The following is a 72,089-nucleotide window of genomic DNA, read 5'->3' on the forward strand; positions in this document are numbered from 1 at the left end:
TATATTGTACATATAATATTAACTAAAAGTACACCAATTACATTTTATATACTGTAAATAAATATGAAAAAGTACAGTAAATATAAATTACATACTGTACATAAAATTTCAAAAAGTACACCAAATATGTGTTATATATACTGTAAATAAACTATCAAAAACTACAGTAATTATATCTAATATACTGTACATAAAATACCAAAAATTACAAAAAATGTACATTATATACTGTAAATAAAATATCAAAAAGGACAGTAAATATATATGACACACCCTATGTAAAATATCAAAATCTACACCAAGTATATATTATATAATTTACATAAAATATCAAAAGTACACCAAATATATATTATATACTGTACCTAAAATATCAAAAAGTACAGTAAATATATTTCATATATTGTACATATAATATTAACTAAAAGTACACAAAATACATTTTATATACAGTAAATAAAATATCAAAATACAGTAAATATACATTACATACTCTACATAAAATATCAAAACTACACCAAATATGTGTTATATATACTGTAAATAAACTATCAAAAACTACAGTACTAATATTTAATATACTGTACATAAAATATCAAAAATTACACAAAATGTATAGTACATACTGTAAATAAAATATCAAAAAGGACAGTAAATATATCCTACACACCTTATGTAAAATATCAAAAACTACACCAAATATATATTATATAATTTACAGAAAATATCAGTAGGACAACAAATATATCTTATATACTGTATATAAAATATCAAAAAGTACAGTAAATACATTTCATATATTGTACATATAATATTAACTAAAAGTACACCAAATACATTTTATATACTGTAAATAAAATATCAAAAGTACAGTAAATATATATTACATACTGTACATAAAATATCGAAAAGTACACCAAATATGTCCCATATATACTGTAAATAAACTATCAAAACTACAGTAATTATATTTAATATATTGTACATAAAATATCAAAAATGACAACAAATGTATATTATATACTGTAAATAAATCATCAAAATGTACAGTTAATATATACTACACACCCTATGTAAAATATCAAAAACTACACCAAATATGTATTATATAATTTACCTAAAATATCTAAAGGACACCAAATGTATCTTATATACTGTACATAAAATATCAAAAAGTACAGTATATATATTTCATATATTCTACATATAATATTAACTAAAAGTACACCAAATACTTTTTATATACTGTAAATAAAATATCAAAAAGTACAGTAAATATATATTACATACAGTACATAAAGTATCAAAAAGTACACCAAATGTGTGTTATATATACTGTAAATAAACTATCAAAAACTACAGTAATTATATTTAATATACTGTACATAAAATATCAAAAATTACACCAAATATACATTATACACTGTAAATAAAATATCAAAAAGACAGTAAATATATATGACACACCCTATGTAAAATATCAAAATCTACACCAAATATATATTATATAATTTATATAAAATATCAAAAGTACAACAAATATATATTATATACTGTATATAAAATATCAAAAAGTACAGTAAATATATTTCATATATTGTACATATAATATTAACTAAAAGTACCCCAAATACATTTTATATACTGTAAATAAAATATCAAAATACAGTAAATATATATTACATACTCTACATAAAATATCAAAAAGTACACCAAATATTTGTTATATATAGTGTAAATAAACTATCAAAAACTACAGTAACTATATTTAATATACTGTACGTAAAATATCAAAAATTACACCAAATGTATATTATATACTCTAAATAAAAGATGAAAAAGGACAGTAAATATATATTACACTCTGGGTGAAATATCAAAAACTACACCAAATATATATTATATAATTTACATAAAATATCAAAAGGACACCAAATATATCTTATATACTGTACATAAAATATCAAAAAATACAGTAAATATGTTTCATATATTGTACATATAATATTAACTAAAAGCACACCAAATACATTTTATATACTGCAAATAAAATTCCAAAATTACAGTAAATATACATTACGTAGTGTACATAAATATCAAAAAGTACACCAAATATGTGTTATACATACTGTAAATAAACTATAAAAACTACAGTAATTATATTTAATACACTATACATAAAATATCAAAAATTACACCAAATGTATATTATATACTGTAATTAAAATATCAAAAAGTACAGTAAATATATATTACACACCCTATGTAAAATATCAAAAACTACACCAAATATATATTATAAAATTTACATAAAATATCAAAAGACCACCAAATATATCTTATATACTGTACATAAAATATCAAAAATTACAGTAAATATGTTACATATATTGTACATATAATATTAACTAAAAGTACACCAATTTCATTTTATATACTGTAAATAAATATGAAAAAGTACAGTAAATATAAATTACATACCGTACATAAAATTTCAAAAAGTACACCAAATATGTGTTACATATACTGTAAATAAACTATCAAAAACTACAGTAATTATATCTAATATACTGTACATAAAATATCAAAAATTACAAAAAATGTACATTGTATACTGTAAATAAAATATAAAAAAGGACAGTAAATATATATGACACACCCTATGTAAAATATCAAAATCTACACCAAATATATATTATATAATTTACATAAAATATCAAAAGTACACCAAATATATATTATATACTGTACATAATATATCAAAAATTACAGTAAATATATTTCTTATATTGTACATATAATATTAACTAAAAGTACACCAAATACATTTTATATACTGTAAATAAAATATCAAAATACAGTAAATATATATTACATACTCTACATAAAATATCAAAAAGTACACCAAATATGTGTCATACATACTGTAAATAAACTATCAAAAACTACAGTAATTATATTTAATATACTGTACATAAAATATCAAAAATTACGCCAAATGTATATTATATACTGCAAATAAAATATCAAAAAGAACAGTAAATATATATGACACACCCTATGTAAAATATCAAAAACTACACCAAGCATATATTATATAATTTACATAAAATATCAAAAGGACACCAAATATATCTTATACACTGTACATAAAATATCAAAAAGTACAGTAAATATGTTTCATATATTGTACATATAATATTAAATAAAAGTACACCAAATACATTTTATATAGTGTAAATAAAATTTCAAAAAGTACAGTAAATATATATTACATACTGTACATAAAATATCAAAAAGTACACCAGTTATGTGTTATATATACTGTAAATAAACTATCAAAAACTACAGTAATTACATTTAATATACTGTACATAAAATTTCAAAAAGTACACCAAATGTATATTATACACTGTAAATAAAATATCAAAAAGGACAGTAAATATATACAAAACACACCATGTAATATATCAAAAACTACACCAAATATATATTATATAATTTACATAAAATACCAAAAGGACACCAAATATATCTTATATACTGTACATAAAATATCAAAAAGTACAGTAAATATATTTCATATATTGTACATATAATATTAACTAAAAGTACACCAAATACATTTTATATACTGTAAATAAAATATCAAAAACTACAGTAAATATATATTACGTACAGTACATAAAATATCAAAAAGTACACCAAATATGTGTTATATATAGTGTAAATAAACTATCAAAAACTACAGAAATTATATATAATATACTGTACATAAAATATCAAAAATTACACCATATGTATATTATATACACTAAATAAAATATGAAAAATGACAGTAAATATATATTACACCCTATGTAAAATATCAAAAACTACACCAAATATATATTATATAATTTACATAAAATATCAAAAGTACACCAGATATATATTATATACTGTACATAAAATATCAAAAAGTACACTTAATATATTTCATATATTGTACATATAATATTAACTAAAAGTACACCAAATACATTTTATATACTGTAAATAAAATATCAAAATGCAGTAAATATATATTACATACTCTACATGAAATATCAAAAATTACACCAAATATGTGTTATATATACTGTAAATAAACTATCAAAAACTACAGTAATTATATTTAATATACTGTACATAAAATATCAAAAATTGCACCAAATGTATATTATATACTGTAAATAAAATATCAAAAAGACAGTAAATATATACTACACACCCTATGTAAAATATCAAAAACTACACCATATATATATTATATAATTTACATAAAACACCAAAAGGACACCAAATATATCTTATATACTGTACATAAAATATCAAAATTACAGTAAATATATTTCATATACTGTACATATAATATTAACTAAAAATACACCAAATACATCTTATATACTGTAAATAAAATATCAAAAAGTACAGTAAATATATATTACACACAGTTCATAAAATATAAAAAAGTACATCAAATATGTGTTATATATACTGTAAATAAACTATCAAAAACTACAGTACTTATATTTAATATACTGTACATAAAATATCAAAAATTACACCAAATGTATATTATATACTGTAAATAAAATATCAAAAAGGACAGTAAGTATATGACACATCCTATGTAAAATATCAAAATCTACAACAAATATATATTATATCATTTACGTAAAATATCAAAAGGACACGAAATATATCTTCTATACTGTACATAAAATATCAAAAAGTACAGTAAATATATTTCATATACTGTACATATAATATTAACTAAAAATACACCAAATACATCTTATATACTGTAAATAAACTATCAAAAAGTACAGTAAATATATATTACACACAGTTCATAAAATATCAAAAAGTACAGCAAATATGTGTTATATATACTGTAAATAAACTATCAAAAACTACAGTACTTATATTTAATATACTGTACATAAAATATCAAAAATTACACAAAATGTATATTATATAGTGTAAATAATATATCAAAAAGGACAGTAAATATATGACACATCCTATGTAAAATATCAAAATCTGCAACAAATATATATTATATCATTTACTTAAAATAACAAAAGGACACCAAATATATCTTATATACTGTACATAAAATATCAAAAAGTACAGTAAATATATTTCATATATTGTACATATAATATTAACTAAATATACACCAAATATATTTTATATACTTCAAATAAAATATCAAAATTCAGTAAATATATATTACATACTCTACATAAAGTATCAAAAAGTACGCCAAATATGTGTTATATATACTGTAAATAAACTATAAAAAACTACAGTAATTATATTTAATATACTGTACATAAAAAATCAAAAATTACACCAAATGTATATTATATGATGTAAATAAATATGAAAAAGGACAGTAAATATATATTACACTCTATGCAAAATATCAAAAACTACACGAAATATATATTATATAACGTACATAAAATATCAAAAGGACACCAAATATAGATTATATACTGTACATACAATATCAAAAAGTACATTAAATATATTTCATATATTGTAAATATAATCTTAACTAAAAGTACACCAAATACATTTTATATACTGTAAATATAATATCAAAAAAACAGTAAATATATATTACATACAGTACATAAAGTATAAAAAAGTACACCAAATATTTGTTATATATACTGTAAATAAACTATCAAAAACTACAGTAATTATATTTAATATACTGTACATAAAATATCAAAAATTACACCAAATGTACATTATACTCTGTAAATAAAATATCAAAAAAGACAGTAAATATATATGACACACCCTATGTAAAATATCAAAATGTACACCAAATATATATTTTTTAATTTACATAAAATTTCAAAAGTACACAAAATATATATTATATAGTGTACATAATATATCAAAAAGTATAGTAAATATATTTCATATATTGTACATATAATATTAACTAAAAGTAAACCAAATACATTTTATATACTGTAAATAAAATATCAAAATACAGTAAATATATATTACATACTCTACATAAAATATCAAAAAGTACACCAAATATTTGTTATATATACTGTAAATAAAGTATCAAAAACTACAGTAATTATATTTAATATACTGTACATAAAATATAAAAAATGCACCAAATGTATATTATATACTGTAAATAAAATATCAAAAAGGAAAGTAAATACATATGACACACCCTATGTAAAATATCAAAAACTACACCAAATATATATTATATAATTTATATAAAATATCAAAAGGACACCAGATATATCTTATATACTGTACATAAAATATCAAAAAGTACAGTAAATACATTTCATATATTGTGCATATAATATTAAATAAAGTACACCAAATACATTTTATATACTGTAAATAAAATATCAAAAAGGACAGTAAATAAATATTACATATTGTACATAAAATATCAAAAAGTACACCAAATACGTGTTATATATACTGTAAATAAACTATCGAAAACTACAGTAATTATATTTCATATATTGTACATATAATATTAACTAAAAGTACACCAAATACATTTTATATACTGTAAATAAAATATCATAAAGTACAGTAAATATATATTACATACAGTACATAAAATATCAAAAATTACACCAAATATGTGTTATATATACTGTACATAAACTATCAAAAACTGCAGTAATTATATTTAATATACTGTACATAAAATATAAAAAATTACACCAAATCTATATTATATACTGTAAATTAAATATCAAAAAGACAGTAAATATATATGACACACCCTATGTAAAATATCAAAATCTACACCTAATAAATATTATATAATTTACATAAAATATCAAAAGTACACCAATTGTATATTATATACTGTACATAAAATATCAAAAACTACAGTAAATATGTTTCATATATTGTACCTATAGTATTAACTAAAAGTACACCAAATACATTTTATATACTGTAAATAAAATTTCAAAAAGTACAGTAAATATATATTACATACTGTTTATAAAAAATCAAAAAGTACACCAAATATGTGTTATATATACTGTAAATAAACTATCAAAAACTACAGTAATTATATTTAATATACTGTACATAAAATATCAAAAATTACACCAATTTATATTATATACTCTAAATAAAAGATGAAAAATGACAGTAAATATATATTACACTCTGTGTGAAATATCAAAAACTACACCAATTATATATTATATAATTTACATAAAATATCAAAATGACACCAAATATATATTATAAACTGTACATATAATATTAAAAAGTACAGCAAATATATTTCATATATTGTACATATAATATTAACTAAAAGTCCACCAAATATATTTTATATAGTGTAAATAAAATATCAAAAAGTACAGTAAATATGTATTACATACTGTACATAAAATATCAAAAAGTACACCAAATATGTGTTATATATACTGTAAATAAAGTATGAAAAACTACAGTAATTATATTTAATATACTGTACATAAAATATAAAAATTACACCAAATGTATATTATATACAGTAATTAAAATATCAAAAATTACAGTAAATATATATTACACACCCTATGTAAACTATCAAAAACTACACCAAATATATATTATATAATTTACATAAAATATCAAAAGTACACCAAATATATCTTATATACTGTACATAAAATATCAAAAATTACAGTAAATGTATTTCATATATTGTACGTATAATATTAAATAAAGTACACCAAATACATTTTATATACTGTAAATAAAATATCAAAAAGTACAGTAAATATATATTACATACAGTACATAAAATATCAAGAAGTACACCAAATATGTGTTATATATACTGTGAATAAACTATCAAAAACTAGAGTAATTATATTTCATATATTGTACATATAATATTAACTAAAAGTACACCAAATACATTTTATATACTGTAAATAAAATATCAAAAAGTACAGTAAATATATATTACATACAATACATAAAATATCAAAAAGTAAACCAAATATGTGTTATATATACTGTAAATAAAGTATCAAAAACTACAGTAATTATATTTAATATACTGTACATAAAATATCAAAAATTACACCAAATGTATACTATATACTGTAAATAAAATATCAAAAATTACAGTAAATATATACTACACCCCCTATGTGAAATATCAAAAACTACACCAAATACGTATTACATAATTTACATAAAATAACAAAAGGACACCAAATATATATTATATACTGTACATAAAATATCAAAAAGTACGGTAAATATATTTCATATATTGTACATATAATATTAACTAAAAGTACGCAAAATACATTTTATATACTCTAAATAAAATATCAAAATACAGTAAATATATATTACATACTCTACATAAAATATCAAAAAGTACACCAAATATGTGTTATATATACTGTAAACTATCATAAACTACAGTAATTATGTTTAATATACTGTACATAAAATATCAAAAATTACACCAAATGTATATTATATACTGTAAATAAAATATCAAAAAGACAGTAAATATATACTACACACCCTATGTAAAATATCAAAAACTACGCCAAATATATATTATATAATTTACATAAAATATCAAACGTTCACCAAATATATCTTCTACACCGTACATAAAATATCAAATAGTACAGTAAATATATTTCTTATATTGTACATATAATATTAAATAAAGTACACCAAATACATTTTATATACTGTAAATAAAATATCAAAAGTACAGTAAATATATATTACATACAGTACATAAAATATCAAGAAGTACACGAAATATGTGTTATATATACCGTAAATAAACTATCAAAAACTACAGTAATTATATTTCATATATTGTACATATAATATTAACTAAAAGTACACCAAACACATTTTATATACTGTAAATAAAATATCAAAATGTACAGTAAATATATATTACATACAGTACATAAAATATCAAGAAGTACACCAAATATGTGTTATATATACGGTAAATAAACTATCAAAAACTGCAGTAATTCTATTTAATATACTGTACATATAATATCAAAAATTACAACAAATGTATATTATATACTGTAAATAAAGTATCAAAAAGTACAGTAAATATATACTACACACCCTATGTAAAATATCAAAAACTACACCAAATACATATTATATAATTTACATAAAATAGCAAAAGGACACCAAATATATATTATATACTGTACATAAAATAATGAAAAGTACAGTAAAGATATTTCATATATTCTACATGTAATATTAACTAAAAGTACACCAAATACATTTTATATACTGTAAATAAAATATCAAAAAGTACAGTAACTAGATATTACATACTGTACATAAAATATCAAATAGTACACCAAATATGTGTTATAAATACTGTAAATAAACTAACAAAATCTACAGTAATTATATTTAATATACTGTACATAAAATATCAAAAATTACACCAAATGTATATTTTAGACTGTAAATAAAATATCAAAAAGGAAAGTAAATATATAGTACACACCCTATGTAAAATATCAAAAACTACACCAAATTTATGTTATATAATTAACATAAAATATGAAAGGGACACCAAATATATCTTATATACTGTACATAAAATATGAAAAAGTACAGTATATATAATTCATATATTGTACATATAATATTAACTAAAAGTACACCAAATACATTTATATACTGTGAATAAAATATCAAAAAGTACTGTAAATGTATATTATATACTGTACATAAAATATCAAAAAGTACAGTAAATATATTTCATATATTGTACATATAATATTAACTAAAACTACGCAAAATACATTTTATATACTCTAAATAAAATATCAAAATACAGTAAATATATATTACATACTCTACATAAAATATCAAAAAGTACACCAAATATGTGTTATATATACTGTAAATAAACTATCATAAACTACAGTAATTATGTTTAATATACTGTACATAAAATATCAAAAATTACACCAAATGTATATTATATACTGTAAATAAAATATCAAAAAGTACAGTAAATATATACTACACACCCTATGTAAAATATCAAAAACTACACCAAATACGTATTATATAATTTACATAAAATAACAAAAGGACACCAAATATATATTATATACTGTACATAAAATATCGAAAAGTACAGTAAATATATTTCATATATTCTACATGTAATATTAACTAAAAGTACACCAAATACATTTTATCTACTGTAAATAAAATATCAAAAAGTACAGTAAATATATATTAGATACAGTACATAAAATATCAAGAAGTACACCAAATATGTGTTATATATACTGTAAATAAACTATCAAAAACTACAGTAATTATATTTCATATATTGTACATATAATATTAACTAAAAGTACACCAAATACATTTTATATACTGTAAATAAAATATCAAAAATACAGTAAATATATTTTACATACTGTACATAAAATATCAAATAGTACACCAAATATGTGTTATATATACTGTAAATAAACTATCAAAATCTACAGTAATTATATTTAATATACTGTACATAAAATATCAAAAATTACACCAAATGTATATTTTAGACTGTAAATAAAATATCAAAAAGGAAAGTAAATATATAGTACACACCCTATGTAAAATATCAAAAACTACACCAAATTTATGTTATATAATTAACATAAAATTTGAAAAGGACACCAAATATATCTTATATACTGTACATAAAATATGAAAAAGTACAGTAAATATCATTCATATATTGTACATATAATATTAACTAAAAGTACACCAAATACATTTTATGTACTGTGAATAAAATACTAAATGTACTGTAAATGTATAATAAATACTGTACATAAAATATCAAAAAGTACACCAAATATGTGTTATGTATACTGTAAATAAACTATCAAAAACTACAGTAATTATATTTAATATACTGTACATAAAATATCAAAAATTACAAAAAATGTGCATTAAATACTGTAAATAAAATATTAAAAAGACAGTAAATATATATGACACACCCTGTGTAAAATATCAAAATCTACACCAAATATATATTATATAATTTACATAAAATATCAAAAGTACACCAAATATATATTATATGCTGTACATAAAATATCAAAAAGTACAGTAAATATATTTAATATATTGTACATAGAATATTAACTAAAAGTACACAAAATACATTTTATGTACTGTAAATAAAATATCAAAATACAGTAAATATATATTACATACTGTACATAAAATATAAAATAGTACACCAAATATGTGTTATATATACTGTAAATAAACTATCATAAACTACAGTAATTATATTTAATATACTGTACATAAAATATCAAAAATTACACCAAATGTATATTATATACAGTAAATAAAATATCAAAAAGGACAGTAAATATATACTACACACCCTATGTAAAATATCAAAAACTACACCAAATACATATTATATAATTTACACAAAATAACAAAAGGACACCAAATATATATTATATACTGTACATAAAATATCGAAAAATACAGTAAAGATATTTCATATATTCTACATGTAATATTAACTAAAAGTACACCAAATACATTTTATATACTGTAAATAAAATATCAAAAAGTACAGTAACTAGATATTACATACTGTACATAAAATATCAAATAGTACACCAAATATGTGTTATATATACTGTAAATAAACTAACAAAATCTACAGTAATTATATTTAATATACTGTACATAAAATATCAAAAATTACACCAAATGTATATTTTAGACTGTAAATAAAATATTCAAAAAGGAAGGTAAATATATAGTACACACCCTATGTAAAATATCAAAAACTACACCAAATTTATGTTATATAATTAATATAAAATTTGAAAAGGACACCAAATATATCTTATATACTGTACATAAAATATGAAAAAGTACAGTAAATATAATTCATATATTGTACATATAATATTAACTAAAAGTACACCAAATACATTTTATGTACAGTGAATAAAATACTAAAAGTACTGTAAATGTATATTACATACTGTACATAAAATATCAAAAAGTACACCAAATATGTGTTATGTATACTGTAAATAAACTATCAAAAACTACAGTAATTATATTTAATATACTGTACATAAAATATCAAAAATTACAAAAAATGTGCATTATATACTGTAAATAAAATATTAAAAAGACAGTAAATATATATGACATACCCTGTGTAAAATATCAAAATCTACACCAAATATATATTTTATAATTTACATAAAATATCAAAAGTACACCAAATATATATTATATGCTGTACATAAAATATCAAAAAGTACAGTAAATATATTTAATATATGGTACATATAATATTAACTAAAAGTACACAAAATACATTTTATATACTGTAAATAAAATATCAAAATACAGTAAATATATATTACATACTGTACATAAAATATAAAATAGTACACCAAATATGTGTTATATATACTGTAAATAAACTATCATAAACTACAGTAATTATATTTAATATACTGTACATAAAATATCAAAAATTACACCAAATGTATATTTTAGACTGTAAATAAAATATCAAAAAGTACAGTAAATATATACTACACACCCTATGTAAAATATCAAAAACTACACCAAATACATATTATATAATTTACATAAAATAACAAAGGGACACCAAATATATATTATATACTGTACATAAAATATCGAAAAGTACAGTAAAGATATTTCATGTATTCTACATGTAATATTAACTAAAAGTACACCAAATACATTTTATATACTGTAAATAAAATATCAAAAAGTACAGTAACTAGATATTACATACTGTACATAAAATATCAAATAGTACACCAAATATGTGTTATATATACTTTAAATAAACTAACAAAATCTACAGTAATTATATTTAATATACTGTACATAAAATATCAAAAATTACAACAAATGTATATTTTAGACTGTAAATAAAATATCAAAATGTACAGTAAATATATACTACACACCCCATGTAAAATATCAAAAACTACACCAAATACATATTATATAATTTACATAAAATAACAAAAGGACACCAAATATATATTATATACTGTACATAAAATATCGAAATGTACAGTAAAGATATTTCATATATTCTACATGTAATATTAACTAAAAGTACACCAAATACATTTTATATACTGTAAATAAAATATCAAAAAGTACAGTAACTAGATATTACATACTGTACATAAAATATCAAATAGTACACCAAATATGTGTTATATATACTGTAAATAAACTAACAAAATCTACAGTAATTATATTTAATATACTGTACATTAAATATCAAAAATTACACCAAATGTATATTTTAGACTGTAAATAAAATATCAAAAACAAAGTAAATATATAGTACACACCCTATGTAAAATATCAAAAACTACACCAAATTTATGTTATATAATTAACATAAAATATGAAACGGACACCAAATATATCTTATATACTGTACATAAAATATGAAAAAGTACAGTATATATAATTCATATATTGTACATATAATATTAACTAAAAGTACACCAAATACATTTTATATACTGTGAATAAAATATCAAAAAGTACTGTAAATGTATATTATATACTGTACATAAAATATCAAAAAGTACAGTAAATATATTTCATATATTGTACATATAATATTAACTAAAAGTACGCAAAATACATTTTATATACTCTAAATAAAATATCAAAATACAGTAAATATATATTACATACTCTACATAAAATATCAAAAAGTACACCAAATATGTGTTATATATACTGTAAATAAACTATCATAAACTACAGTAATTATGTTTAATATACTGTACATAAAATATCAAAAATTACACCAAATGTATATTATATACTGTGAATAAAATATCAAAAAGTACAGTAAATATATACTACGCACCCTATGTAAAATATCAAAAACTACACCAAATACGTATTATATAATTTACATAAAATAACAAAAGGACACCAAATATATATTATATACTGTACATAAAATAACGAAAAGTACAGTAAATATATTTCATATATTCTACATGTAATATTAACTAAAAGTACACCAAATACATTTTATCTACTGTAAATAAAATATCGAAAAGTACAGTAAATATATATTACATACAGTACATAAAATATCAAGAAGTACACCAAATATGTGTTATATATACTGTAAATAAACTATCAAAAACTACAGTAATTATATTTCATATATTGTACATATAATATTAATTAAAAGTACACCAAATACATTTTATATACTGTAAATAAAATATCAAAAAGTACAGTAAATATATATTACATACTGTACATAAAATATCAAATAGTACACCAAATATGTGTTATATATACTGTAAATAAACTATCAAAATCTACAGTAATTATATTTAATATACTGTACATAAAATATCAAAAATTACACCAAATGTATATTTTAGACTGTAAATAAAATATCAAAAAGGAAAGTAAATATATAGTACACATCCTATGTAAAATATCAAAAACTACACCAAATTTATGTTATATAATTAACATAAAATTTGAAAAGGACACCAAATATATCTTATATACTGTACATAAAATATGAAAAAGTGCAGTAAATATAATTCATATATTGTATATATATTATTAACTAAAAGTACACCAAATACATTTAATGTACTGTGAATAAAATACTAAAGGACTGTAAATGTATAATACATACTGTACATAAAATATCAAAAAGTACACCAAATATGTGTTATGTATACTGTAAATAAACTATCAAAAACTACAGTAATTATATTTAATATACTGTACATAAAATATCAAAAATTACAAAAAATGTGCATTAAATACTGTAAATAAAATATTAAAAAGACAGTAAATATATATGACACACCCTGTGTAAAATATCAAAATCTACACCAAATATAAATTATATAATTTACATAAAATATCAAAAGTACACCAAATATATATTATATGCTGTACATAAAATATCAAAAAGTACAGTAAATATATTTAATATATTGTACATAGAATATTAACTAAAAGTACACAAAATACATTTTATATATTGTAAATAAAATATCAAAATACAGTAAATATATATTACATACTGTACATAAAATATAAAATAGTACACCAAATATGTGTTATATATACTGTAAATAAACTATCATAAACTACAGTAATTATATTTAATATACTGTACATAAAATATCAAAAATTACACCAAATGTATATTATATACAGTAAATAAAATATCAAAAAGGACAGTAAATATATACTACACACCCTATGTAAAATATCAAAAACTACACCAAATACATATTATATAATTTACATAAAATAACAAAAGGACACCAAATATATATTATATACTGTACATAAAATATCGAAAAGTACAGTAAAGATATTTCATATATTCTACATGTAATATTAACTAAAAGTACACCAAATACATTTTATATACTGTAAATAAAATATCAAAAAGTACAGTAACTAGATATTACATACTGTACATAAAATAACAAATAGTACACCAAATATGTGTTATATATACTGTAAATAAACTATCAAAAACTGCAGTAATTATATTTAATATACTGTACATAAAATATCAAAAATTACACCAAATGTATATTATTTACTGTAAATAAAATATCAAAAAGTACAGTAATTATATCTTACACACTCTATGTAAAATATCACAATCTACACCAAATATATATTATATAATTTACATAAAATATCAAAAGGACACCAAATATATCTTATATACTGTACATAAAATATCAAAATTACAGTAAATAGATTTCATATATTGTACATATAATGTTAACTAAAATTACACAAAATACATTTTATATAGTGTAAATAAAATATCAAAATGTACAGTAAATATATATTACACACCCTATGTAAAATATCACAATCTACACCAAATATATATTATGTAATTTACATAAAATATCAAAAGGACAACAAATATACCTTCTATGCTGAACATAAAATATCAAAATGTACCGTAAATATATTTCATATATTGTACATATAATATTAACTAAAAGTACACCAAATACATTTTATATACTGTAAATAAAATATCAAATAGTAGAGTAAATATATATTACATACTGTACATAAAATATCAAAAAGTACACCAAATATGTGTAATATATACTGTAAATGAACTATCAAAAACCACAGTAATTATATTTAATGTACTGTACATAAAATATCAAAAATTACACCAAATGTATATTATATACTGTAAATGAAATATCAAAATGTACAGTGAATATATATGACACACACTATGTAAAATATCAATAACTACACCAAATATATATTATATAATTTACATAAAATATCAAAAGGACACCAAATATATTTTCTATACTGTACAAAAAATATCAAAAAGTACAGTAAATATATTTCTTATATTGTATATATAATATTCACTAAAAGTACACCAAATACATTTTATATACTGTAAATAAATTATCAAAAATTACTGTAAATATATATTACATACTGTACATAAAATATCAAAAGGTACACCAAATATGTGTTATATGTACTGTAAATAAACTATCAAAAACTACAGTAATTATATTTAATATACTGTACATATAATATCAAATATTTCACCAAATGTATATTATATACTGTAAATAAAATATCAAAAAGCACAGTAAATATATATGACACATACTATGTAACATATCAAAAACTACACCAAATATATATTATATAATTTACATAAAATATCAAAAGGACACCAAATATATCTTATGTACTGTACATAAAATATCAAAAACTACAGTAAATATATTTCATATATTGTACATATAACATTAACTAAAAGAACACCAAATACATTTCATATACTGTAAATAAAATATCAAAAATACAGTTAATATATATTACATACTGTACATAAAATATAAAAAGTACACCAAATATGTGTTATATATACTGTAAATAAACTATCAAATCTACTGTAATTATATATAATATACTCTACATAAAATATCAAAAATTACACCAAATGTATATTATTTACTGTAAATAAAATACCAAAAATTACAGTAAATATACATTACACACCCTATGTTAAATATCACAAACTACACCAAATATATATTTTATAATTTACATAAAATCCCAAAAGGACAACAAATATACCTTATATAGTGTACATAAAATATCAAAATGTACAGTAAATATATTTCATATACTGTACATATAATATTAACTAAAAGTACACCAAATACATTTTATATACTGTAAATAAATTATCAAAAATTACAGTAAATATATGTTACATACTGTACATAAAATATGAAAAGGTACACCAAATACGTGTTATATATACTGTAAATAAACTATCAAAAACTACAGTAATTATATTTAATGTACTGTACATATAATATCAAAAATTTCACCAAATGTATATTATATACTGTAAATAAAATATCAAAAAGTACAGTAAATATATATGACACACACTGTGTAAAATATGAAAAACTACACAAAATATATATTATATAATTTACATAAAATATCAATAGGACACCAAATATATCTTCTATACTGTACAAAAAATATCAAAAAGTACAGCAAATATATTTCTTATATTGTATATATAATATTAACTAAAAGTACACCAAATACATTTTATACACTGTAAATAAATTATCAAAAATTACAGTAAATATATATTACATACTGTACATAAAATATCAAAAGGTACAACAAATATGTGTTATATATACTGTATATAAACTATCAAAAACTGCAATAATTATATTTAATATACTGTACATAAAATATCATAAATTACACCAAATATATATTATTTACTGTAAATAAAATATCAAAAAGTACAGCAAATATATCTTACACACCCTATGTAAAATATCACAAACTACACCAAATATATATTATATAATTTACATAAAATATCAAAAGGACACCAAATATACCTTATATACTGAATATGAAATATCAAAATGTACAGTAAATATATTTCATATATTGTACATATAATATTAACTAAAAGTACACCAAATACATTTTATATACTGTAAATAAAATATCAAAAGTACAGTAAATATATATTACATTCTGTACATAAAATATCAAAAAGTACACCAAATATGTGTTATATATACTGTAAATAAACTATCAAAAACTGCAGTAATTATATTTAATATACTGTACATAAAATATCAAAAATTACACCAAATGTATATTATTTACTATAAATAAAATATCAAAAAGTACAGTAATTATATCTTACACACCCTATGTAAAATATCACAATCTACACCAAATATATATTATATAATTTACATAAAATATCAAAAGGACACCAAATATATCTTATATACTGTACATAAAATATCAAAATTACAGTAAATATATTTCATATATTGTACATATAATGTTAACTAAAATTACACAAAATACTTTTTATATAGTGTAAATAAAATATCAAAATGTACAGTAAATATATATTACACACCCTATGTAAAATATCACAATCTACACCAAATATATATTATGTAATTTACATAAAATATCAAAAGGACAACAAATATACCTTCTATGCTGAACATAAAATATCAAAATGTACCGTAAATATATTTCATATATTGTACATATAATATTAACTGAAAGTACACCAAATACATTTTATATACTGTAAATAAAATATCAAATAGTAGAGTAAATATATATTACATACTGTACATAAAATATCAAAAAGTACACCAAATATGTGTAATATATACTGTAAATGAACTATCAAAAACCACAGTAATTATATTTAATATACTGTACATAAAATATCAAAAATTACACCAAATGTATATTATATACTGTAAATAAAATATCAAAATGTACAGTAAATATATATGACACACCCTATGTAAAATATCACAATCTACACCAAATATATATTATATAATTTACATAAAATATCAAAAGGACACCAAATATATCTTATATACTGTACATAAAATATCAAAATTACAGTAAATATATTTCATATATTGTACATATAATGTTAACTAAAAGTACACCAAATACATTTTATATACTGTAAATAAAATATCAAAAAGTACAGTAAATATATATTACATACTGTACATAAAATATCAAAAAGTACACCAAATATGTGTTATATATACTATAAATAAACTATCAAAACTACAGTAATTATATATAATATACTGTACATATAATATAAAAAATTACACGAAATGAATATTATAGACTGTAAATAAAATATCAAAAAGTACAGTAAACATTTATGACACACCCTATGTAAAATATCACAAACTACACCAAATATATATTATATAATTTACATAAAATATCAAAAGGTCACAAAATATATCTTATGTACTGTACATAAAATATCAAAATGTACAGTAACTATATTTCATATATTGGACATATAATATTAACTAAAAGTACACCAAATACATTTTACTGTACTGTAAATAAAATATCAAAAAGTACAGTAAATATATATTACATTCTGTACATAAAATATAAAAACTACACCAAATATGTGATATATATTATGTAAATAAACTATCAAAAACTGCAGCAATTATATTTAATATAATGTACATAAAATATCAAAAATTACACGAAATGTATATTATTTACTGTAAATAAAATATCAAAAAGTACAGTAAATATATCTTACACACCCTATGTAAAATATCACAATCTACACCAAATATAAATTATATAATTTACATAAAATTTCAAAAGGACACCAAATATATATTATGTACTGTACATAAAATATCAAAATGTACAGTAAATATATTTCATATATTGTACATATAATATTAACTAAAAGTACGCCAAATACATTTTATATACTGTAAATAAAATATCAAAAAGTACAGTAAATATATATTACATTCTGTACATAAAATATCAAAAGTACACCAAATATGTGTTACATATACTGTAAATAAACTATCAAAAACTGCAGTAATTATATTTAATATACTGTACATAAAATATCAAAAATTACACCAAATGTATATTATTTACTGTAAATAAAATATCAAAAAGTACAGTAAATATATCTTACAAACCCTATATAAAATATCACAATCTACACCAAATATATATTATATAATTTACATAAAATATCAAAAGGACACCAAATATATCTTATATAGTGTACATAAAATATCAAAATGTACAGTAAATGTATTTCATATATTGTATATATAATATTAACTAAAAGTACACCAAATACATTGTATATAGTGTAAATAAAATATCAAAAAGTACAGTGAATGTATATTACATACTGTACATAAAATATCAAAAAGTACACCAAATATGTGTTATATATACTGTAAATAAACTATCAAAACCTACAGTAATTATATTTAATATACTGTACATAAAATATCAAAAATTACACCAAATGTATATTATTTACTGTAAATAAAATACCAAAAAGTACAGTAAATATACATTACACACCCTATGTAAAATATCACAAACTACACCAAATACATATTATATAATTTACATAAAATATCAAAAGGACACCAAATATACCTTATATACTGAACATAAATTATCAAAATGTACAGTAAATATATTTCATATACTGTACATATAATATTAACTAAAAGTACACCAAATACATTTTATATACTGTAAACAAATTATCAAAAAGTACAGTAAATATATATTACATTCTGTACATAAAATATCAAAAAGTACATCAAATATGTGTTATATATACTGTAAATAAACTATCAAAAACTGCAGTAATTATATTTAATATACTGTACATAAAATATCAAAAATTACACCAAATGTATATTATTTACTGTAAATAAAATATCAAAAAGTACAGTAAATATATATTACACACAGTATGTAAAATATCACAATCTACACCAAATATATATTATATAATTTACATAAAATATCAAAATGACACAAAATATATCTTATATACTGTACATAAAATATCAAAAATACAGTAAATATATTTCATATATTGAACATATAATGTTAACTAAAGTACACCAAATACATTTTATATAGTGTAAATAAAATATCAAAATGTACAGTAAATATATATTAAACACAGTATGTAAAATATCACAATCTACACCAAATATATATTATATAATTTACATAAAATATCAAAATGACAAAAAATATATCTTATATACTCTACATAAAAAATCAAAAATACAGTAAATATATTTCATATATTGTACATATAATATTAACTAAAAGTACACCAAATATCAAAAATTACACCAAATGTATATTATTTACTGTAAATAAAATATCAAAAAGTACAGTAAATATATATGACACACCCTATGTAATATATCAGAAACCACACCAAATATATATTATATAATTTACATAAAATATCAAAAGGACACCAAATATATCTTCTATACTGTACATAAAATATCAAAATGTACAGTAAATATATTTCATATTTTGTATATATACTATTAACTAAAAGTACACCAAACACATTTTATATATTGTAAACAAATTATCAAAAATTACAGTAAGTATATATTACATACTGTACATAAAATATCAAAAAGTACACCAAATATGTGTTATGTATACTGTAAATAAACTAGCAAAAACTACAATAATTATATTTAATATACTGTACATAAAATATCAAAAATTACACCAAATGCATATTATTTACTGTAAATAAAATATCAAAAATTACAGTAAATATATATTACACACCCTATGTAAAATATCAAAAACTACACCAAATATATATATTAAAATTCACATAAAATATCAAAAGGACACCAAATATATATTATACACTGTACATAAAATATCAAAATGTACAGTAAATATATTTCATATATTGTACATATAATATTAACTAAAAGTACACCAAATACATTTTATATACTGTAAATAAAATATCCAATAGTACAGTAAATATATATTACATACTGTACATAAAATATCAAAAAGTACACCAAATATGTGTTATATATACTGTAAATAAACAATCAAAAAATACAGTAATTATATTTAATATACTGTACATAAAATATCAAAAATTACATGAAATGTATACTATATACCATAAAAAAAATCTAAAATTACAGTAAATATATATTGCACACTCTATGTAAAATATCAAAATCTACGCCAAATATATATTATGTAATTTACATAAAATATCAAAAGTACACCAAATAGATATTATATAGAGTACATAAAATATCAAAAAGTACAGTAAATATATTTCATATATTGTACATATAATATTAACTAAAAGTACACCAAATACATTTTATATACTGTAAATAAAGTATCCAATAGTACAGTAAATATATATTACATACTGTACATAAAATATCAAAAAGTACACCAAATATGTGTTATATATACTGTAAATAAACAATCAAAAACTACAGTAATTATATTTAATATACTGTACATAAAATACCAAAATTACATGAAATGTATACTATATACCGTAAAAAAAATCTAAAATCACAGTAAATATATATTACACAATCTATGTAAAATATCAAAAACTACGCCAAATATATATTATATAATTTACATAAAATATCAAAAGTACACCAAATAGATATTATATACAGTACATGAAATATCAAAAAGTACAGTAAATATATTTCATATATTGTACATATAATATTAACTAAAAGTTCACCAAATATATTTTATATACTGTAAATAAAATATCCAATAGTACAGTAATTATATATTACATACTGTACATAAAATGTCAAAAAGTACACCAAATATGTGTTATATATACTGTAAATAAACTATAAAAACTACAGTAATTATATTTAATATACTGTACATAAAACATCAAAAATTACTCAAAATGTATATTATATACTGTTAATAAAATATCAAAAATTACAGTAAATATATATTACACATTCTATTAAAAATATCAAAACTACACCAAAAATATATTTTATAATTTACATAAAATATCAAAAGTACACCAAATATATATTATATAGTGTACATTAAATATCAAAATGCACAGTAAAACTATTTCATATATTGTACATATAATATTAACTGAAAGTACACCAAATACATTTTATATAATGTAAATAAAATGTCCAAAAGCACAGTAAATATATATTACATACTGTACATAAAATACCAAAAAGTACACCAAATATGTGTTATATATACTGTAAATAAACAATCAAAAAATATACTAATTATATTTAATATACTGTACATAAAATATCAAAAATTACACGAAATGTATACTATGTACCGTAAAAAAAATCTAAAATTACATTAAATATGTATTGCACACTCTATGTAAAATATCAAAAACTACGCCAAATATATATTATATAATTTACATAAAATATTAAAAGTACACCAAATAGATATTATATACAGTACATAAAATATCAAAAAGTACAGTAAATATATTTCATATATTGTACATATAATATTAACCAAAAGTACACCAACTACATTTTATATACTGTAAATAAAATATCCAATAATACAGTAAATATATATTACATACTGTACATAAAATATGAAAAAGTACACCAAATATGTGTTATATATACTGTAAATAAACAATCAAAAACTACAGTAATTATATTTAATATACTGTACATAAAAGATCAAAAATTACACGAAATGTATACTATATACCGTTAAAAAAATATCTAAAATTACAGTAAATATATATTACACACTCTATGTAAAATATCAAAAACTACGCCAAATATATATTATATAATTTACATAAAATATCAAAAGTACACAAATAGATATTATATACAGTACATGAAATATCAAAAAGTACAGTAAATATATTTCATATATTGTACATATAATATTAACTGAAAGTACACCAAATATATTTTATATATTGTAAATAATATATCCAATAGTACAGTAAATATTTATTACATACTGTACATAAAATGTCAAAAAGTACACCAAATATGTGTTATATATACTGTAAATAAACTGTAAAAACTACAGTAATTATATTTAATATACTGTACATAAAATATCAAAAATTACTCAAAATTTATATTACATACTGTTAATAAAATATCAAAAATTACAGTAAATATATATTACACATTCTATTTAAAATATCAAAACTACACCAAAAATATATTTTATAATTTACATAAAATATCAAAAGTACACCAAATGTATATTATATACTGTACATTAAATATCAAAATGCACAGTAAATCTATTTCATATATTGTACATATAATATTAACTGAAAGTACACCAAATACAATTTATATAATGTAAATAAAATGTCAAAAAGCACAGTAAATATATATTACATACTGTACATAAAATACCAAAAAGTACACAAAATATGTGTTATATATACTGTAAATAAACAATCAAAAAATACACTAATTATATTTAATATACTGTACATAAAATATCAAAAATTACACGAAATGTATACTATATACCGTAAAAAAAATCTAAAATTACAGTAAATACATATTACACAATCTATGTAAAATATCAAAACTACGCCAAATATATATTATATAATTTACCTAAAATATCAAAAGTACACCAAATAGATATTATATACAGTATATGAAATATCAAAAAGTACCATAAATATGTTTCATATATTGTACATATAATATTAACTAAAAGTACACCAAATATATTTTATATACTGTAAATAAAATATCTAATAATACTGTAAATATATATTACATACTGTAAATAAAATGTCAAAAAGTACACCAAATATGTGTTATATATACTGTAAATAAACTATAAAAACTACAGTAATTATATTTAATATACTGTACATAAAATATCAAAAATTAGTCAAAATGTATATTATATACTGTTAATAAAATATCAAAAATTACAGTGAATATATATTACACATTCTATTTAAAATATCAAAACTACACCAAAAATATATTTTATAATTTACATAAAATATCAAAAGTACACCAAATATATATTATATACTGTACATTAAATATCAAAATGCACAGTAAATCTATTTCATACATTGTACATATAATATTAACTGAAAGTACACCAAATACATTTTATATAATGTAAATAAAATGTCCAAAACACAGTAAATATATATTACATACTGTACATAAAATACCAAAAAGTACACCAAATATGTGTTATATATACTGTAAATAAACAATCAAAAAATACACTAATTATATTTAATATACTCTACATAAAATATCAAAAATTACACGAAATGTATACTATATACCATAAAAAAAAATCTAAAATTACAGTAAATATATATTGCACACTCTATGTAAAATATCAAAAACTATGCCAAATATATATTATATAATTTACATAAAATATCAAAAGTACACCAAATAGATATTATATAGAGTACATAAAATATAAAAAAGTACAGTAAATATATTTCATATATTGTACATATAATATTAACTAAAAGTACACCAAATACATTTTATATACTGTAAATAAAATATCCAATATTACAGTAAATATATATTACATACTGTACATAAAATATCAAAAAGTACACCAAATATGTGTTATATATACTGTAAATAAACAATCAAAAAATACAGTAATTATATTTAATATACTGTACATAAAATATCAAAAATTACATGAAATGTATACTATATACCATAAAAAAAATCTAAAATTACAGTAAATATATATTGCACACTCTATGTAAAATATCAAAATCTACGCCAAATATATATTATGTAATTTACATAAAATATCAAAAGTACACCAAATAGATATTATATAGAGTACATAAAATATCAAAAAGTACAGTAAATATATTTCATATATTGTACATATAATATTAACTAAAAGTACACCAAATACATTTTATATACTGTAAATAAAGTATCCAATAGTACAGTAAATATATATTACATACTGTACATAAAATATCAAAAAGTACACCAAATATGTGTTATATATACAGTAAATAAACAATCAAAAACTACAGTAATTATATTTAATATACTGTACATAAAATACCAAAATTACATGAAATGTATACTATATACCGTAAAAAAAATCTAAAATCACAGTAAATATATATTACACAATCTATGTAAAATATCAAAAACTACGCCAAATATATATTATATAATTTACATAAAATATCAAAAGTACACCAAATAGATATTATATACAGTACATGAAATATCAAAAAGTACAGTAAATATATTTCATATATTGTACATATAATATTAACTAAAAGTTCACCAAATATATTTTATATACTGTAAATAAAATATCCAATAGTACTGTAATTATATATTACATACTGTACATAAAATGTCAAAAAGTACACCAAATATGTGTTATATATACTGTAAATAAACTATAAAAACTACAGTAATTATATTTAATATACTGTACATAAAACATCAAAAATTACTCAAAATGTATATTATATACTGTTAATAAAATATCAAAAATTACAGTAAATATATATTACACATTCTATTAAAAATATCAAAACTACACCAAAAATATATTTTATAATTTACATAAAATATCAAAAGTACACCAAATATATATTATATAGTGTACATTAAATATCAAAATGCACAGTAAAACTATTTCATATATTGTACATATAATATTAACTGAAAGTACACCAAATACATTTTATATAATGTAAATAAAATGTCCAAAAGCACAGTAAATATATATTACATACTGTACATAAAATACCAAAAAGTACACCAAATATGTGTTATATATACTGTAAATAAACAATCAAAAAATATACTAATTATATTTAATATACTGTACATAAAATATCAAAAATTACACGAAATGTATACTATGTACCGTAAAAAAAATCTAAAATTACATTAAATATATATTGCACACTCTATGTAAAATATCAAAAACTACGCCAAATATATATTATATAATTTACATAAAATATCAAAAGTACACCAAATAGATATTATATACAGTACATAAAATATCAAAAAGTACAGTAAATATATTTCATATATTGTACATATAATATTAACTAAAAGTACACCAAATACATTTTATATACTGTAAAAAAATATCCAATAGTACAGTAAATATATATTACATACTGTACATAAAATATCAAAAAGTACACCAAATATGTGTTATATATACTGTAAATAAACAATCAAAAACTACAGTAATTATATTTAATATACTGTACATAAAATATCAAAAATTACACGAAATGTATACTATATACCGTAAAAAAATATCTAAAATTACAGTAAATATATATTACACACTCTATGTAAAATATCAAAAACTACGCCATATATATATTATATAATTTACATAAAATATCAAAAGTACACAAATAGATATTATATACAGTACATGAAATATCAAAAAGTACAGTAAATATATTTCATATATTGTACATATAATATTAACTGAAAGTACACCAACTACATTTTATATACTGTAAATAAAATATCCAATAATACAGTAAATATATATTACATACTGTACATAAAATATGAAAAAGTACACCAAATATGTGTTATATATACTGTAAATAAACAATCAAAAACTACAGTAATTATATTTAATATACTGTACATAAAAGATCAAAAATTACACGAAATGTATACTATATACCGTAAAAAAAAATCTAAAATTACAGTAAATATATATTACACACTCTATGTAAAATATCAAAAACTACGCCAAATATATATTATATAATTTACATAAAATATCAAAAGTACACAAATAGATATTATATACAGTACATGAAATATCAAAAAGTACAGTAAATATATTTCATATATTGTACATATAATATTAACTGAAAGTACACCAAATATATTTTATATATTGTAAATAATATATCCAATAGTACAGTAAATATTTATTACATACTGTACATAAAATGTCAAAAAGTACACCAAATATGTGTTATATATACTGTAAATAAACTGTAAAAACTACAGTAATTATATTTAATATAGTGTACATAAAATATCAAAAATTACTCAAAATTTATATTACATACTGTTAATAAAATATCAAAAATTACAGTAAATATATATTACACATTCTATTTAAAATATCAAAACTACACCAAAAATATATTTTATAATTTACATAAAATATCAAAAGTACACCAAATGTATATTATATACTGTACATTAAATATCAAAATGCACAGTAAATCTATTTCATATATTGTACATATAATATTAACTGAAAGTACACCAAATACAATTTATATAATGTAAATAAAATGTCAAAAAGCACAGTAAATATATATTACATACTGTACATAAAATACCAAAAAGTACACAAAATATGTGTTATATATACTGTAAATAAACAATCAAAAAATACACTAATTATATTTAATATACTGTACATAAAATATCAAAAATTACATGAAATGTGTACTATATACCGTAAAAAAAATCTAAAATCACAGTAAATATATATTACACCTCTATGTAAAATATCAAAAACTACGCCAAATATATATTATATAATTTACATAAAATATCAAAAGTACACCAAATAGATATTATATACAGTACAGGAAATATCAAAAAGTACAGTAAATATATTTCATATATTGTACATATAATATTAACTAAAAGTACACCAAATATATTTTATATACTGTAAATAAAATATCCAATAGTACAGTAATTATATATTACATACTGTACATAAAATGTCAAAAAGTACACTAAATATGTGTTATATATACTGTAAATAAACTATAAAAACTACAGTAATTATATTTAATATACTGTACATAAAACATCAAAAATTACTCAAAATGTATATTATATACTATTAATAAAATATCAAAAATTACAGTAAATATATATTACAAATTCTATTAAAAATATAAAAACTACACCAAAAATATATTTTATAATTTAAATAAAATATCAAAAGTACACCAATTATGTATTATATAGTGTACATTAAATACCGAAATGCACAGTAAAACTATTTCATATATTGTACATATAATATTAACTGAAAGTATACCAAATACATTTTATATAATGTAAATAAAATGTCCAAAAGCACAGTAAATATATATTACATACTGTACATAAAATACCAAAAAGTACACCAAATATGTGTTATATATACTGTAAATAAACAATCAAAAAATACACTAATTATATTTAATATACTGTACATAAAATATCAAAAATTACACGAAATGTATACGGTATACCGTAAAAAAAATCTAAAATTACATTAAATATATATTGCACACTCTATGTAAAATATCAAACACTACGCCAAATATATATTATATAATTTTCATAAAATATCACAAGTACACCAAATAGATATTATATACAGTACATAAAATATCAAAAAGTACAGTAAATATATCTCATATATTGTACATATAATATTAACTAAAAGTACACCAAATATATTTTATATACTGTAAAAAAATATCCAATAGTACAGTAAATATATATTACATACTGTACATAAAATATCAGAAAGTACACCAAATGTGTGTTATATATACTGTAAATAAACAATCAAAAACTACAGTAATTATATTTAATATACTGTACATAAAATATCAAAAATTACACGAAATGTATACTATATACCGTAAAAAAAATCCAAAATTACAGTAAATATATATTACACACTCTCTGTACAATATCAAAAACTACGCCAAATATATATTATATAATTTACATAAAATATAAAAAGTACACCAAATAGATATTATATACAGTACATGAAATATCAAAAAGTACAGTAAATATATTTCATATATTGTACATATAATATTAACTAAAAGTACACCAAATACATTTTATATACTGTAAATAAAATATCCAATATACAGTAAATATATATTACATACTGTACATAAAATGTCAAATAGTACACCAAATATGTGTTATATATACTGTAAATAAACTATAAAAACTACAGTAATTATATTTAATATACTGTACATAAAATATCAAAAATTACTCAAAATGTATATTATATACTGTTAATAAAATATCAAAAATTACAGTAAATATATATTACACATTCTATTTAAAATATCAAAACTACACCAAAAATATATTTTACAATTTACATAAAATATCAAAAGTACACCAAATATATATTATATACTGTATATTAAATATCAAAATGCACAGTAAATCTATTTCATATATTGTACATATAATATTAACTGAAAGTACACCAAATACACTTTATATAATGTAAATAAAGTGTCCAAAAGCACAGTAAATATATATTACATACTGTACATAAAATACCAAAAAGTACACCAAATATGTGTTATATATACTGTAAATAAACAATCAAAAAATACACTAATTACATTTAATATACTGAACATAAAATATCAAAAAATACACGAAATATATACTATATACCGTAAAAAAAATCTAAAGTTACAGTAAATATATATTGCACACTCTATGTAAAATATCAAAAACTACGCCAAATATATATTATAAAATTTACATAAAATATCAAAGTACACCAAATAGATATTATATACAGTACATAAAATATCAAAAAGTACAGTAAATATATCTCATATATTGTACATATAATATTAACTAAAAGTACACCAAATACATTTTTTATACTGTAAATAATATATCCAATAGTACAGTAAATATATATTACATACTGAACGTGAAATATCAAAAAGTACACCAAATGTGTGTTATATATACTGTAAATAAACAATCAAAAACTACAGTAATTATATTTAATATACTGTACATAAAAGATCAAAAATTACACGAAATGTATTCTATATACCGTAAAAAAAAATCTAAAATTACAGTAAATATATATTACACACTCTATGTAAAATATCAAAAACTACGCCAAATATATATTATATAATTTACATAAAATATCAAAAGTACACCAAATAGATATTATATACATTACATGAAATATCAAAAAGTACAGTAAATATATTTCATATATTGTACATATAATATTAACTAAAAGTACACCAAATATATTTTATATATTGTAAATAATATATCCAATAGTACAGTAAATATTTATTACAAACTGTACATAAAATGTCAAAAAGTACACCAAATATGTGTTATATATACTGTAAATAAACTATAAAAACTACAGTAATTATATTTAATATACTGTACATAAAACATCAAAAATTACTCAAAATGTATATTATATACTGTTAATAAAATATCAAAAATTACAGTAAATATATATTACACATTCTATTAAAAATATCAAAACTACACCAAAAATATATTTTATAATTTAAATAAAATATCAAAGGTACACCAAATATATATTATATAGTGTACATTAAATATCGAAATGCACAGTAAAACTATTTCATATATTGTACATATAATATTAACTGAAAGTACACCAAATACATTTTATATAATGTAAATAAAATGTCCAAAAGCACAGTAAATATATATTACATACTGTACATAAAATACCAAAAAGTACACCAAATATGTGTTATATATACTGTAAATAAACAATCAAAAAATACACTAATTATATTTAATATACTGTACATAAAATATCAAAAATTACACGAAATGTACACTATATACCGTAAAAAAAATCTAAAATTACATTAAATATATATTGCACACTCTATGTAAAATATCAAAAAATACGCCAAATATATACTATATAATTTACATAAAATATCAAAAGTACACCAAACAGATATTATATACAGTACATAAAATATCAAAAAGTACAGTAAATATATTTCATATATTGTACATATAATATTAACTAAAAGTACACCAAATTCATTTTATATACTGTAAATAAAATATCCAATAGTACAGTAAATATATATTACATACTGTACATAAAATATCAAAAAGTACACCAAATATGTGTTACATATACTGTAAATAAACAATCAAAAACTACAGTAATTATATTTAATATACTGTACATAAAATATCAAAAATTACACGAAATGTATACTATATACCATAAAAAATTATCTAAAATTACAGTAAATATATATTACACACTCTATGTAAAATATCAAAAACTACGCCAAATATATATTATATAATTTACATAAAATATCAAAAGTACACCAAATAGATATTATATACAGTACATAAAATATCAAAAAGTACAGTAAATATATTTCATATATTGTACATATAATATTAACTAAAAGTACACCAAATACATTTTATATACTGTAAATAAAATATCCAATAGTACAGTAAATATATATTACATACTGTACATAAAATATCAAAAAGTACACCAAATATGTGTTATATATACTGTAAATAAACAATCAAAAACTACAGTAATTATATTTAATATACTGTACATAAAAGATCAAAAATTACACGAAATGTATACTATATACTGTAAAAAAAATATCTAAAATTACAGTAAATATATATTACACACTCTATGTAAAATATCAAAAACTACGCCAAATATATATTATATAATTTACATAAAATATCAAAAGTACACCAAATAGATATTATATACAGTACATGAAATATCAAAAAGTACAGTAAATATATTTCATATATTGTACATATAATATTAACTAAAAGTACACAAAATATATTTTATATATTGTAAATAAAATATCCAATAGTACAGTAAATATATATTACATACTGTACATAAAATGTCAAAAAGTACACCAAATATGTGTTATATATACTGTAAATAAACTATAAAACTACAGTAATTATATTTAATATACTGTACATAAAATATCAAAAATTACTCATAATGTATATTATATACAGTTAATAAAATATGAAAAATTGCAGTAAATATATATTACACACTCTATTTAAAATATCAAAACTACACCAAAAATATATTTTATAATTTACATAAAATATCAAAAGTACACCAAATGTATATTATATACTGTACATTAAATATCAAAATGCACAGTAAATCTATTTCATATATTGTACATATAATATTAACTGAAAGTACACCAAACACGATTTATATAATGTAAATAAAATGTCCAAAAGCACAGTAAATATATATTACATACTGTACATAAAATACCAAAAAGTACACCAAATATGTGTTATAAATACTGTAAATAAACAGTCAAAAAATACACTAATTATATTTAATATACTGTACATAAAATATCAAAAATTACACGAAGTGTATACTATATACCGTAAAAAAAATCTAAAATTACATTAAATATATATTGCACACTCTATGTAAAATATCAAAAACTACACCAAATATGTATTATAGAATTTACATAAACTATCAAAAGTACACCAGATAGATATTATATACAGTACATGAATTATCAAAAAGTACAGTAAATATATTTCATATATTGTACATATAATATTAACTAAAAGTACACCAAATATATTTTATATACTGTAAATAAAATATCCAATAGTACAGTAAATATATATTACATACTGTACATAAAATGTCAAAAAGTACACCAAATATCTGTTATATATACGGTAAATAAACTATAAAAACTACAGTAATTATATTTAATATACTGTACATAAAATATCAAAAATTACTCAAAATGTATATTATATACTGTTAATTAATTATCAAATATTACAGTAAATATATATTACACATTCTATTTAAAATATCAAAACTACACCAAAAATATATTTCATAATTTACATAAAATATCAAAAGTACACCAAATATATATTATATACTGTACATTAAATGTCAAAATGCACAGTAAATCTATTTCATATATTGTACATATAAGATTAACTGAAAGTACACCAAATACATTTTATATAATGTAAATAAAATGTCCAAAAGCACAGTAAATATATATTACATACTGTACATAAAATACCAAAAAGTACACCAAATATGTGTTATATATACTGTAAATAAACAATCAAAAAATACACTAATTATATTTAATATACTGTACATAAAATATCAAAAATTACACGAAATGTATACTATATACCGTAAAAAAATCTAAAATTACAGTAAATATATATTGCACACTCTATGTAAAATATCAAAAACTACGCCAAATATATATTATATAATTTACATAAAATATCAAAAGTACACCAAATAGATATTATATACAGTACATAAATTATCAAAAAGTACAGTAAATATATTTCATATATTGTACATATAATATTAACTAAACGTACACCAAATACATTTTATATACTGTAAATAAAATATCCAACAGTAGAGTAAATATATATTACATACTGTACATTAAATATAAAAAAGTACACCAAATGTGTGTTATATATACTGTAAATAAACAATCAAAAACTACAGTAATTATATTTAATATACTGTACATAAAATATCAAAAATTACACGAAATGTATACTATATACCGTAAAAAAAAATCTAAAATTACAGTAAATATATATTACACACTCTATGTAAAATATCAAAAACTAGGCCAAATATATATTATATAATTTACCTAAAATATCAAAAGTACACCAAATAGATATTATATACAGTACATGAAATATCAAAAAGTACAGTAAATATATTTCATATATTGTACATATAATATTAACTAAAAGTACACCAAATATATTTTATATACTGTAAATAAAATATCCAATAGTACAGTAAATATATATTACATACTATACATAAAATGTCAAAAAGTACACCAAATATGTGTTATATATACTGTAAATAAACTATAAAAACTACAGTAATTATATTTAATATACTGTACATAAAATATCAAAAATTACTCAAAATGTATATTATATACGGTTAATTAAATATCAAAAATTACAGTAAATATATATTACACATTCTATTTAAAATATCAAAACTACACCAAAAATATATTTTATAATTTACATAAAATATCAAAAGTACACCAAATATATATTATATACTGTACATTAAATATCAAAATGCACAGTAAATCTATTTCATATATTGTACATATAATATTAACTGAAAGTACACCAAATACATTTTATATAATGTAAATAAAATGTCCAAAAGCACAGTAAATATATATTACATACTGTACATAAAACACCAAAAAGTACACCAAATATGTGTTATATATACTGTAAATAAACAATCAAAAAATACACTAATTATATTTAATATACTGTACATAAAATATCAAAAAATACACGAAATGTATACTATATACCGTAAAAAAAAATCTAAAATTACAGTAAATATATATTGCACACTCTATGTAAAATATCAAAAACTACGCCAAATATATATTATATAATTTACATAAAATATCAAAAGTACACCAAACAGATATTATATACAGTACATAAAATATCAAAAAGTACACTAAATATATTTCATATATTGTACATATAATATTAACTAAAAGTACACCAAATACATTTTATATAATGTAAATAAAATATCCAATAGTACAGTAAATATATATTACATACTGTACATAAAATATCAAATAGTACACCAAATATGTGTTATATATACTGTAAATAAACAATCAAAAACTACAGTATTTTATTTAATATACTGTACATAAAATATCAAAAATTACACGAAATGTATACTATATACCGTAAAAAAAATATCTAAAATTACAGTAAATATATATTACACACTCTATGTAAAATATCAAAAACTACGCCAAATATATATTATATAATTTACATAAAATATCAAAAGTACACCAAATAGATATTATATACATTACATGAAATATCAAAAAGTACAGTAAATATATTTCATATATTGTACATATAATATTAACTAAAAGTACACCAAATATATTTTATATACTGTAAATAAAATATCCAATAGAACAGTAAATATATATTACATACTGTACATAAAATGTCAAAAAGTACACCAAATATGTGTTATATATACTGTAAATAAACAATCAAAAAATACACTAATTATATTTAATATACTGTTCATAAAATGTCAAAAATTACAGAAAATGTATATTATATACTGTTAATTAAATATCAAAAATTACAGTGAATATATATTACACATTCTATTTAAAATATCAAAACTACACCAAAAATATATTTTATAATTTACATAAAATATCAAAAGTACACCAAATATATATTATATACTGTACATTAAATATCAAAATGCACAGTACATCTATTTCATATATTGTACATATAATATTAACTGAAAGTACACCAAATACATTTTATATAATGTAAATAAAATGTCCAAAAGCACAGTAAATATATATTACATACTGTACATAAAATACCAAAAAGTACACCAAATATGTGTTATATATACTGTAAATAAACAATCAAAAAATACACTAATTATATTTAATATACTGTACATAAAATATCAAAAATTACACGAAATGTATACTATATACCGAAAAAAAAATCTAAAATTACAGTAAATATATATTGCACACTCTATGTAAAATATCAAACACTACGCCAAATATATATTATATAATTTACATAAAATATCAAAAGTACACCAAGTAGATATTATATACAGTACATAAAATATCAAAAAGCACACTAAATATATTTCATATATTGTACATATAATATTAAGTAAAAGTACACCAAATACATTTTATATACTGTAAAAAAAATATCCAATAGTACAGTGAATATATATTACATACTGTACATAAAATATCAAAAAGTACACAAAATATGTGTTATATCTACTGTAAATAAACAATCAAAAACTACAGTAATTATATTTAATATACTGTACATAAAATATCAAAAATTACACGAAATGTATACTATATACCGTAAAAAAAATCTAAAATTACAGTAAATATATATTGCACACTCTATGTAAAATATCAAAAACTACGCCAAATATATATTATATAATTTACATAAAATATCAAAAGTACACCAAATAGATATTATATACAGTACATAAAATATCAAAAAGTACAGTAAATATATTTCATATATTGTACATATAATATTAACTAAAAGTACACCAAATACATTTTATATAGTGTAAATAAAATATCCAATAGTACAGTAAATATATATTACATGCTGTACATAAAATGTCAAAATGTACACCAAATATGTGTTATATATACTGTAAATAAACTATAAAAACTACAGTAATTATATTTAATATACTGTACATAAAATATCAAAAATTACTCAAAATGTATATTATATACTGTTAATAAAATATCAAAAATTACAGTAAATATATATTACACATTCTATTTAAAATATCAAAACTACACCAAAAATATATTTTATACTTTACATAAAATATCAAAAGTACACCAAATATATATTATATACTGTACATTAAATATCAAAATGCACAGTAAATCTATTTCATATATTGTACATATAATATTAACTGAAAGTACACCAAATACATTTTATATAATGTAAATAAAATGTCCAAAAGCACAGTAAATATATATTACATACTGTACATAAAATACCAAAAAGTACACCAAATATGTGTTATATATACTGTAAATAAACAATCAAAAAATACACTCATTATATTTAATATACTGTACATAAAATATCAAAAATTACACGAAATGTATACTATATACCGTAAAAAAATATCTAAAATTACAGTAAATATATATTGCACACTCTATGTAAAATATCAAAAACTACGCCATATATTTATTATATAATTTACATAAAATATCAAAAGTACACCAAATAGATATTATATACAGTACATGAAATATCAAAAAGTACAGTAAATATATTTCATATATTGTACATATAATATTAACTAAAAGTACACCAAATATATTTTATATACTGTAAATAAAATATCCAATAGTACAGTAAATATACATTACATACTGTACATAAAATATCAAAAAGTACACCAAATATATGTTATATATACTGTAAATAAACTATAAAAACTACAGTAATTATATTTAATATACTGTTAATAAAATATCAAAAATTACAGTAAATATATATTACACATTCTATTTAAAATATCAAAACTACACCAAAAATATATTTTATAATTTACATAAAATATCAAAAGTACACCAAATATATGTTATATATTGTACATTAAATATCAAAATGCACAGTAAATCTATTTCATATATTGTACATATAATATTAACTGAAAGTACACCAAATACATTTTATATAATGTAAATAAAATGTCCAAAAGCACAGTAAATATATATTACATACTGTACATAAAATACCAAAAAGTACACCAAATATGTGTTATATATACTGTAAATAAACAATCAAAAAATACACTAATTATATTTAATATACTGTACATATAATATCAAAAATTACACGAAATGTATACTATATACCGTAAAAAAAAATCTAAAATTACGGTAAATATATATTGCACACTCTATGTAAAATATCAAAAACTACGCCAAATATATATTATATAATTTACATAAAATATCAAAAGTACACCAAATAGATATTATATACAGTACATAAAATATCAAAAAGTACACTAAATATATTTCATATATTGTACATATAATATTAACTAAAAGTACACCAAATACATTTTATATACTGTAAATAAAATATCCAATAGTACAGTAAATATATATTACATACTGTACATAAAATGTCAAAAAGTACACCAAATATGTGTTATATATACTGTAAATAAACTATAAAAACTACAGTAATTATATTTAATATACTGTACATAAAATATCAAAAATTACTCAAAATGTATATTATATACAGTTAATAAAATATCAAAAATTACAGTAAATATATATTACACATTCTATTTAAAATATCAAAACTACACCAAAAATATATTTTATAATTTACATAAAATATCAAAAGTACACCAAATATATGTTATATACTGTACATTAAATATCAAAATGCACAGTAAGTCTATTTCATATATTGTACATATAATATTAACTAAAAGTACACCAAATACATTTTATATACTGTAAAAAAAATATCCAATAGTACAGTAAATATATATTACGTACTGTACATAAAATATCAAAAAGTACACCAAATATGTGTTATATATACTGTAAATAAACAATCAAAAACTACAGTAATTATATTTAATATACTGTACATAAAATATCAAAAATTACACGAAATGTATACTATATACCGTAAAAATATATCTAAAATTACAGTAAATATATATTGCACACTCTATGTAAAATATCAAAAACTACGCCAAATATATATTATATAATTTACATAAAATATCAAAAGTACACCAAATAGATATTATATACAGTACATGAAATATCAAAATGTACAGTAAATATATTTCATATATTGTACATATAATATTAACTAAAAGTACACCAAATATATTTTATATACTGTAAATAAAATATCCAATAGTACAGTAAATATATATTACATACTGTACATAAAATGTCAAAAAGTACACCAAATATGTGTTATATATACTGTAAATAAACTATAAAAACTACAGTAATGATATTTAATATACTGTACATAAAATATCAAAAATTACTCAAAATGTATATTATATACTGTTAATAAAATATCAAAAATTACAGTAAATATATATTACACATTCTATTTAAAATATCAAAACTACACCAAAAATATATTTTGTAATTTACATAAAATATCAATAGTACACCAAATATATATTATATACTGTACATTAAATATCAAAATGCACAGTAAATCTATTTCATATATTGTACATATAATATTAACTGAAAGTACACCAAATACATTTTATATAATGTAAATAAAATGTCCAAAAGCACAGTAAATATATATTACATACTGTACATAAAATACCAAAAAGTACACCAAATATGTGTTATATATACTGTAAATACAATCAAAAAATACACTAATTATATTAAATATACTGTACATAAAATATCAAAAATTACACGAAATGTATACTATATACAGTAAAAAAAAATCTAAAATTACAGTAAATATATATTGCACACTCTATGTAAAATATCAAAAACTACGCCAAATATATATTATATAATTTACATAAAATATCAAAAGTACATCAAATAGATATTATATATAGTACATAAAATATCAAAAAGTACAGTAAATATATTTCATATATTGTACATATAATATTAACTAAAAGTACACCAAATACATTTTATATACTGTAAATAAAATATCCAATAGTTCAGTAAATATATATTACATACTGTACATAAAATATCAAAAAGAACACCAAATATGTGTTATATATACTGTAAATAAACAATCAAAATCTACAGTAATTATAGTTAATATACTGTACATAAAATATCAAAAATTACACGAAATGTATACTATATACCGTAAAAAAATATCTAAAATTACAGTAAATATATATTACACACTCTATGTAAAATATCAAAAACTACACCAAATATATGTTATATAATTTACATTAAATATCAAAAGTACACCAAATAGATATTATATACAGTACATGAAATATCAAAAAGTACAGTAAATATATTTCATATATTGTACATATAATATTAACTAAAAGTACACCGAATATATTTTATATACTGTAAATAAAATATCCAATAGTACAGTAAATATATATTACATACTGTACATAAAATGTCAAAAAGTACACCAAATATGTGTTATACATACTGTAAGTAAACTATAAAAACTAGAGTAATTATATTTAATATACTGTACATAAAATATCAAAAATTACTCAAAATGTATATTATATACTGTTAATAAAATATCAAAAATTACAGTAAATATATATTACACATTCTATTTAAAATATCAAAACTACACCAAAAATATATTTTATATTTTACATAAAATATCAAATGTACACCAAATATATATTATATACTGTACATTAAATATCAAAATGCACAGTAAATCTATTTCATATATTGTACATATAATATTAACTGAAAGTACACCAAATACATTTTATATAATGTAAATAAAATGTCCAAAAGCACAGTAAATATATATTACATACTGTACATAAAATACCAAAAAGTACACCAAATATGTGTTATATATACTGTAAATAAACAATCAAAAAATACACTCATTATATTTAATATACTGTACATAAAATATCAAAAATTACACGAAATGTATACTATATACCGTAAAAAAAATCTAAAATTACAGTAAATATATATTGCACACTCTATGTAAAATATCAAAAACTACGCCATATATATATTATATAATTTACATAAAATATCAAAAGTACACCAAATAGATATTATATACAGTACATGAAATATCAAAAAGTACAGTAAATATATTTCATATATTGTACATATAATATTAACTAAAAGTACACCAAATATATTTTATATACTGTAAATAAAATATCCAATAGTACAGTAAATATATATTACATACTGTACATAAAATGTCAAAAAGTACACCAAATATGTGTTATATATACTGTGAATAAACTATAAAAACTAGAGTAATTATATTTAATATACTGTACATAAAATATCAAAAATTACTCAAAATGTATATTATATACTGTTAATTAAATATCAAAAATTACAGTAAATATATATTACACATTCTATTTAAAATATCAAAACTACACCAAAAATATATTTTATAATTTACATAAAATATCAAAAGTACACCAAATATATATTATATACTGTACATTAAATATCAAAATGCACAGTAAATCTATTTCATATATTGTACATATAATATTAACTGAAAGTACACCAAATACATTTTATATAATGTAAATAAAATGTCCAAAACACAGTAAATATATATTACATACTGTACATAAAATAACAAAAAGTACACCAAATATGTGTTATATATACTGTAAATAAACAATCAAAAAATACACTAATTATATTTAATATACTGTACATAAAATATCAAAAATTACACGAAATGTATACTATATACGGTAAAAAAAATCTAAAATTACAGTAAATATATATTGCACACTCTATGTAAAATATCAAAAACTACGCCAAATATATATTATGTAATTTACATAAAATATCAAAAGTACACCAAATAGATATTATATATAGTACATAAAATATCAAAAAGTACAGTAAATATATTTCATATATTGTACATATAATATTAACTAAAATTACACCAAATACATTTTATATACTGTAAATAAAATATCCAATAGTACAGTAAATATATATTACATACTGTACATAAAATGTCAAAAAGTACACCAAATATGTGTTATATATACTGTAAATAAACTATAAAAACTACAGTAATTATAATTAATATACTGTACATAAAATATCAAAAATTACTCAAAATGTATATTATATACTGTTAATAAAATATCAAAAATTACAGTAAATATACATTACACATTCTATTTTAAATATCAAAACTACACCAAAAATATATTTTATAATTTACATAAAATATCAAAAGTACACCAAATATATGTTATATACTGTACATTAAATATCAAAATGCACAGTAAATCTATTTCATATATTGTAATTATAATATTAACTGAAAGTACACCAAATACATTTTATATAATGTAAATAAAATGTCCAAAAGCACAGTAAATATATATTACATACTGTACATAAAATACCAAAAAGTACACCAAATATGTGTTATATATACTGTAAATAAACAATCAAAAAATACACTAATTATATTTAATATACTGTACATAAAATATCAAAAATTACACGAAATGTATACTATATACCGTAAAAAAAATCTAAAATTACAGTAAATATATATTGCACACTCTATGTAAAATATCAAAAACTACGCCAAATATATATTATATAATTTACATAAAATATCAAAAGTACACCAAATAGATATTATATACAGTATATAAAATATCAAAAACTACAGTAAATATATTTCATATATTGACATATAATATTAACTAAAAGTACACCAAATATATTTTATATACTGTAAATAAAATATCCAATAGTACAGTAAATATATATTACATACTGTACATAAAATATCAAAAAGTACACCAAATATGTGTTATATATACTGTAAATAAACAATCAAAAAATACAGTAATTATATTTAATATACTGTACATAAAATATCAAAAATTACACGAAAAGTATACTATATACCGTAAAAACAATATCTAAAATTACAGTAAATATATATTACACACTCTATGTAAAATATCAAAAACTACGCCAAATATATATTATATAATTTACATAAAATTTCAAAAGTACACCAAATAGATACTATATACAGTACATGAAATATCAAAAAGTATAGTAAATATATTTCATATATTGTACATTTAATATTAACTAAAATTACACCAAATATATTTTATATACTGTAAATAAAATATCCAATAGTACAGTAAATATATATTACATACTGTACATAAAATGTCAAAAAGTACACCAAATATGTGTTATATATACTGTAAATAAACTATAAAAACTACAGTAATAATATTTAATATACTGTACATAAAATATCAAAAATTACTCAAAATGTATATTATATACTGTTAATAAAATATCAAAAATTACAGTAAATATATATTACACATTCTATTTAAAATATCAAAACTACACCAAAAATATATTTTATAATTTACATAAAATATCAAAAGTACACCAAATATATGTTATATACTGTACATTAAATATCAAAATGCACAGTAAATCTATTTCATATATTGTAATTATAATATTAACTGAAAGTACACCAAATACATTTTATATAATGTAAATAAAATGTCCAAAAGCACAGTAAATATATATTACATACTGTACATAAAATACCAAAAAGTACACCAAATATGTGTTATATATACTGTAAATAAACAATCAAAAAATACACTAATTATATTTAATATACTGTTCATAAAACATCAAAAATTACACGAAATGTATACTATATACCGTAAAAAATAATCTAAAATTACAGTAAATATATATTGCACACTCTATGTAAAATATCAAACACTACGCCAAATATATATTATATAATTTACATAAAATATCAAAAGTACACCAAATAGATATAATATACAGTACATAAAATATCAAAAAGTACAGTAAATATATTTCATATATTGTACATATAATATTAACTAAAAGTGCACCAAATACATTTTATATACTGTAAATAAAATATCCAATAGTACAGTAAATATATATTACATACTGTACATAAAATATCAAAAAGTACACAAATATGTTTTATATATACTGTAAATAAACAACCAAAAACTAGAGTAATTATATTTAATATACTGTACATAAAATATCAAAAATTACATGAAATGTATACTATATACCGTAAAAAAAATCTAAAATTACAGTAAATATATATTACACACTCTTTGTAAAATATCAAAAACTACGCCAAATATATATTATATAATTTACATAAAATATCAAAAGTACACCAAATAGATATTATATACAGTACATGAAATATCAAAAAGTACAGTAAATATATTTCATATATTGTACTTATAATATTAACTAAAAGTACACCAAATATATTTTATATACTGTAAATAAAATATCCAATAGTACAGTAAATATATATTACATACTGTACATAAAATGTCAAAAAGTACACCAAATATGTGTTATATATACTGTAAATAAACTATAAAAACTACAGTAATTATATTTAATATACTGTACATAAAATATCAAAAAATACTGAAAATGTATATTACATACTGTTAATAAAATATCAAAAATTACAGTAAATAAAAATTACACATTCTATTTAAAATATCAAAACTACACCAAAATTATATATTATAATTTACATAAAATATCAAATGTACACCAAATATATATTATATACTGTACATTAAATATCAAAATGCACAGAAAATCTACTTCATATATTGTACATATAATATTAACTGAAAGTACACCAAATACATTTTATATAATGTAAATAAAATGTCCAAAAGCACAGTAAATATATATTACCTACTGTACAAAAAATACCAAAAAGTACACCAAATATGTGTTATATATACTGTAAATAAACAATCAAAAAAGACACTAGTTATATTTAATATACTGTACATAAAATATCAAAAATTACACGAAATGTATACTATATACCGTAAAAAAAAATCTAAAATTACAGTAAATATATATTGCACACTCTATATAAAATATCAAAAACTACGCCAAATATATATTATATAATTTACATAAAATATCAAAAGTACACCAAATAGATATTATATACAGTACATAAAATATCAAAAAGTAGAGTAAATATATTTCATATACTGTACATATAATATTAATTAAAAGCACACCAAATACATTTTATATACTGTAAATAAAATATCCAATAGTACAGTAAATATATATTACATACTGTACATAAAATATCAAAAAGTACACCAAATATGTGTTCTATATACTGTAAATAAACAATCAAAAACTACAGTAATTATATTTAATATACTGTACATAAAAGATCAAAAATCACACGAAATGTATACTATATACAGTAAAAAAATATCTAAAATTACAGTAAATATATATTGCACACTCTATGTAAAATATCAAAAACTACGCCAAATATATATTATATAATTTACATAAAATATCAAAAGTACACCAAATAGATATTATATAGAGTACATAAAATATCAAAAAGTACAGTAAATATATTTCAGATATTGAACATATAATATTAACTAAAAGTACACCAAATACATTTTATATACTGTAAATAAAATATCCAATAGTACAGTAAATATATATTACATACTGTACATAAAATATCAAAAAGTACACCAAATATGTGTTATATATACTGTAAATAAACAATCAAAAAATACAGTAATTATATTTAATATACTGTACATAAAATATCAAAAATTACATGAAATGTATACTATATACCATAAAAAAAATCTAAAATTACAGTAAATATATATTGCACACTCTATGTAAAATATCAAAAACTACGCCAAATATATATTATATAATTTACATAAAATATCAAAAGTACACCAAATAGATATTATATAGAGTACATAAAATATCAAAAAGTACAGTAAATATATTTCATATATTGTACATATAATGTTAACTAAAAGTACACCAAATACATTTTATATACTGTAAATAAAATATCCAATAGTACAGTAAATATATATTACATACTGTACATAAAATATCAAAAAGTACACAAATATGTGTTATATATACTGTAAATAAACAATCAAAAACTACAGTAATTATATTTAATATACTGTACATAAAATATCAAAAATTACAGTAAATGTATACTATATACCGTAAAAAAAAATCTAAAATTACAGTAAATATATATTACACACTCTATGTAAAATATCAAAAACTACGCCAAATATATATTATATAATTTACATAAAATATCAAAAGTACACCAAATAGATATTATATACAGTACATGAAATATCAAAAAGTACAGTAAATATATTTCATATATTGTACATATAATATTAACTAAAAGTACACCAAATATATTTTATATACTGTAAATAAAATATCCTATAGTACAGTAAATATATATGACATACTGTACATAAAATGTCAAAAAGTACACCAAATATGTGTTATATATACTGTAAATAAACTATAAAAACTACAGTAATTATATTTAATATACTGTACATAAAATATCAAAAATTACTCAAAATGTATATTGTATACTGTTAATAAAATATCAAAAATTACAGTAAATATATATTACACATTCTATTTAAAATATCAAAACTACATCAAAAATATATTTTATAATTTACATAAAATATCAAAAGTACTCCAAATATATATTATATACTGTACATTAAATATCAAAATGCACATTAAATCTATTTCATATATTGTACATATAATATTAACTGAAAGTACGACAAATACATTTTATATAATGTAAATAAAATGTCCAAAAGCACAGTAAATATATATTACATACTGTACATAAAATACCAAAAAGTACACCAAATATGTGTTATATATACTGTAAATAAACAATCAAAAAATACACTAATTATATTTAATATACAGTACATAAAATATCAAAAATTACACAAAATGTATACTATATACCGTAAAAAAAAATCTAAAATTACAGTAAATATATATTACACACTATGTAAAATATCAAAAACCACACAAAATATATATTATATAATTTACATAAAATATCAAAAGTACACCAAATAGATATTATATACAGTACATGAAATATCAAAAAGTACAGTAAATATATTTCATATATTGTACATATAATATTAACTAAAAGTCCACCAAATATATTTTATATAATGTAAATAATATGTCGAAAATCACAGTAAATATATATTACATACTGTACATAAAATACCAAAAAGTACACCAAATATGTGTTATATATACTGTAAATAAACAATCAAAAAATACACTAATTATATTTAATATACTGTACATAAAATATCAAAAATTACACGAAATGTATACTATATACCGTAAAAAAAATCTAAAACTACAGTAAATATATATTGCACACTCTATGTAAAATATCAAAAACTACGCCAAATATATATTATATAATTTACATAAAATATCAAAAGTACACCAAATAGATATTATATACAGTACATAAAATATCAAAAAGTACAGTAAATATATTTCATATATTGTACATATAATATTAACTAAAAGTACACCAAATACATTTTATATACTGTAAATAAAATATCCAATAGTACAGTAAATATATATTACATAATGTACATAAAATATCAAAAAGTACTCAAAATGTATATTATATACTGTTAATAAAATATCAAAAATTACAGTAAATATATATTACACATTCTATTTAAAATATCAAAACTACACAAAAAATATATTTTATAATTTACATAAAATATCAAAAGTACACCAAATATATATTATATACTGTACATTAAATATCAAAATGCACAGTAAAACTACTTCATATATTGTACATATAGTATTAACTGAAAGTACACCAAATACATTTTATATAATGTAAATAAAATGTCCAAAAGCACAGTAAATATATATTACATACTGTACAAAAAATACCAAAAAGTACACCAAATATGTGTTATATATACTGTAAATAAACAATCAAAAAATACACTAATTATATTTAATATAGTGTACATAAAATATCAAAAATTACACGAAATGTATACTATATACCGTAAAAAAAAATCTAAAATTACAGTAAATATATATTGCACACTCTATGTATAATATAAAAAACTACGCCAAATATATATTATATAATTTACATAAAATATCAAAAGTACACCAAATAGATATTATATACAGTACATAAAATATCAAAAAGTACAGTAAATATATTTCATATATTGTACATATAATATTAACTAAAAGTACACCAAATACATTTTATATACTGTAAATAAAATATCCAATAGTACAGTAAATATATATTACATACTGTACATAAAATATCAAAAAGTACACCTAATATGTGTTATATATACTGTAAATAAACAATCAAAAACTACAGTAATTATATTTAATATACTGTACATAAAAGATTAAAAATTACACGAAATGTATACTATATACCGTAAAAAAAATCTAAAATTACAGTAAATATATATTGCACACTCTATGTAAAATATCAAAAACTACGCCAAATATATATTATATAATTTACATAAAATATCAAAAGTACACCAAATAGATATTATATAGAGTACAAAAAATATCAAAAAGTACAGTAAATATATTTCATATATTGAACATATAATATTAACTAAAAGTACACCAAATACATTTTATATACTGTAAATAAAATATCCAATAGTACAGTAAATATATATTACATACTGTACATAAAATATCAAAAAGTACACCAAATATGTGTTATATATACTGTAAATAAACAATCAAAAAATACAGTAATTATATTTAATATACTGTACATAAAATATCAAAAATTACATGAAATGTATACTATATACCATAAAAAAATATCTAAAATTACAGTAAATATATATTGCAAACTCTATGTAAAATATCAAAAACTACGCCAAATATATATTATATAATTTACATAAAATATGAAAAGTACACCAAATAGATATTATATAGAGTACATAAAATATCAAAAAGTACAGTAAATATATTTCATATATTGTACATATAATATTAACTAAAAGTACACCAAAAACATTTTATATACTGTAAATAAAATATCCAATAGTACAGTAAATATATATTACATACTGTACATAAAATATCAAAAAGTACACAAATATGTGTTATATATACTGTAAATAAACAATCAAAAACTACAGTAATTATATATAATATACTGTACATAAAATATCAAAATTTACATGAAATGTATACTATATACCGTAAAAAAAAATTTAAAATTACAGTAAATATATATTACACACTATGTAAAATATCAAAAACTCCGCCAAATATATATTATATAATTTACATAAAATATCAAAAGTACACCGAATAGATATTATATACAGTACATGAAATATCAAAAAGTATAGTAAATATATTTCATATATTGTACATATAATATTAACTAAAAGTACACCAAATATATTTTATATACTGTAAATAAAATATCCAATAGTACAGTAAATATATATTACATACTGTACATAAAATGTCAAAAAGTACACCAAATATGTGTTATATATACTGTAAATAAACTATAAAAACTACAGTAATTATATTTATTATACTGTACATAAAATATCAAAAACTACTCAAAATGTATATTATATACTGTTAATAAAATATCAAAAATTACAGTAAATATATATTACACATTCTATTTAAAATATCAGAACTACACCAAAAATATATTTTATAATTTACATAAAATATCAAAAGTACACCAAATATATATTATATACTGTACATTAAATATCAAAATGCACAGTAAATCTATTTCATATATTGTACATATAATATTAACTGGAAGTACACCAAATACATTTTATATAATGTAAATAAAATGTCCAAAAGCACAGTAAATATATATTACATACTGTACATAAAATACCAAAAAGTACACCAAATATGTGTTATATATACTGTAAATAAACAATCAAAAAATACACTAATTATATTTAATATACTGTACATAAAATATCAAAAATTACACGAAATGTATACTATATACCGTAAAAAAAATCTAAAATTACAGTAAATATATATTGCACACTCTATGTAAAATATCAAAAACTACGCCAAATATATATTATATAATTTACATAAAATATCAGAAGTACACCAAATAGATATTATATACAGTACATAAAATATCAAAAAGTACAGTAAATATATTTCATATATTGTACATATAATATTAACTAAAAGTACACAAAATACATTTTATAGACTGTAAATAAAATATCCAATAGTACAGTAAATACATATTACATACTGTACATTAAATATCAAAAAGTACACCAAATATGTGTTATATATCCTGTAAATAAACAATCAAAAACTACAGTAATTATATTTCATATACTGTACATAAAATATCAAAAGTTACACGAAATGTATACTATATACCGTAAAAAAAATATCTAAAATTTCAGTAAATATATATTACACACTCTATGTAAATATCAAAAACTACGCCAAATATATATTATATAATTTACATAAAATATCAAAAGTACACCAAATAGATATTATATACAGTACATGAAATATCAAAAAGTACAGTAAATATATTTCGTATATTGTACATATAATATTAATTAAAGTACACCAAATATATTTTATATACTGTAAATAAAATATCCAATAGTACAGTAAATATATATTACATACTGTACATAAAATGTCAAAAAGTACACCAAATGTGTGTTATATATACTGTAAATAAACTATAAAAACTGCAGTAATTATATTTAATATACTGTACATAAAATATCAAAAATTACTCAAAATGTATATTATATACTGTTAATAAAATATCAAAAATTACAGTAAATATATATTACACATTCTATTTAAAATATCAAAACTACACCAAAAATATATTTTATAATTTACATAAAATATCAAAAGTACACCAAGTATATATTATATACTGTACATTCAATATCAAAATGCACAGTAAATCTATTTCATATATTGTACATATAATATTAACTGAAAGTACACCAAATACATTTTATATAATGTAAATAAAATGTCCAAAAGCACAGTAAATATATATTACATACTGTACATAAAATACCAAAAAGTACACCAAATATGTGTTACATATACTGTAAATAAACAATCAAAAAATACACTAATTATATTTAATATACTGTACATAAAATATCAAAAATTACACGAAATGAATACTATATACCGTAAAAAAAATCTAAAACTACAGTAAATATATATTGCACACTCTATGTAAAATATCAAAAACTATGCCAAATATATATTATATAATTTACATAAAATATCAAAAGTACACAAAATAGATATTATATACAGTACATAAAATATCAAAAAGTCCAGTAAATATATTTCATATATTGTACATATAATATTAACTAAAAGTACGCCAAATACATTTTATATACTGTAAATAAAATATCCAATAGTACAGTAAATATATATTACATACTGTACATAAAATATCAAAAAGTACTCAAAATGTATATTATATACTGTTAATAAAATATCAAAAATTACAGTAAATATATATTACACATTCTATTTAAAATATCAAAACTACACCAAAAATATATTTTATAATTTACATAAATTATCAAAAGTACACCAAATAGATATTATATAGAGTACATAAAATATCAAAAAGTACAGTAAATATATTTCATATATTGTACATTTAATATTAACTAAAAGTACACCAAAAACATTTTATATACTGTAAATAAAATATCCAATAGTACAGTAAATATATATTACATACTGTACATAAAATATGAAAAAGTACACAAATATGTGTTATATATACTGTAAATAAACAATCAAAAACTACAGTAATTATATTTAATATACTGTACATAAAATATCAAAAATTACAGGAAATGTATACTATATACCGTAAAAAAAAATCTAAAATTACAGTAAATATATATTACACACTCTATGTAAAATATCAAAAACTATGCCAAATATATATTATATAATTTACATAAAATATCAAAAGTACACCAAATAGATATTATATACAGTACATGAAATATCAAAAAGTACAGTAAATATATTTCATATATTGTACATATATTAATTAAAAGTACACCAAATATATTTTATATACTGTAAATAAAATATCCAATAGTACAGTAAATATATATTACATACTGTACATAAAATGTCAAAAAGTACACCAAATATGTGTTATATATACTGTAAATAAACTATAAAAACTACAGTAATTATATTTAATATACTGTACATAAAATATCAAAAATTACTCAAAATGTATATTATATACTCTTAATAAAATATCAAAAATTACAGTAAATATATATTACACATTCTATTTAAAATATCAAAACTACACCAAAAATATATTTTATAATTTACATAAAATATAAAACGTACACCAAATATATATTATATACTGTACATTAAATATCAAAATGCACAGTAAATCTATTTCATGTATTGTACATATAATATTAACTGAAAGTACACCAAATACATTTTATATAATGTAAATAAAATGTCCAAAAGCACAGTAAATATATATTATATACTGTACATAAAATACCAAAAAGTACACCAAATATGTGTTATATATACTGTAAACAAACAATCAAAAAATACACTAATTATATTTAATATACAGTACATTAAATATCAAAAATTACACGAAATGTATACTATATACCGTAAAAGAAAATCTAAAATTACAGTAAATATATATTACACACTATGTAAAATATCAAAAACTACACAAAATATATATTATATAATTTACATAAAATATCAAAAGTACACCAAATAGATATTATATACAGTACATGAAATATCAAAAAGTACAGTAAATATATTTCATATATTGTACATATAATATTAACTAAAAGTACACCAAATATATTTTATATACTGTAAATAATATATCCAATAGTACAGTAAATATATACTACATACTGTACACAAAATGTCAAAAAGTACACCAAATATGTGTTATATATACTGCAAATAAACTATAAAAACTACAGTAATTATATTTAATATACTGTACGTAAAATATCAAAAATTACAAGAAATGTATACTATATACCGTAAAAAAAAATCTAAAATTACAGTAAATATATATTACACACTCTATGTAAATATCAAAAACTACGCCAAATATATATTATATAATTTACATAAAATATCAAAAGTACACCAAATAGATATTATATACAGTACATGAAATATCAAAAAGTACAGTAAATATATTTTATATATTGTACATATAATATTAACTAAAAGTACACCAAATATATTTTATATACTGTAAATAAAATATCCAGTAGTACAGTAAATATATATTACATACTGTACATAAAATGTCAAAAAGTACACCAAATATGTGTTATATATACTGTAAATAAACTATAAAAACTACAGAAATTATATTTTATATACTGTACATAAAATATCAAAAATTAATCAAAATGTATATTATATACTGTTAATAAAATATCAAAAATTACAGTAAATATATATTACACATTCTATTTAAAATATCAAAACTACACCAAAAATATATTTTATAATTTACATAAAATATCAAAAGTACATCAAATATATATTATATACTGTACATTAACAATCAAAATGCACAGTAAATCTATTTCATATATTGTACATATAATATTAACTGAAAGTACACCAAATACATTTTATATAATGTAAATAAAATGTCAAAAAGCACAGTAAATATATATTACATACTGTACATAAAATACCAAAAAGTACACCAAATATGTGTTATATATACTGTAAATAAACAATCAAAAAATACACTAATTATATTTAATATACTGTACATAAAATATCAAAAATTACACGAAATGTATACTATATACCGTAAAAAAAATCTAAAACTACAGTAAATATATATTACACACTCTATGTAAAATATCAAAAACTACGCCAAATATATATTATATAATTTACATAAAATATCAAAAGTACACCAAATAGATATTATATACAGTACATAAAATATCAAAAAGTACAGTAAATATATTTCATATATTGTACATATAATATTAACTAAAAGTACACCAAATACATTTTATATACTGTAAATAAAATATCCAATAGTACAGTAAATATATATTACATAATGTACATAAAATATCAAAAAGTACTCAAAATGTATATTATATACTGTTAATAAAATATCAAAAATTACAGTAAATATATATTACACATTCTATTTAAAATATCAAAACTACACAAAAAATATATTTTATAATTTACATAAAATATCAAAAGTACACCAAATATATATTATATACTGTACATTAAATATCAAAATGCACAGTAAAACTACTTCATATATTGTACATATAGTATTAACTGAAAGTACACCAAATACATTTTATATAATGTAAATAAAATGTCCAAAAGCACAGTAAATATATATTACATACTGTACAAAAAAATACCAAAAAGTACACCAAATATGTGTTATATATACTGTAAATAAACAATCAAAAAATACACTAATTATATTTAATATAGTGTACATAAAATATCAAAAATTACACGAAATGTATACTATATACCGTAAAAAAAATCTAAAATTACAGTAAATATATATTGCACACTCTATGTAAAATATCAAAAACTACGCCAAATATATATTATATAATTTACACAAAATATCAAAAGTACACCAAATAGATATTATATACAGTACATAAAATATCAAAAAGTACAGTAAATATATTTCATATATTGTACATATAATATTAACTAAAAGTACACCAAATACATTTTATATACTGTAAATAAAATATCCAATAGTACAGTAAATATATATTACATACTGTACATAAAATATCAAAAAGTACACCAAATATGTGTTATATATACTGTAAATAAACAATCAAAAACTACAGTAATTATATTTAATATACTGTACATAAAATATCAAAAATTACACGAAATGTATACTATATACCGTAAAAAAAACTAAAATTACAGTAAATATATATTGCACACTCTATGTAAAATATCAAAAACTACGCCAAATATATATTATATAATTTACATAAAATATCAAAAGTACACCAAATAGACATTATATAGAGTACAAAAAATATCAAAAAGTACAGTAAATATATTTCATATATTGAACATATAATATTAACTAAAAGTACACCAAATACATTTTATATACTGTAAATAAAATATCCAATAGTACAGTAAATATATATTACATACTGTACATAAAATATCAAAAAGTACACCAAATATGTGTTATATCTACTCTAAATAAACAATCAGAAAATACAGTAATTATATTTAATATACTGTACATAAAATATCAAAAATTACATGAAATGTATACTATATACCATAAAAAATATCTAAAATTACAGTAAATATATATTGCACACTCTATGTAAAATATCAAAAACTATGACAAATATATATTATATAATTTACATAAAATATCAAAAGTACACCAAATAGATATTATATACAGTACATAAAATATCAAAAAGTACAGTAAATATATTTCATATATTGTACATATAATATTAACTAAAAGTACACCAAATATATTTTATATACTGTAAATAAAATATCCTATAGTACAGTAAATATATATGACATACTGTACATAAAATGTCAAAAAGTACACCAAATATGTGTTATATATACTGTAAATAAACTATAAAAACTACAGTAATTATATTTAATATACTGTACATAAAGTATCAAAAATTACTCACAATGTATATTATATACTGTTAATAAAATATCAAAAATTACAGTAAATATATATTACACATTCTATTTAAAATATCAAAACTACACCAAAAATATATTTTATAATTTACATAAAATATCAAAAGTACACCAAGTATATATTATATACTGTACATTAAATATCAAAATGCACAGTAAATCTGTTTCATATATTGTATATATAATATTAACTGAAAGTACACCAAATACATTTTATAAAATGTAAATAAAATGTCCAAAAGAACAGTAAATATATATTACATACTGTACATAAAATACCAAAAAGTACACCAAATATGTGTTATATATACTGTAAATAAACAATCAAAAAATACACTAATTATATTTAATATACTGTACATAAAAGATCAAAAATTACACGAAATGTATACTATATACCGTAAAAAAAATATCTAAAATTACAGTAAATATATATTACACACTATGTAAAATATCAAAAACTACACAAAATATATATTATATAATTTACATAAAATATCAAAAGTACACCAAATAGATATTATATACAGTACATGAAATAGCAAAAAGTACAGTAAATATATTTCATATTTTGTACATATAATATTAACTAAAAGTACACCAAATATATTTTATATACTGTAAATAAAATATCCAATAGTACAGTAAATATATATTACATACTGTACACAAAATGTCAAAAAGTACACCAAATATGTGTTATATATACTGTAAATAAACTATAAAAACTACAGTAATTATATTTAATATACTGTACATAAAATATCAAAAATTACAAGAAATGTGTACTATATACCGTAAAAAAAAATCTAAAATTACAGTAAATATATATTACACACTCTAGGTAAATATCAAAAACTACGCCAAATATATATTATATAATTTACATAAAATATCAAAAGTACACCAAATAGATATTATATACAGTACATGAAATATCAAAAAGTACAGTAAATATATTTCATATATTGTACATATAATATTAACTAAAAGTACACCAAATATATTTTATATACTGTAAATAAAGTATCCAATAGTACAGTAAATATATATTACATACTGTACATAAAATGTCAAAAAGTACACCAAATATGTTTTATATATACTGTAAATAAACTATAAAAATTACAGAAATTATATTTTATATACTGTACATAAAATATCAAAAATTTCTCAAAATGTATATTATATACTGTTAATAAAATATCAAAAATTACAGTAAATATATATTACACATTCTATTTAAAATATCAAAACTACACCAAAAATATATTTTATAATTTACATAAAATATCAAAAGTACACCAAATATATATTATATACTGTACATTAAATATCAAAATGCACAGTAAATCTATTTCATATATTGTACATATAATATTAACTGAAAGTACACCAAATACATGTTATATAATGTAAATAAAATGTCAAAAAGCACAGTAAATATATATTACATACTGTACATAAAATACCAAAAAGTACACCAAATATGTGTTATATATACTGTAAATAAACAATCAAAAAATACACTAATTATATTTAATATACTGTACATAAAATATCAAAAATTACACGAAATGTATACTATATACCGTAAAAAAAATCTAAAATTAAAGTAAATATATATTGCACACTCTATGTAAAATATCAAAAACTACGCCAAATATATATTATATAATTTACATAAAATATCAAAAGTACACCAAATAGATATTATATACAGTACATAAAATATCAAAAAGTACAGTAAATATATTTCATATACTGTACATATATTAACTAAAAGTACACCAAATACATTTTATATACTGTAAATAAAATATCCAATAGTACAGTAAATATATATTACATACTGTACATAAAATATGAAAAAGTACATTAATATGTGTTATATATAATGTAAATAAACAATCAAAAACTACAGTAATTATATTTAATATACTGCACATAAAAGATCAAAAATTACATGAAATGTATACTATATACCATAAAAAAAAATCTAAAATTACAGTAAATATTTATTGCACACTCTATGTAAAATATCAAAAACTACGCCAAATATATATTATATAATTTACATAAAATATCAAAAGTACACCAAATAGATATTATATACAGTACATAAAATATCAAAAAGTACAGTAAATATATTTCATATACTGTACATATAATATTAACTAAAAGTACACCAAATACATTTTATATACTGTAAATAAAATATCCAATAGTACAGTAAATATATATTACATACTGTACATAAAATATGAAAAAGTACACCAAATATGTGTTATATATACTATAAATAAACAATCAAAAACTACAGTAATTATATTTAATATACTGTACATAAAATATCAAAAATTACATGAAATGTATACTATATACCATAAAAAAAATCTAAAATTACAGTAAATATATATTGCACACTCTATGTAAAATATCAAAAACTACGCCAAATATATATTATATAATTTACATAAAATATCAAAAGTACACCAGATAGATATTATATAGAGTACATAAATTATCAAAAAGTACAGTAAATATATTTCATATATTGTACATATAATATTAACTAAAAGTACACCAAATACATTTTATATACTGTAAATAAAATATCCAATATTACAGTAAATATATATTACATACTGTACATAAAATATCAAAAAGTACACAAATATGTGTTATATATACTGTAAATAAACAATCAAAAACTACAGTAATTATATTTAATATACTGTACATAAAATATCAAAAATTACATGAAATGTATACTATATACCGTAAAAAAAATCTAAAATTACAGTAAATATATATTACACACTCTATGTAAAATATCAAAAACTACGCTAAATATATATTATATAATTTACATAAAATATCAAAAGTACACCAAATAGATATTATATAGAGTACATAAAATATCAAAAAGTTCAGTAAATATATTTCATATATTGTACATATAATATTAACTAAAAGTACACCAAATACATTTTATATACTGTAAATAAAATATCCAATAGTACAGTAAATATATATTACATACTGTACATAAAATCTCAAAAAGTACACCAAATATGTGTTATATATACTGTAAATAAACTATAAAAACTGCAGTAATTATATTTAATATACTGTACATAAAATATCAAAAATTACTCAAAATGTATATTATATACTATTAATAAAATATCAAAAATTACAGTATATATATATTACACATTCTATTTAAAATATCAAAACTACACCAAAAATATATTTTATATTTTACATAAAATATCAAAAGTACACCAAATATATATTATATACTGTACATTAAATATCAAAATGCACAGTAAATCTATTTCATATATTGTACATATAATATTAACTGAAAGTACACCAAATACATGTTATATAATGTAAATAAAATGTCAAAAAGCACAGTAAATATATATTACATACTGTACATAAAATACCAAAAAGTACACCAAATATGTGTTATATATACTGTAAATAAACAATCAAAAAATACACTAATTATATTTAATATACTGTACATAAAATATCAAAAATTACACGAAATGTATACTATATACCGTAAAAAAAATCTAAAATTACAGTAAATATATATTGCACACTCTATGTAAAATATCAAAAACTACGCCAAATATATATTATATAATTTACATAAAATATCAAAAGTACACCAAATAGATATTATATACAGTACATAAAATATCAAAAAGTACAGTAAATATATTTCATATACTGTACATATATTAACTAAAAGTACACCAAATACATTTTATATACTGTAAATAAAATATCCAATAGTACAGTAAATATATATTACATACTGTACATAAAATATGAAAAAGTACACTAAATATGTGCTATATATACTGTAAATAAACAATCAAAAACTACAGTAATTATATTTAATATACTGTACATAAAATATCAAAAATTACACGAAATGTATACTATATACCGTAAAAAAAATCTAAAATTACAGTAAATATATATTACACACTCTATGTAAAATATCAAAAACTACGCCAAATATATATTATATAATTTACATAAAATATCAAAAGTACACCAAATAGATATTATATACAGTACATAAAATATCAAAAAGTACAGTAAATATATTTCATATATTGTACATATAATATTAACTAAAAGTACACCAAATACATTTTATATACTGTAAATAAAATATCCAATAGTACAGTAAATATATATTACATACTGTACATAAAATATCAAAAAGTACACCAAATATGTCTTATATATACTGTAAATAAACAATCAAAAACTACAGTAATTATATTTAATATACTGTACATAAAAGATCAAAAATTACACGAAATGTATACTGTATACCGTAAAAAATATCTAAAATTACAGTAAATATATATTGCACACTCTATGTAAAATATCATAAGCTACGCCAAATATATATTATATAATTTACATAAAATATCAAATGTACACCAAATAGATATTATATAGAGTACATAAAATATCAAAAAGTACAGTAAATATATTTAATATATTGAACATATAATATTAACTAAAAGTACACCAAATACATTTTATATACTGTAAATAAAATATCCAATAGTACAGTAAATATATATTACATACTGTACATAAAATATCAAAAAGTACACCAAATATGTGTTATATATACTGTAAATAAACAATCAAAAATTACACTAATTATATTTAATATACTGTACATAAAATATCAAAAATTACATGAAATGTATACTATATCCCATAAAAAAAACTAAAATTACAGGAAATATATATTGCACACTCTATGTAAAATATCAAAAACTACGCCAAATATATATTATATAATTTACATAAAATATCAAAAGTACACCAAATAGATACTATATAGAGTACATAAAATATCAAAAAGTACAGTAAATATATTTTATATATTGAACATATAATATTAACTAAAAGTTCACCAAATACATTCTATATACTGTAAATAAAATATCCAATAGTACAGTAAATATATATTACATACTGTACATAAAATCTCAAAAAGTACACCAAATATGTGTTATATATACTGTAAATAAACTATAAAAACTACAGTAATTATATTTAATATACTGTACATAAAATATCAAAAATTACTCAAAATGTATATTATATACTATTAATAAAATATCAAAAATTACAGTAAATATATATTACACATTCTATTTAAAATATCAAAACTACTCCAAAAATATATTTTATAATTGACATAAAATATCAAAAGTACACCAAATATATATTATATACTGTACATTAAATATCAAAATGCACAGTAAATCTATTTCATATATTGTACATATAATATTAACTGAAAGTACACCAAATACATGTTATATAATGTAAATAAAATGTCAAAAAGCACAGTAAATATATATTACATACTGTACATAAAATACCAAAAAGTACACCAAATATGTGTTATATATACTGTAAATAAACAATCAAAAAATACACTAATTATATTTAATATACTGTACATAAAATATCAAAAATTACACGAAATGTATACTATATACCGTAAAAAAAATCTAAAATTACAGTAAATATATATTGCACACTCTATGTAAAATATCAAAAACTACGCCAAATATATATTATATAATTGACATAAAATATCAAAAGTACACCAAATAGATATTATATACAGTACATAAAATATCAAAAAGTACAGTAAATATATTTCATATACTGTACATATATTAACTAAAAGTACACCAAATACATTTTATATACTGTAAATAAAATATCCAATAGTACAGTAAATATATATTACATACTGTACATTAAATATGAAAAAGTACACTAAATATGTGTTATATATACTGTAAATAAACAATCAAAAACTACAGTAATTATATTTAATATACTGCACATAAAATATCAAAAATTACATGAAATGTATACTATATACCGTAAAAAAAATCTAAAATTACAGTAAATATATATTACACACTCTATGTAAAATATCAAAAACTACGCCAAATATATATTATATAATTTACATAAAATATCAAAAGTACACCAAATAGATATTATATACAGTACATGAAATATCAAAAAGTACAGTAAATATATTTCATATATTGTACATATAATATTAACTAAAAGTTCACCAAATATATTTTATATACTGTAAATAAAATATCCAATAGTACAGTAAATATATATTACATACTGTACATAAAATGTCAAAAAGTACACCAAATATGTGTTATATATACTGTAAATAAACTATAAAACTACAGTAATAATATTTAATATACTGTGCATAAAATATGAAAATTACACGAAATGTATATTATATACTGTTAATAAAATATCAAAAATTACAGTAAATATATATTACACATTCTATTTAAAATATCAAAACTACACCAAAAATATATTTTATTATTGACATAAAATATCAAAAGTACACCAAATATATATTATGTACTGTACATTAAATATCAAAATGCACAGTAAATCTATTTCATATATTGTACATATAATATTAACTGAAAGTACAACAAATACATTTTATATAATGTAAATAAAATGTCCAAAAGCACAGTAAATATATATTACATACTGTACATAAAATACCAAAAGTACACCAAGTATGTGTTATATATACTGTAAATAAACAATCAAAAAATACAGTAATTATATTTAATATACTGTATATAAAATATCAAAAATTACATGAAATGTATACTATATCCCATAAAAAAAAATCTGAAATTACAGGTAATATATATTGCACACTCTATGTAAAATATCAAAAACTATGCCAAATATATATTATATAATTTACATAAAATATCAAAAGTACACCAAATAGATATTATATAGAGTACATAAAATATCAAAAAGTACAGTAAATATATTTCATATATTGTACATATAATATTAACTAAAAGTACACCAAATACATTTTATATACTGTAAATAAAATATCCAATATTACAGTAAATATATATTACATACTGTACATAAAATGTCAAAAAGTACACCAAATATGTGTTATATATACTGTAAATAAACTATAAAAACTACAGTAATTATATTTAATATACTGTACATAAAATATCAAAAAATAATCAAAATGTATATTATATACTGTTAATAAAATATCAAAAATTACAGTAAATATATATTACACATTCTATTTAAAATATCAAAACTACACCAAAAATATATTTTATAATTTACATAAAATATCAAAAGTACACCAAATATATATTATATACTGTACATTAAATATCAAAATGCACAGTAAATCTATTTCATATATTGTATATATAATATTAACTGAAAGTACACCAAATACATTTTATATAATGTAAATAAAATGTCCAAAAGAACAGTAAATATATATTACATACTGTACATAAAATACCAAAAAGTACACCAAATATGTGTTATATATACTGTAAATAAACAATCAAAAAATACAGTAATTATATTTAATATACTGTACATAAAATATCAAAAATTACATGAAATGTATACTATATACCATAAAAAAATATCTAAAATTACAGTAAATATATATTGCACACTCTATGTAAAATATCAGAAACTACGCCAAATATATATTATATAACTTACATAAAATATCAAAAGTACACCAAATAGATATTATATACAGTACATAAAATATCAAAAAGTACAGTAAATATATTTCATATATTGTACATATAATATTAACTAAAAGTACACCAAATACATTTTATATACTGTAAATAAAATATCCAATATTACAGTAAATATATATTACATACTGTACATAAAATATCAAAAAGTACACAAATATGTGTTATATATACTGTAAATAAACAATCAAAAACTACAGTAATTATATTTAATATACTGTACATAAAATATCAAAAATTACAGGAAATGTATACTATATACCGTAAAAAAAATCTAAAATTACAGTAAATATGTATTACACACTCTATGTAAAATATCAAAAACTACGCCAAATATATATTATATAATTTACATAAAATATCAAAAGTACACCAAATAGATATTATATACAGTACATGAAATATCAAAAAGTACAGTAAATATATTTCATATATTGTACATATAATATTAACTAAAAGTACACCAAATATATTTTATATACTGTAAATAAAATATCCTATAGTACAGTAAATATATATGACATACTGTACATAAAATGTCAAAAAGTACACCAAATATGTGTTATATATACTGTAAATAAACTATAAAAACTACAGTAATTATATTTAATATACTGTACATAAAATATCAAAAATTACTCAAAATGTATATTATATACTGTTAATAAAATATCAAAAATTACAGTAAATATATATTACACATTCTATTTAAAATATCAAAACTACACCAAAAATATATTTTATAATTTACATAAAATATCAAAAGTACACCAAATATATATTATATACTGTACATTAAATATCAAAATGCACAGTAAATCTATTTCATATATTGTACATATAATATTAACTGAAAGTACACCAAATACATTTTATATAATGTAAATAAAATGTCCAAAAGCACAGTAAATATATATTACATACTGTACATAAAATACCAAAAAGTACACCAAATATGTGTTATATATACTGTAAATAAACAATCAAAAAATACACTAATTATATTTAATATACTGTACATAAAAGATCAAAAATTACACAAAATGTATACTATATACCGTAAAAAAAATATCTAAAATTACAGTAAATATATATTACACACTATGTAAAATATCAAAAACTACACAAAATATATATTATATAATTTACATAAAATATCAAAAGTACACCAAATAGATATTATATACAGTACATGAAATATCAAAAAGTACAGTAAATATATTTCATATTTTGTACATATAATATTAACTAAAAGTACACCAAATATATTTTATATACTGTAAATAAAATATCCAATAGTACAGTAAATATATATTACATACTGTACACAAAATGTCAAAAAGTACACCAAATATGTGTTATATATACTGTAAATAAACTATAAAAACTACAGTAATTATATTTAATATACTGTACATAAAATATCAAAAATTACAAGAAATGTATACTATATACCGTAAAAAAAATATCTAAAATTACAGTAAATATATATTGCACACTCTATGTAAATATCAAAAGCTACGCCAAATATATATTATATAATTTACATAAAATATCAAAAGTACACCAAATAGATATTATATACAGTACATAAAATATCAAAATGTACAGTAAATATATTTAATATATTGAACATATAATATTAACTAAAAGTACACCAAATACATTTTATATACTGTAAATAAAATATCCAATAGTACAGTAAATATATATTACATACTGTACATAAAATATCAAAAAGTACACCAAATATGTGTTATATATACTGTAAATAAACAATCAAAAAATACAGTAATTATATTTAATATACTGTATATAAAATATCAAAAATTACATGAAATGTATACTATATCCCATAAAAAAAATCTGAAATTACAGGTAATATATATTGCACACTCTATGTAAAATATCAAAAACTATGCCAAATATATATTATATAATTTACATAAAATATCAAAAGTACACCAAATAGATATTATATAGAGTACATAAAATATCAAAAAGTACAGTAAATATATTTCATATATTGTACATATAATATTAACTAAAAGTACACCAAATACATTTTATATACTGTAAATAAAATATCCAATATTACAGTAAATATATATTACATACTGTACATAAAATGTCAAAAAGTACACCAAATATGTGTTATATATACTGTAAATAAACTATAAAAACTACAGTAATTATATTTAATATACTGTACATAAAATATCAAAAAATACTCCAAATGTATATTATATACTGTTAATAAAATATCAAAAATTACAGTAAATATATATTACACATTCTATTTAAAATATCAAAACTACACCAAAAATATATTTTATAATTTACATAAAATATCAAAAGTACACCAAATATATATTATATACTGTACATTAAATATCAAAATGCACAGTAAATCTATTTCATATATTGTATATATAATATTAACTGAAAGTACACCAAATACATTTTATATAATGTAAATAAAATGTCCAAAAGAACAGTAAATATATATTACATACTGTACATAAAATACCAAAAAGTACACCAAATATGTGTTATATATACTGTAAATAAACAATCAAAAAATACAGTAATTATATTTAATATACTGTACATAAAATATCAAAAATTACATGAAATGTATACTATATACCATAAAAAAATATCTAAAATTACAGTAAATATATATTGCACACTCTATGTAAAATATCAAAAACTACGCCAAATATATATTATATAATTTACATAAAATATCAAAAGTACACCAAATAGATATTATATACAGTACATAAAATATCAAAAAGTACAGTAAATATATTTCATATATTGTACATATAATATTAACTAAAAGTACACCAAATACATTTTATATACTGTAAATAAAATATCCAATATTACAGTAAATATATATTACATACTGTACATAAAATATCAAAAAGTACACAAATATGTGTTATATATACTGTAAATAAACAATCAAAAACTACAGTAATTATATTTAATATACTGTACATAAAATATCAAAAATTACAGGAAATGTATACTATATACCGTAAAAAAAATCTAAAATTACAGTAAATATATATTACACACTCTATGTAAAATATCAAAAACTATGCCAAATATATATTATATAATTTACATAAAATATCAAAAGTACACCAAATAGATATTATATACAGTACATGAAATATCAAAAAGTACAGTAAATATATTTCATATATTGTACATATAATATTAACTAAAAGTACACCAAATATATTTTATATACTGTAAATAAAATATCCTATAGTACAGTAAATATATATGACATACTGTACATAAAATGTCAAAAAGTACACCAAATATGTGTTATATATACTGTAAATAAACTATAAAAACTACAGTAATTATATTTAATATACTGTACATTAAATATCAAAAATTACTCAAAATGTATATTATATACTGTTAATAAAATATCAAAAATTACAGTAAATATATATTACACATTCTATTTAAAATATCAAAACTACACCAAAAATATATTTTATAATTTACATAAAATATCAAAAGTACACCAAATATATATTATATACTGTACATTAAATATCAAAATGCACAGTAAATCTATTTCATATATTGTACATATAATATTAACTGAAAGTACACCAAATACATTTTATATAATGTAAATAAAATGTCCAAAAGCACAGTAAATATATATTACATACTGTACATAAAATACCAAAAAGTACACCAAATATGTGTTATATATACTGTAAATAAACAATCAAAAAATACACTAATTATATTTAATATACTGTACATAAAAGATCAAAAATTACACAAAATGTATACTATATACCGTAAAAAAAATATCTAAAATTACAGTAAATATATATTACACACTATGTAAAATATCAAAAACTACACAAAATATATATTATATAATTTACATAAAATATCAAAAGTACACCAAATAGATATTATATACAGTACATGAAATATCAAAAAGCACAGTAAATATATTTCATATTTTGTACATATAATATTAACTAAAAGTACACCAAATATATTTTATATACTGTAAATAAAATATCCAATAGTACAGTAAATATATATTACATACTGTACACAAAATGTCAAAAAGTACACCAAATATGTGTTATATATACTGTAAATAAACTATAAAAACTACAGTAATTATATTTAATATACTGTACATAAAATATCAAAAATTACAAGAAATGTATACTATATACCGTAAAAAAAATATCTAAAATTACAGTAAATATATATTGCACACTCTATGTAAATATCAAAAGCTACGCCAAATATATATTATATAATTTACATAAAATATCAAAAGTACACCAAATAGATATTATATACAGTACATAAAATATCAAAATGTACAGTAAATATATTTCATATATTGTACATATAATATTAACTAAAAGTACACCAAATACATTTTATATACTGTAAATAAAATATCCAATAGTACAGTAAATATATATTACATACTGTACATAAAATATCAAAAAGTACACAAATATGTGTTATATATACTGTAAATAAACAATCAAAAACTACAGTAATTATATTTAATATACTGTACATAAAATATCAAAAATTACATGAAATGTATACTATATACCGTAAAAAAAATCTAAAATTACAGTAAATATATATTACACACTCTATGTAAAATATCAAAAACTACGCCAAATATATATTATATAATTTACATAAAATATCAAAAGTACACCAAATAGATATTATATACAATACATGAAATATCAAAAAGTACAGTAAATATATTTCATATATTGTACATATAATATTAACTAAAAGTACACCAAATATATTTTATATACTGTAAATAAAATATCCAATAGTACAGTAAATATATATGACATACTGTACATAAAATGTCAAAAAGTACACCAAATATGTGTTATATATACTGTAAATAAACTATAAAACTACAGTAATAATATTTAATATACTGTGCATAAAATATGAAAATTACACGAAATGTATATTATATACTGTTAATAAAATATCAAAAATTACAGTAAATATATATTACACATTCTATTTAAAATATCAAAACTACACCAAAAATATATTTTATAATTGACATAAAATATCAAAAGTACACCAAATATATATTATGTACTGTACATTAAATATCAAAATGCACAGTAAATCTATTTCATATATTGTACATATAATATTAACTGAAAGTACAACAAATACATTTTATATAATGTAAATAAAATATCCAAAAGCACAGTAAATATATATTACATACTGTACATAAAATACCAAAAGTACACCAAATATGTGTTATATATACTGTAAATAAACAATCAAAAAATACACTAAATATATTTAATATACTGTACATAAAACATCAAAAATTACACGAAATGTATACTATATACCGTAAGAAAAAATCTAAAACTACAGTATATATATATTGCACACTCTATGTAAAATATCAAAAACTACGCCAAATATATATTATATAATTTACATAAAATATCAAAAGTACACCAAATAGATATTATATACAGTACATAAAATATCAAAAAGTACAGTAAATATATTTCATATATTGTACATATAATATTAACTAAAAGTACACCAAATACATTTTATATACTGTAAATAAAATATCCAATAGTACAGTAAATATATATTACATACTGTACATAAAATATCAAAAAGTACACCAAATATGTCTTATATATACTGTAAATAAACAATCAAAAACTACAGTAATTATATTTAATATACTGTACATAAAAGATCAAAAATTACACGAAATGTATACTGTATACCGTAAAAAATATCTAAAATTACAGTAAATATATATTGCACACTCTATGTAAAATATCAAAAGCTACGCCAAATATATATTATATAATTTACATAAAATATCAAAAGTACACCAAATAGATATTATATAGAGTACATAAAATATCAAAAAGTACAGTAAATATATTTAATATATTGAACATATAATATTAACTAAAAGTACACCAAATACATTTTATATACTGTAAATAAAATATCCAATAGTACTGTAAATATATATTACATACTGTACATAAAATATCAAAAAGTACACCAAATATGTGTTATATATACTGTAAATAAACAATCAAAAAATACAGTAATTATATTTAATATACTGTACATAAAATATCAAAAATTACATGAAATGTATACTATATCCCATAAAAAAAAATCTAAAATTACAGGAAATATATATTGCACACTCTACGTAAAATATCAAAAACTACGCCAAATATATATTATATAATTTACATAAAATATCAAAAGTACACCAGATAGATATTATATAGAGTACATAAAATATCAAAAAGTACAGTAAATATATTTCATATACTGTACATATAATATTAACTAAAAGTACACCAAATACATTTTATATACTGTAAATAAAATATCCAATAGTACAGTAAATATATATTACATACTGTACATAAAATATGAAAAAGTACACCAAATATGTGTTATATATACTGTAAATAAACAATCAAAAACTACAGTAATTATATTTAATATACTGTACATAAAATATCAAAAATTACATGAAATGTATAGTATATACCATAAAAAAAATCTAAAATTACAGTAAATATATATTGCACACTCTACGTAAAATATCAAAAACTACGCCAAATATATATTATATAATTTACATAAAATATAAAAAGTACACCAGATAGATATTATATAGAGTACATAAAATATCAAAAAGTACAGTAAATATATTTCATATATTGTACATATAATATTAACTAAAAGTACACCAAATACATTTTATATACTGTAAATAAAATATCCAATAGTACAGTAAATATATATTACATACTGTACATAAAATATCAAAAAGTACACAAATATGTGTTATATATACTGTAAATAAACAATCAAAAACTGCAGTAATTATATTTAATATACTGTACATAAAATATCAAAAATTACATGAAATGTATACTATATACCGTAAAAAAAATCTAAAATTACAGTAAATATATATTACACACTCTATGTAAAATATCAAAAACTACGCCAAATATATATTATATAATTTTCATAAAATATCAAAAGTACACCAAATAGATATTATATACAGTACATGAAATATCAAAAAGTACAGTAAATATATTTCATATATTGTACATATAATATTAACTAAAAGTACACCAAATATATTTTATATACTGTAAATAAAATATCCAATAGTACAGTAAATATATATTACATACTGTACATAAAATGTCAAAAAGTACACCAAATATGTGTTATATATACTGTAAATAAACTATAAAACTACAGTAATAATATTTAATATACTGTGCATAAAATATGAAAATTACACGAAATGTATATTATATACTGTTAATAAAATATCAAATATTACAGTAAATATATATTACACATTCTATTTAAAATATCAAAACTACACCAAAAATATATTTTATAATTGACATAAAATATCAAAAGTACACCAAATATATATTACGTACTGTACATTAAATATCAAAATGCACAGTAAATCTATTTCATATATTGTACATATAATATTAACTGAAAGTACAACAAATACATTTTATATAATGTAAATAAAATGTCCAAAAGCACAGTAAATATATATTACATACTGTACATAAAATACCAAAAGTACACCAAATATGTGTTATATATACTGTAAATAAACAATCAAAAAATACACTAAATATATTTAATATACTGTACATAAAACATCAAAAATTACACGAAATGTATACTATATACCGTAAGAAAAAATCTAAAACTACAGTATATATATATTGCACACTCTATGTAAAATATCAAAAACTACGCCAAATATATATTATATAATTTACATAAAATATCAAAAGTACACCAAATAGATATTATATACAGTACATAAAATATCAAAAAGTACAGTAAATATATTTCATATATTGTACATATAATATTAACTAAAAGTACACCAAATACATTTTATATACTGTAAATAAAATATCCAATAGTACAGTAAATATATATTACATACTGTACATAAAATATCAAAAAGTACACCAAATATGTCTTATATATACTGTAAATAAACAATCAAAAACTACAGTAATTATATTTAATATACTGTACATAAAAGATCAAAAATTACGCGAAATGTATACTGTATACCGTAAAAAATATCTAAAATTACAGTAAATATATATTGCACACTC

The sequence above is a fragment of the Pan paniscus genome, chromosome 17 (genome assembly GCF_029289425.2).
Source record: "Pan paniscus chromosome 17, NHGRI_mPanPan1-v2.0_pri, whole genome shotgun sequence".
Classification (NCBI taxonomy): domain Eukaryota; kingdom Metazoa; phylum Chordata; class Mammalia; order Primates; family Hominidae; genus Pan; species Pan paniscus.